This window comes from Dendrobates tinctorius, unplaced genomic scaffold (genome assembly GCF_039654945.1).
Source record: "Dendrobates tinctorius isolate UK_male_01 unplaced genomic scaffold, ASM3965494v1 ptg000086l, whole genome shotgun sequence".
Lineage (NCBI taxonomy): Eukaryota > Metazoa > Chordata > Amphibia > Anura > Dendrobatidae > Dendrobates > Dendrobates tinctorius.
The window spans coordinates 37,951,986-38,024,074 of record NW_027361754.1 but is presented as its reverse complement, the minus strand read 5'-3'; positions in this window follow the sequence as shown (position 1 = coordinate 38,024,074).

Here is a 72,089-nt window from a genome sequence, read left to right as displayed (position 1 = left end):
ATAATTGCGTTGCCACTGAAGTATTTTATAGTAGATGATAGATAGATACTGTAGATAGATAGATAGATAGATAGATAGATAGATAGATAGATAGATAGATAGATAGATAGATAGATAGAATAACAGCCAGCAATTCAGGAGCCGCATAGTGTAAAATCATAGCATTAACTGACAGGATAGAATAGATGGATTACATACAGTAAATAAACATAGAATAGGTAGATATATAGATGTCAGTGACACACACACACATACACTCACTGGCCACTTTATTAGGTACACCTGTCCAACTGTGTGTTAAGACTTAATTTCTAATCTGCCAATCACATGGCGGCAACTCAGTGCATTTAGGCATGTAGACATGGTCAAGACAATCTCCTGCAGTTCAAACCGAGCATCAGTATGGGGAAGAAAGGTGATTTGAGTGCCTTTGAACGTGGCATGATTGTTGGTGCCAGAAGGGCTGGTCTGAGTATTTCAGAAACTGCTGATCTACTGGGATTTTCACGCACAACCATCTCTAGGGTTTACAGAGAATGGTCCGAAAAAGAAAAAAAATCCAGTGAGCGGCAGTTCTGTGGCCGGAAATGCCTTGTTGATGCCAGAGGTCAGAGGAGAATGGGCAGACTGGTTCGAGCTGATAGAAAGGCAACAGTGACTCAAATTGCCACCCGTTACAACCAAGGTAGGCAGAAGAGCATCTCTGAACGCACAGTGCGTCGAACTTTGAGGCAGATGGGCTACAGCAGCAGAAGACCACACCGGGTACCACTCCTCTCAGCTAAGAACAGGAAACTGAGGCTACAATTTGCACAAGCTCATCGAAATTGGACAGTAGAAGATTGGAAAAACGTTGCCTGGTCTGATGAGTCTCGATTTCTGCTGCGACATTCGGATGGTAGGGTCAGAATTTGGCGTAAACAACATGAAAGCATGGATCCATCCTGCCTTGTATCAACGGTTCAGGCTGGTGGTGGTGGTGTCATGGTGTGGGGAATTTTTTCTTGGCACTCTTTGGGCCCCTTGGTACCAATTGAGCATCGTTGCAACGCCACAGCCTACCTGAGTATTGTTGCTGACCATGTCCATCCCTTTATGACCACAATGTACCCAACATCTGATGGCTACTTTCAGCAGGATAATGCGCCATGTCATAAAGCTCGAATCATCTCAGATTGGTTTCTTGAACATGACAATGAGTTCACTGTACTCAAATGGCCTCCTCAGTCACCAGATCTCAATCCAATAGAGCATCTTTGGGATGTGGTGGAACGGGAGATTCGCATCAGGGATGTGCAGCCGACAAATCTGCGCCAACTGTGTGATGCCATCATGTCAATATGGTCCAAAATCTCTGAGGAATGCTTCCAGCACCTTGTTGAATCTCTGCCACGAAGAATTGAGGCAGTTCTGAAGGCAAAAGGGGGTCCAACCCGTTACTAGCATGGTGTACCTAATAAAGTGGCCAGTGAGTGTATATCACATATATATATTACATAGATAGATGAAAAGCCAGCAATTCAGCAGCCGCGTCGCGTAAAATCACTGCTGGAGTCGACAGGATAGAAGAGATGGATTACATACAGTAAATACAAATAGAATAGGTAGATATAGAGATGCCAATGACAAATACAAATAGTGCAGTGTGTGCAGTTTACTGTACATGTATTTAGTTAATAAAGTATTTTTCTGAAAAAAGTGGCGTGGGCTCACGTTTAATTTTCGTAACCTGCAGAAGGAAAACCGATGGCTGGGGGCCGATGTTTATAGACTGGGATGGGGGTAATACCCATGGAGCTTCTCAGGCTATTAATCTCAACTCACAACTGTATACTTAGCCTTTACAGGCTATTAAAATGAGGGACCCTAAAAAAAATGGTCCCCCTATAATTAATAACCAGCAAAGGCTATGCAGATAACTGTGGGCTGATATTAATAGCCTAGAAAGGGGCCATGGCTACTGGCCCCCCAGGCTAAAAAACATCAGCTCTCAGCCGCCCCCCCAAAAAAAAGGCACATCTCTATGATGCGCTAATTCTGGCACTTAGTCTCGCTCTTCCCACTCACTGTGTACTGGTGGCTAGTGGGGTGATAGTAGGAGGGCTGATGTCACCTTTGTACTGTCAGATGACATCAAGCCCCGAAGTTAGTAATGTAGAGGCGTCAATAAGACACCCCCATTACTAACCCCATAGTCAGATTGTATGAAAACACTGACATCCAGAAAAAAGTTCTTTATAATGACACAGACTCCCTTTTTAAATCTAAATTAAACCATACTCACCGAATAACTAATCCACCAAAGCTAACATCTCCTACAACAAAAATAAAATAATAAACGACAATATTCCTCACCTGTCTGCCGAGAAGATAATAATCCATAATGATGTGACTGCTCTCAATGACAGCTGGCTATGCACTGACACAGGAGGTAATCGCTCCTGCAGTGTATAGCACTGAGTTTCCGTGAGAGAGGTCACACAAGTTCATCAGCTGATGAGCTCCGGTGATTTCACTTGCGACACGACTGCTGCATGAGAAAGTTCACTGGAGTTCATTAAGAAATCATGTGACCTCTCTCACAGCAATTCAGCTCTTTACACTGCAGGAGCGATTACCTGCTGTCAGTATGTCGCTGGTGGCCAGGTAGAGCAGTCACATCTCCCAATGTGACTGTTCTACACATGAGATCGCTGTTGGACACTCGGGATTATGTGGACTACGGTAGACAGGTGGGTATGTGGTGGTTTATTATTATTTATTTTTTTCAAGGAGAAAAGGACATAGAGGATTAGGCGTTAAAGTGAGTATACATTCTTTTTTCATTTTAGATTTCTTATAGGAGACAAGCACATCAGGGATTTGGTGATAGGTGAGTATAATGTGTTTTTTATTTTCATTTGAATATGTATTTAATTCATATCCTTTTTTTTTTGCTTTCAGCACAGGCGACGGCAGATGAGAGACTATTTCTCCCATCAGCGGCTCCTGCTATCACTGTTATTATTGAAAGCAGACATAGTCTGATGAGAGGAGTAGTAGTCTCTCATCAGCTGGTGCCTGCTGACCTGCGGTAAGCTTTTTACCACGGGTCACCGCATCTCTGAGGGGTCACGCCAACATCTGACAGTGTGACCCCACAGGGATGATGATGTACCAGCAGTAATGTTATGGCTGATCAGAAGTGCTACGCCGGTGTTTCCCACGCTGTTACATAGCATGGGAAACACTGACTTTTGTGCTGTGTGTGTTCGGCTATATTTGGCAACTAAATTGGCAAAAAATTGTAAATTAGGCGATCGTGAGCAGATCCGAACATTGAAGTATTAGCTCATCTCTACTCCTAGCCTGATTGACAGTTCCTCGGTGTCTCTTCCCCTTTCTGATCCTAGACTGGTTGACAGTTCTTCAGTGTTTCTTCTCTCTGCTGCTGCTAGATTGATTGACAGTTCCTCAGTGTCTCTTCCCTGCTTCTCCTAGCCTGATTGACAGTTCTACAGTGTCTCTTCTCCCTGCTGCTCCCAGTCTGATTGACAGTTCCTTAGTGTTTCTTCTCCCTGCTGTTCCTTGCCTGATTGACAGTTCCTCAGTGTTTCTTCTCCCTGCTGGTCCTAGCCTGTTTGACAGTTCCTCAATGTTTCTTCTCCCTGCTGTTCCTAGCCTGATTGACAGTTCCTCAGTGTTTCTTCTCTCTGCTGTTCCTAGCCTGATTAACAGTTCCTCAATGTTTCTTCTCCCTGGTGTTCCTAGCCTGATTGATAGTTCCTCAATGTTTCTTCTCCCTGCTGTTCCTAGCCTGATTGACAGTTCCTCAGTGTTTCTTCTCCCTGCTGGTCCTATCCTGTTTGACAGTTCCTCAGTGTTTCTTCTCCCTGCTGTTCCTAGCCTGTTTGACAGTTCCTCAGTGTTTCTTCTCCCTGCTGTTCATAGCCTGATTGACAGTTCCTCAGTGTTTCTTCTCTCTGCTGTTCCTAGCCTGATTGACAGTTCCTCAATGTTTCTTCTTCCTGCTGTTCCTAGCCTGATTGAAAGTTCCTCAGTGTTTCTTCTCCCTGCTGTTCCTAGCCTGATTGACAGTTCCTCAGTGTTTCTTGTCCCTGCTGGTTCTAGCCTTATTGACAGTTCCACAGTGTCTCTTCTCCCTGCTGTTCCTAGCCTAATTGACAGTTCCTCAATGTTTCTTCTCCCTGGTGTTCCTAGCCTGATTGACAGTTCCTCAGTGTTTCTTCTCCCTGCTGTTCCTAGCTTGATTGACAGTTCCTCAGTGTTTCTTCTCCCTGCTGTTCCTAGCCTGATTGACAGTTCCTCAGTGTTTCTTCTCCCTGCTGTTCCTAGCCTGATTGACAGTTCCTCTGAGTTTCTTCTCCCTGCTGCTGCTTAATCTCCACCCACTTAAGCTGCCTAACAGATATAACAAAAAACTCTTTATATTTTTTAAATTAACCATATTAAAGGGATTTTCCAAACTCTAAAAATCATAATATTGAAATATAATATAACAATTGTTAATATTTCTTTGTAGGGATCAGGGTTTTGAAATAGTAAATGTACAAAACACCAAAAAGTAAAAAAAAAAAACACACTTTTCATACATCTATAAAAGTCTAAAAGTATTATTGTCTCCGTCACTGGCATTCAAGGAGTTAACAACTATCTATTACACATTTTCTTCCATGGGGGTTCTCAGTCTCTTGCTGTGCTTTCAAAACAGAAATATCAAAGGTAGAGATGGATAGATACAGTAATTACAAGGCGAACAAGTGATGGGAATGCTGCAGACATTTTGATCATTCATCTATATATAACTCCGGAGCCACCAAAATGATTGGGGGAACTGAAGACCACATTAGATTACAGATCATGTATCTTGGCTGCAACAAAGAGGTAACCTTGTGAGAACCTGATGGTGACAGATCGCTCACCAATTACATATTTAATAAGGCCCTGGCTATATTACATGACCCTTATTTGCAATTTAATGTAAAAGATCTTGGACAATCCTTTAAGAATTTTTTCCTCTTTCCCAGACATAGATGTGGATGAGCATCAACTTAATTTTCCTGGGCAGAGGTTGTGGAAAATCAAATTTATTGATGACCACTATCTGCTTGAGATCAATCTCAGGTAAAGGACGCTGTGAATGGGAGATAAGCATTAGCTCAACAGAAATGAGAGTTTAACAGATGCATGTATCATAAAGGAGAAATCCACGAAGGCGGACTGATATGAGTAATAATGAGCACACATACAGTAGATTATATATACGAATGATCGATAGATAGATAATAGAAAGATAGATAGATGATAAATAGATGATAGATACAGTTGTGGCCAAAGGTATTGACCCTCTTTTTTATGTTTGGTGTGGAATTATATCCAATTTGGCTTTAGGACAATTCTTTTTGTGTTTTTTCATTTAACACAAATTAAATGAAGATAATAATACCAAAGAATTTGTGTTTGCAACCATTTTCAGGAAGAAACTGAGTATTATCTGACAGAATTGCAGGGTTGTCAATACTTTTGTCCACAACTGTAGATAGATGATAGATAGATAGATAGATAGATAGATAGATAATAGAAAGATAGATGATAGTTAGATAATAGATAGTAGATAGATAGATATATGGATAGATGATAGATAGATTGATAAATAGATAATAGATAAATGATAGATAATAAATAGATACGAAGATGATAGATAAATGATAGATAGATAGATACATAGATAGAGAAAAGAAAATGAAAGGCAGCACCGACAGATAGCGTTCCTGGGTGCCGTGCCTCCAAGACAATGACCAAACCTCCATATACAGACAAAAAACGAAGGCAACACACCAGTTCAGGGTGAAAAATTGTGGCTATTTAATTGGCCAAAATGGCGACGTTTCAGCTCAGGACTGTAAGGCTGAAGAAAGGCTCACAATTGTGAGCTGAAAAGTTGCAATTTTTTCACCCTGAACTGGTGTGCTGCCTTCGATTTTTTTTGTCTGTAGATAGATAGATAAATAGATGGATAGATGATATATAGTAGATAGATAGATAGATAGATAGATAGATAGATAGATAGATAGATAGATAGATAGATAGATAGAGTGGGTATGGAAAGTATTCAGAACCCTTTTTCACTGTAAATTCAAAAAAGTTTTTCTTTCTCATTAATGTACACTCTGCACCCCATCTTGACTGAAAAAAAATAGAAATTTAGAAAATTTTGCAAATTTATTAAAAAAGAAAACTGAAATATCACATGGTCATAAGTATTCAGACCCTTTGCTCAGTACTGAGTAGAAGCACCCTTTGGAGCTAGTACAGCCATGAGTCTTCTTGAGAATGATGCAACAAGTTTTTCACACCTGGATTTGGGGATCCTCTGCCATTCTTTCTTGCCGATCCTCTCAAGTTCTGTCAGGTTGGATGGTGAATGTTGGTGGACAGCCATTTTCAGGTCTCTCCAGAGATGCTCAATTGGGTTAAGGTCAGGGCTCTGGCTGGGCCAGTCAAGAATGGTCACAGAGTTGTTCTGAAGCCCCTCCTTTGTTATTTTAGCTGTGTGCTTAGGGTCATTGTCTTGTTGGAAGGTGATCCTTCGGCCATATCTAAGGTACAGAGCACTCTGGAAGAGGTTTTCATCAAGGATATCTCTGTACTTGACCAAGTTCATGTTTTCTTCAATTGCAACCAGTTGTCCTGTCCCTGCAGCTGAAAAACACCCCCATTGCATGATGCTGTCACCACCATGTTTCACTGTTGGGATTGTATAGGGCAGGTGATGAGCAGTGCCTGGTTTTCTCCACATATACTGCTGAGAATTATCACCAAAAATCTTCATCTCATCAGACCAGAGAATCTTATTTCTCATAGTCTCATGTGTTTTTTTAGCAAACCCTATGGGGTCTTTCATATGTCTTGCACTGAGGAGAGGCTTCCGTCGGGCCACTCTGCTATAAAGACCTGACTGGTGGAGGGCTGCAGTGATAGTTGACTTTGTGAAACTTTCTCCCATCTCCCTACTGCATCTGTGGAGCTCAGCCACAGTGATCTTGGGGTTCTTCTTTACCTCTCTCACCAAGGCTCTTCTCCCACGATTGATCAGTCAGGCTGGATGGCCAGGTCTAGGAAGACTTCTGGTTGTCCCAAATTTCTTCCATTTAAGGATTATGGAGGCCACTGTGCTCTTAGGAACCTTGAGTACTGCAGAAATACTTTTGTAACCTTGGCCAGATTTGTGCCTTGCCATAATTCTGTCTCTGAGCTCCTTGGCCAGTTCCTTTGACCTCATGATTCTCACTTTGTCTGTCATGCACCATATGCTGTGAGGTCTTATATATACAGGTGTGTGCCTTTACAAATCAAGTCCTATCAGTTTAATTAAAAACAGCTAGACTCCAATGAAGGAGTAGAAACCATCTCAAGGGGAATCACAAGGAAATGGACAGCATGTGATATGAGTGTCTGAGCAAAGGGTCTGACTACTTACAGTTGTGGCCAAAAGTATTGACACCCCTGCAATTCTGTCAGATAAAACTCAGTTTCTTCCTGAAAATGATTGCAAACACAAATTCTTTGGTATTATTATCTTCATTCAATTTGTCTTAAATGAAAAAACACAAAAGAGAATGAAGCAAAAAGCAAAACATTGATCATTTCACACAAAACTCCAAAGATGGGCCAGACAAAAGTATTGGCACCCTCAGCCTAATACTTGGTTGCACAACCTTTAGCCAAAATAACTGCGACCAACCGCTTCCGGTAACCATCCAGGTCTGGACTCATTGCTGGCCACCTTAGAAGTCTCCAGTGCTTTCTCTCAAACCATTTTCTAGTGCTTTTTGAAGTGTGTTTTGGGTCATTGTCTTGCTAGAAGACCCATGACCTCTGAGGGAGACCCAGCTTTCTCACACTGGGCCCTACATTATGTGCAAAATTTGTTGATAGTCTTCAGACTTCATAATGCCATGCACACGGTCAAGCAGTCCAGTGCCAGAGGCAGCAAAGCAACCCCAAAACATCAACCTCCACCATATTTGACTGTAGGGACCGTGTTCTTTTATTGAATGCCTCTTTTTTTCTCCTGTAAACTCTATGTTGATACCTTTGCCCAAAAAGCTCTACTTTTGTCTCAACTGACCAGAGAACATTCTTCCAAAACGTTTTAGGCTTTTTCAGGTAAGTTTTGGCAAACTCCAGCATGGCTTTTTTATGTCTCGGGGTAAGAAGTGGGGTCTTCCTGGGTCTCCTACCATATAGTCCCTTTTCATTCAGACGCCGACGGATAGTACGGGTTGACACTTTTGTACCCTCCGACTGCAGGGCAGCTTGAACTTGTTTGGATGTTAGTCGAGGTTCTTTATCCAACATCCGCACAATCTTGCATTGAAATCTCTTGTCAATTTTTCTTTTCCATCCACATCTAGGGAGGTTAGCCACAGTGCCATGGGCTTTAAACTTCTTGATGACACTGCGCACGGTAGACACAGTAACATTCAGGTCTTTGGAGATGAACTTGTAGCCTTGAGATTGCTCATGCCTCCTCACAATTTGGTTTCTCAAGTCCTCAGACAGTTCTTTGGTCTTCTTTCTTTTCTCCATGCTCAATGTGGTACACACAAGGACACAGGACAGAGGTTGAGTCAACTTTAATCCATGTCAACTGGCTGCAAGTGTGATTTAGTTATTGCCAACACCTGTTGTGCCACAGGTAAGTTACAGGTTGTCACGGTCACGTGTGTCTGGACGCAACGACTACCGCAAGGCGAACCCATGTGACGCACGTGACCCTGGATACACCGCCTCCAGTGGGGCGAATTTAAATAATAAACACGTGCAGTTGGATACACCACCTCCAACTGGCAAATTTAGACATTACACATATATACAAGTCTGAAACCCCGGCTCCAGTAAGGCGAATTTAAACAATAAGGGAAACCTGGGAAACATTAACAATGGTGGACCCTGCGATAGGGAATAGGGAAGTGGAGACCTCCTGAGCTCCCCTGAGCCAGTTTCCCTGCACTCCTAACGTTCCCTATGCCGGTTCCACACCAGGAGCGCAACAGGAACCTAAAAACCCTAGCTCGCCCTGACCTAAACCCTCACTAGGGAATTGGTCTGTGTGGAAACTAATCCCACCACTGCACTAAAACACACATGAGGAAAGATGACAAAACAGGGGAAACACCACTTAGCTTTGCTCTGTTGCGTACGCTCCTAGCAACAGAGCCCACCACCTGCGTGCATCTTCTCCTCCACCCGGATCCATCACCATAACTGGATCCTTCACCATAGTGCAGCCTTGGAGCAGAGTCCACCACCAGTTGCAGAAGTCCAGTAACAGAGTCCCAAAGATGAGTTCAGCTCCTGCCCAAAAAGTCAAGCATGCTTGAGTCCAGCTCTCAGCAACCAAGTCCTGCATGCTGAGTGCAACTCTCTCCATAGTCGTCACTCCACCAAGCTATGCAAGCACTTCCTGCCGACACCATAAACTGTGACTCCACCACGTCATGCCAGCCCTTCTTGCAGACCACCTAGCTGACACTCGTCCCCTCTGGCTGGGCTGTGCAGGACTCATGTTCAGCTCTTTCCTCACCCAGGCTTGCTTCCCAAATGACGAACACAATATCACCAACAGTGATTGAACCCACCTGGCTTCTTTTTATAGAGCCTAACACCTGATTTGTAATTAAGTGCTCATTAAACCAAAGAAACTAAAGTGCACTACCGCTCACCACCACCGGGGCAACTTAGAATGAACGACACCACGTGTAATAATTCTAAAGGCCACCGGGGGCAATCAACCCACTTTGGCACCTAGCCAAAGGAAAAAAAGTTCTCTTTGTGCATTTAAACTGTCAGATCCACCTTGGATCATGACAGTACCCCCTCCTTAATGAGGGACCTCTGGACCCTCAAGAACACTCCTCATAAGGGAAACACCTACAGCGGGGATGCCCAGATCCTGTGTTCACCCCTCCACCACCTGAAACTTCAGGTTTATAACAAACGCACCGCTGGTATTGGCAATAAATGGTCTGGAGGCACCACTCATCTCCACAGCGCCGACCTGGGGAACGAGTTTATGTATGTGTACGTTTGCTATGAGCTGATCAGACTCCACAACACACTTCCACAAGAGGTTTTTTGGTGGCCACCCATACATGCTCGTTCACACACAGGTCCGGACCTGAACGTTTATTGCACACATTCGTTAGTCATAAATTTGGTGAACTCATACTGGACTCGACGACAGAGGCGTCCCCCTGTCACCACACTCACATCCTCGCTATTCACCAAGGGACACCACCCTCCAACCCTTTCACCATGAGGTCAGCGCCTCCCAGGGTTGGTTAATGGCGAGGGTTGAGATATGCCCCCACTCCTCTGCAGCGCACCTGCTGCTCACACCTGGAGGTGAAGGGACCGGAATATGGAGGAAATATACACTCACTTGTCGCCTACCTCCAAACGACCAGGAGGGGGCGGCTTCTTCGGTGGTAAAGAAGATTTGGCGTCAGCCCCGCGGACTATAACACCAGTCTGCTTACTACAGGGACGTACCCCTTCCCCTTGGGGAACCCCAGACAGCACCATGGGGATCACCAACTCCACCCACCTGTCTGGGTACGTCCGCCTGTATGAACAAGTACCGCTCCCCAGCAGCGACTCTAGGGGGCACTTTCCAAGAACCGCAGGAATATGGAGGAAAAACACACTCGCTGGTCGCCTCCACACGACCAGGAGGGGCGGCTTCTTCGGTGGTATTGAAGATTTGGCGTGAGCCCCGCGGACTATACACCAGTCTGCTCACTACAGGGATGTACCCCTTCACCTCGGGGAACCCCAGACAGCACCATGGGGACACCAATTCCACCCACCTGTCTGGTTACGTCTGCCTGTATGAACAAGTCCCGCTCCCCAGCAGCGACTATAGGGGCTTTTTGCCAGACCGCAGCCGCCATTTGATTTTCTGGTGAAGCCAAAGGGAAGGCCCCAGACCCTGATAACTACTGCTGTAGCGGCTCTAACACACCTTGCCGCTCCTCACTCACCTCAGTGAGGCCCGGCAGCAAATAGTCAGCGGTCTCCACATGGCCAAGGCTCACCAGAAAAAAAAAGTAGGGTTGGTGATAATGTCACGGTCACACCGCCTCCAGTTGGGCGAATTGAAATAATAGGACGTGCAGCTGGATACACCGCCTCCAACTGGTGAATTTAGATATTACACGTATATATTAAGTAGTCTGGAAACCCCGCCTCCAGTAAGGCGAATTTAAATAATAAAGGGGAACCTGGGTAACATTAACAATGGTGGGCCCTGCAATAGGGAATAGGGAAGTGGAGACCTACTGTACTCCCCTGAGCCAGTGTCCCTGCACTCCTAACGTTCCCTTTTATAGAGCCTAACACCTGATTTGTAATTAAGTGCACATTAAACCAAAGAAACTAAAGTGCGCTACCGCTCACCACCACCGGGGCAACTTAGAATGAACGGCACCACGTGTAATAATTCTAATGGCCACCGGGGGCAATCAACCCACTGGCACCTAGCCAAAGGAAAAAAGTTCACTTTGTGCATTTAAACTGTCAGATCCACCTTGGATCATGACACAGGTGCTGTTAATTACACACATTAGAGAGGCATCGCATGATTTTTCAAACAGTGCCAATACTTTTGTCCACCCTCTTTTTTATGTTTGGTGTGGAATTATATCCAATTTGGCTTTAGGACAATTCTTTTTGTGTTTTTTTGAAGACAAATTAAGTGAAGATAATAATACCAAAGAATTTGTGTTTGCAATCATTTTCAGGAAGAAACTGAGTATCATCTGACTGAATTGCAGGGGTGTCAATACTTTTGGCCACAACTGTATGACCATGTGATAGTAAAATTATGAGAGTAAAATAAATAAATAAATGTGATATTTCACTTTTTCTTTTTTAATAAATTTGCAAAGATAGAGTTCAGAGTGTACATTAATCAGAAAAAAATTGAACTTTTTTGAATTTATCAATGGCTGCATTGAAGCAAAGAGTGAAAAATTTTAAGGGGTCTGAATACTTTCCTTACCCACTGTACATAGATGATAAATAGATTGAAATAAGTAACCTTGCTGATTTTGTAGGTTTGCCCACTGACAAAGACATGAACAGTCTATAATTTTAAGGGAAGGTTAATTTTAACATTGAGAGAGAGAATATAAAAAATAAAATCCAGAAAAATCACATTGTATAAATTATATAAATATTTTTGAATTTTGCAGTAAGAAATAAGTATTTGATCCCCTACCAACCATTAAGAGTTCTGGCTCCTACAGACCAGTTAGATGCTCCTAATCAACTCGTTACCTGCATTAAAGATAGCTGTCTTACATAGTCACCTTTATAAAAGATTCCTATCCACAGACTCAATTAATCGGTCAGACTCTAACCACTACAACATGGGCAACTGTTGGTGCAATAATTAGAAAATGTAAGAAATACAAAATGACTCTGAATCGACACCGATCTGGGGCACCATGCAAAATTTCACCTTGTGGGGTATCCTTGATCATGAGGAAGGTGAAAGATCAGCTTAAAACTACACGGGGAGAACGTGTTAATGATCTCAAGGCAGCTGGGACCACAGTCACCAAGAATACCATTGGTAACACATTACACCATAAAGGTTTAAAATCCTGCAGTGCCCGCAAGGTCCCCCTGCTCAAGAAATCACATGTGCAGGCCCATCTGAAGTTTGCCAATGAACACCTGGATGATTCTGTGAGTGATTGGGAGAAGATTTTGTGGTCAAATTGAACTCTTTGGCTTTAACTCAACTCACTGTGTTTGGAAGAAGAGAAATGCTGCCTATGACCCAAAGAACACCATCCCCACTGTCAAGCATGGAGGTGGAAACATTATGTTTTGGGGGTGTTTCTCTGCTAAGGGCACAGGACTACTTCACAGCATCAATGGGAGAATGGATGTAGCCATGTACCATGTACCATAAAATCCTGAGTGACAACCTCCTTCCCTCTGCCAGGACAATAAAAATGGGTCGAGGCTGGGTGTTCCAGCAAGACAATGAAACAAACATTACAGCAAAGGCAACAAATGAGTGGCTCAAAAAGAAGCACATTAAGGTCATGGAGTGGCCTAGCCAGTCTCCAGACCTTAATCTCATAGAAAACTTATGGAGGGAGTTGAAGCTCCAAGATGCCAAGCGACAGCCTCAAAATTGTAATGATTTATTGATGATATGCAAAGAGGAGTGGACCAAAATTCCTCCTGACATGTGCGCAAAACTCATCATCAACAACAGAAAAAGTCTGGGGTTTTGCCACCAAGCATTAAGTCTTATTTGCTAGAGGGATCAAATACTTATTTCTCACTGCAAAATGCAAATACATTTATATAATTTATACAATGTGATTTTCTGGATTTTATTTTTGATATTCTGTCTCTCAATGTTAAAATTACCCTACCCTTAAAATTATAGACTGTTCATGTCTTTGTCAGTGGGCAAATTTACAAAATCAGCAAGGGATCAAATACTTATTTCCCCAACTGTAGATAGATACAAAGATAGATAGATAGTAGATAACTATTAAATAGATAGATACAGTACATTAGACAGATTATAGATATATAATAGATAGATAGATAGATAGATATGAAGGTCATTACAAATCCAAAGTTTGCCAATGTTTCCAATGTTAACACTAAATCCTGATTATCTAGAATTCTCTATTGACCTATGTCAATAACAATCCACCAGCCTTTCTTGCCTTTCTTGCTGACATTACTAGGATTCTGCAGGATCACAGTGAGACATACAGTAAATCATCTCCCAGAAGGGGCATTATCCGGTATGAGCCCTGCACTGGCTCTGGTCTCTTTAAAAAGTTGATTTTAGCCAAGAAAGTTGGGTAACCTGTTAACTGGGAAAGGATCTGCATGAAGCTCCGGAATCTGACCGCAGCATAATACTGGATGTGAGGCTCCGGGGAAGACAATGTGTTACTTTATCTTCCTAAAAGTTCATATGAGGATTGTGAGAAACAAGTGAAAAAAGAATATAACGTATAAATATCCATTCATCATCTCCCGGCTCTGTATGAATGTACTTTGCATCCTCAGAAAATGACCTATTGTTTAATGATTTTTTTTCTATTACAGTGTAATATTGCAGTTATCACTCTGACCACTGAGCCAGGTAATAGACTGACACTCTCAGTTCTGTACAGATCAGTTCTCAGCTCATTATTATCAGTAGCAGGATAGAAATAAAAGGTATTAACTCTATTATTAAGCTGTAAGAAAAAAAAATGGATGAATCCATCATTGACATGCAATGATCCCTGATGAGAATACACCAGACTGATGTTTTATATGGTCCATGTAGGTCTTGCAGCAGCAATATGGGTCTTATTTTTTGCACGACACTAAACACAAATGTGCTGTACTCCAATATACTGCCTTTCCTATACGAAGGGTATGCACTCAATAGCATTTTCAATTTAGAATTGAGTACATTAACAGTTTTGCACTTTTTTACTTTATCATGTCTTTGTTTCAGCGCATATTCAACTTAGATATGGCCTGTGGTCAAAAAACAGCTTGAAAGAACCTTAGAAGACAGATGAAAGAGTTGCAAACTCTACAGACAGAAAAGCTCACTAACATATCTTCCTTTAACTCATTCTGCAGCCACTAATAGTCAGTACAGCACAGAAGCTATAGAAGGCAAATGGTGTAAAATGTTAATGAAACCCAACTGCAGAAATTGTTAGCCCAAATATAAGCATTTAAGTAAAAAAAAAAAAAAGGGCACAAATGTGGACAAACAATCATCAAAGTGGTTTAGAGAAATTTTGCCTCCCCGAATTGCTATAGATCTAAGGTATATTGTATAATAATGCAAATTTGTCATTATGTCAAGCTGGGTGACAACCTGTGAGGACTCAAACCCAGCAGCTCTTGTGCACCAGGTGGTAGCTCCTCCATCTGAGGTATTCAACTTGCTGGACAGTTCCTTGCTAAACCAGATACTAGTACCTGTGTTGTTCCTGATTGTCTCTACCCTGCAAGTCCCTAGTTGGCTCCACCATATGATCTCCTGATTGAACAACTTACGCAAACCAGGCATTGCACTTCTTTCTTTTGCGAGATTGATGAGCTCCCAGCCTTTAATCAAGCTCTATTTCCACCTGCTGCTTCCTCCAATCTCTACTGCTGTTCCCGTATACCGATCTCTAGCTAACTCCTGATTAAGCAAGCTGCTAATCCTCCAAACTATACTGCGATTCCCGTATACCAACTTCTGGCTAACACCTGACTACGCCAAGTGCTTATCCTCTAAACTATACTGCTGTTACTGTGTAATCGACCTTTGGCTATCTCCTGACTATGCAACCTGCTTATCCTCCAAACTATACTGCTGTTCCTGTGTACCAACCTCTGGCTAACTCCTGACTATGCAACCTGCTTATCCCCCAAACTATACTGCTGTTGCAGTGTACCGACATCTGGCTGTCTCCTGATCATGGAGTGCTGCTGGAGAGATCAGCGCAAATAGGGTCTTATTCAACGCAAAGTGAATTGATGTAATCAGATTCTACTCACCAGATGGAGCTTTTGATAAAGCATATAAAGTTATCCGCTGCGGCAGATCCATGGGTCAGCAAGTGACCAGGTTGTAGATAAATGAATGGGTTAATGTGGATATAATCCGCGCTGCTGAATAATCATATGTCCAAATGTATATCACATAAAGAAAGGTGTTTTATTCAATGCGTTTCAAAGTCTAGGTGACTTGTTCATCAGGAAATACGACACAAATACTACACAACCTGCATATCATCCAAACTATACTGCTGTTCCCATGTACCGACCTCTGGCTAACTCCTGACAAAGTATCCTGCTTATCCTCCAAACTATACTGCGGTTACCATGTACCAACCTCTGGCTAACTCCTGACTACATAACCTGCTTATCCTCCACTGCTGTTGACATGTACCGCCATCCGGCTAACTCCTGACTACTCAACCTGCTTATCTTCTAAACTATACTGTGGTTACCATGTACCAACCTCTGGCTAACTCCTGACTACATAACCTGCTTATCCTTCACTGCTGTTGACATGTACCGCCATCCGGCTAACTCCTGACTACTCAACCTGCTTATCTTCTAAACTATACTGCGGTTACCATGTACCAACCTCTGGCTAACTCCTGACTACTCAACCTGCTGATTTTCAAAACTATACTGCTGTTGCCGTGTACTGATGTATGGCTATCTCCTGACTACATGGTCTGCCAGTGCTGCCCTTAGTGGTGGCAATACCACTACTCCAACTCAGGTCAGTTCATAAGACAACATTTCTCAAAAAAACAATGTTTAAGTTGTTGCTTAAGAGATCGTATGTACAGACCCTATATTGCAAAAGCTCAAATCCAGACCAAGATAATAATTTGTAGGCAAAAGACAAAGGTTAATAGGAATATTTATTACTGTGCTATCATAACAAGCTGAAGATTGGATAACAGTTTATCAACACCTTCATAAAAATTTGCAAAGCAAACATGTTCTCCACGTACATAATGTTAGTCACCCCCACTTTGCGTACATCTGAGTGACAGTCATACATTCTGCTGAAATAATTGATTAAATTAGCTGTACATATAAGATTAATGCATAGGCGTTAGCCATTTTCTACAATGCCCGAAATGTTGGTGTTCTGATCCATGCAATTACTAAAAGCCCCCGTTTCTTACCCCTTTCACTGTATTTTAAAATTACGCATCAGTGTGGTTCTGCAGCCATTGAATTGCGTCAATTGCACTCACCATGGTGGACGTGCTGATATTTATGCACTAGACTGCTTCTATGATGCTGTCCTGTTCTGCATGGCCGCTAAAAGCGTTTAGTGCATGTGTAGATACAGGAGATTCTGCTGCCTGTTACATCCATACATGTGCTGAACTCTTCTTGTACTTTGTCCTCCTTTATGATGCACACAAAAGAAGGACACCAGAGGAGAAGTAGTCAGGTTTGTAAATGATGTGAACACAACCACCTTGACTGCAATGGATGCACGATGACGCTGAGCTATGGGCAGAACAAGACCTTACAGGGGTTGTCTCATCTTGCTGTTCATGAGCTTTTCCTGCTTGTCGGCGGCTAGGGAGTTGTGGGACACTTCTGAATGACTGACAATTTGGACTAGCGGCATGATTGAGCTGCTGGTTTGAACAGTGTGCTCTCTGATACTGCAAGCAGTGGAAGCTCTAACTTGGCGGTACCAGAGGAGCACAGGGTCACTGAATCCGGCTGTATCCAACTATCTGGTCAGCTTCAGAGCAGCTTTTTCCAGCAAACTAGCAAAAAGCTTGCAAGTTCTGTGCTGTACTGTACTTCTTGCCTAGGAGACCGGCCACCACTGATAGAATGCAGACCGGTGAATTATAGAACTAAAAAAAAAATCCCTCTGTTCTTAAGAAGTGAAATGACTTTTAGTAAGAGGTAAATTGTAAAGTTGCTTGCTGTCAAAACCACTTTGTAATTTTACCCATTTATCGTGTTAAGACAATTATTTGATTAACGGGTGAAGCGATACGGGGGTATACCCTCTCAGAAAGCCAGAAGCGCTACCAGAAAGAAGCATGATCCTGGATTCCCCAAAAAATTGGAAAATCTCTTTGGTGCTGTGAGAGATTATCAAAATCTCAAGGAAAACAGGTTTTGGGAGTTTGGCAGTGCCCTAATGGGAACCTTTGAATGGGGGCATGGACAAGAAATCAGCTAACTCAGACAAGGAGCTAGTTGGCAAGAAAGGTTCTTGGGAAAGTTGCACTTGGGACTTGCAGCATAGAAGGTCCCAAAGAGAACTTAAAACGCAATATTTTATCAATAGACATAGTATGTGAGGGGTTCTGTTAAAGACTTTGTATTGTGGCCCAGGATTTACACTCTACACCATTGGAGAACCTGAAATTTATAGGTCACTGGTTATAAATACTGGTTTCATTATTTAGATTTTGAACAAATACTACGACATCTCTGGATTTCATTGCTCAATCGTCAGCTATGCTCTTTTCCTGTCCAACTGTTGTAGGTAATGTGTGTATCGCCAGATGCCATGAACCTATATAAACCAGCATGCTCTGCCAGCCGCTGTGAATTCAAGTCCAACTCCACCTAGAAAGCGGCAGGTCACATATCAGTCTGTTCTAGAAGAATTATGGGCTGGTAATTAAAGGTGGAATCTGAAACCAGTCTCCGAGGGTGGACTGTAAGCTCGCTGTTTTGCAATTATCAGCACAATTGTTGAATGTCTGGGAACCATTTGATATCCCCTGTGCTTCCGTTTCTAAAATTCGAAAGTCTTGATTGAAAAAAAAGGGAGAAATGCAGATAAGCTTCAAATGTAAAATCAGAGAAATAACTTGGCACTTCAGGTCATGAATGTAATCTCCTAATCGGAGCTGTGACGCAGATGGTCATGTCAGGAGGTTCAATATTATTGACCTGCTCTTTGTAATGTAATTGTGCCATTCGGAGCACTGAGCCTCGCGACTCGCGAGTCATTGCATTGCCACTTAGCAACATATGCTGGAGCTAGTGGAGCTAGGAATGAGAGTGTGTGCATTCAGCCATAGAACGCCGTCTGGATACATCTTTAATGGTTGTCTGCTCTGTAGTCTAAGCTGTAGCTCTACAAATAGAAAAGTTAAACCCAGGCTGCCGTCAGTATTAGATTGCTACTGAAACCCTGTCATTTCTTTCTCGATAATATGGTTTTTGCCTTCTTCCATTTCCAGTTTTAGTAATGGACACCACAGGAAAGTAAAGTACGAGACCTCGTAGACCACAAATATATAAAGCAGAACAAAATTTAGAGAATAATTCCCTATCTTCATCTGGAATTTGTTGCCCTTCGGTTTTCTGTTGCTCTTCAGTTGGCAAATGTTACTTGATCAAGTCCCATGTCCAGAAAACATTTCATATACCCAGAATCAAGGAGAGTAACCACCTGGAAACTTGTACCAGGACTTGGGTAAATCGCTGAATACAATTACTTTTAGGATTTTTTCACTAATAGAGGGGAAAGTATTAAGTAATTTTCGACTGATTTTTGTCTCTGCAAAGTTGTACAATTTGTTTTGTTAAGCTACAACGCTCTTCCCTCTGTTTAATAGTGGGTGGAAATTTGGTGAGGTTCACTAAGCTTGTAAAGGTTTAAGTCAAATATATAAAATGTGACTTTTGACAAAGTTGCACAGTATGATGCCCCACACAGAGTATGATACCCCAAAGATACCTTCATATACACAGTATGAAGCCTCTACACACAGTGTGGTGCTCCAAAGATGCCCTTAAATAGACAGTATGAAGCCTCCACCCACACAGTATGATGCCTCACACAGAGTATGATGCCCTAAAGATGCCTCCATATACACAGTATGAAGCCTCCACACGTACAGTATGATGCCCCACACAGAGTATGATGCCCCAAAGATGCCCCCCATATACACAGTATGAAGCCTCTACACATGCAGTGTGGTGCCTCAAAAATGCCCTCATATAGACAGTATGCAGCCTATGATGCACCAAAGATGCCCCAAAGATGCCCCCATATACAAAGCATCAAGCCTCTGCACACACAATGTGGTGCCCCAAAGATGCCCTCATATAGACAGTATGAAGCCTCCACACACACAGTATGATGCCCCACGCAAGGTATGATTCCCCAAAGATGCCCCATATTCCCAGGATGAAGCCTCTACACATGCAGTGTGGTGCCCCAAAGATGTCCTCATATAGACAGTATGAAGCCTCCACCTGCACAGTATGATGCCCCAGTAGATCCTGTCAGCCATGCCCCCTTAGGAAAGACCATAAATTTAATACTAACTAAAAAAGTCCATATCACTGGAGCCGTATAGGGAGTAGCGGGAAGAAAATAAGAGCTGGACACTTTTGATCTGGTTACAGGTCCTCTTTAAGAGGAAATTTTACCATTCCTTGAGACTGGAAGTATGGTCCCCACATGGTTGGAATTTATTACTGCATTGGATGTCCACTGTTAAAAAATGATATTTTCTTTCTGAAAAGTTGAACAAGTCTCCTTTTTTATTGGCATGTAGAGACAACCTTCATTGTTAACTCTTCAGTGGGTAAAAATAGGGGTTATCATATTGTCTAATCCTAGAAATATACTTGTGTATATGGGCAGCTGTTCAAGAAATAAGCAGAATAAACCCATCCCGGCTTCTCTGCTGACAACCCATTTCCTACTATTGATTAGTGTAAATCTGTATTATGTTTGTATGCAGTCAGCGATCCCCGTCTGCGTTAGAAATCTTTACAGAAGATGCGATGAATGATAAACATGTGACCAAGCCTGACCCGTCAATCCCGAGTCTTGTTCTTGGCTGTGTGATTACTTTGCGAGATGCTGCCAGCTCCTGATATAACATATCCGTCTGTTTCCATCTGACACCGTGGCAAAGTGTGATATTGGACTGCGAGGCACGGACCGAGTCTCGTGAAGCATGGCAGACAGGGAAGATTTGTATTCGTGCTGGTATTATCATTTATTTGTTTGCACATTTTCTAGCTGTGAGAATGACTAATACCATATATGTAACCAAAGTTGCAGTGCAATAAAAGGTGAGATAATAGGTTATTTACAAGAATGACAAGTGAAAAGGATGGGGTAAGGTCAGCCAGTCGTTCTAGCTTGTCCAATGTTTCTCTCTGAGTCTACTCAAGCTATGTATCCTCCTTGCTTCATTTATACTTGCTGTCTTTAGTGCTAGTGGGATTGACTAGCGCCCATCCTGTCCTTCCCGATGCAGGGCTTATTGCCAGGGTCAGGATTAGGTATCATGCTCGGCGATAGATGTGGAACCTATATGCCGATCATAGGGCTGTCTAGGGGTATCCACTTCCCCCTTCCCTAGTGTTTGGTTCCCCTTCCCTTATTCCTTTGTGTTGCAGATAGTCGTCTGTCGTACACTGTGCGTGACAGGCTATGTCTGACTGGGCACGCACATGGTCTGATCATACCACATCTCCTGGGCAGGGGAGGAGAAAAAGAGAGTATACAGACATGACAGCATGGGATCACAGCTGATTCTTTTTGTGAGACTAAACATTTCACTGCCTGTTAGTCTCACAAAGGACTGTTTAAAGACGAAATGCGTAGATATTCTCCATTGGTGTGTATAGGTATCTGCTGGGAAATATTTTTATGGAATTTTCTAGTTGTCCAATAAAGCTTTGTCTAGTTTTAGCCGCTTCGCCAGAAGCTGGAAATTTTTTTTCTTCACTTTGTGCTCTGAAGGGTAGTGGCTACTCACCATGGTCCGTGCTGAGCGTTAGCTGGCTTGGGGATATTCATACAGACGGGTAAGCTGACTTTTCCTTCTTATTTACATTTTAAAAAATGTTTTACCTGAAAGAGAGAAAAATCATTTGTGACTCCCTGCTACCCTGTCTGTATACTCTCTTTTGCTTCTTCCCATGTCCAGCAGATGTAGTATAATCAGACCATGTTCCTGTACGGTCAGACACAGCCATTACACAGTAGATAGCAGAGGCACATTTATAAGATTATCCCAGCACAGGAACATTTTTTTAAACACATCCAATTGTGGACATTTTTATTATTACAAGATCTATTGATTAAAATTAAACTTTGTTCCTGGGAAAACCCGCTCAAAAAATTTTTTTCTCCCTAAACAGCACAACTCTTACCCACAAGTTGTGTCTGGTACTGCACCTGAGTCATTTTCAAGTCAATAGAAAAGTGCATTGGGAGAAACAGCTCATGGACAAGTGTTTAGCTTTTTCTTGAAATCTTACACTATGGCCCCAATTAATCATAGTCTTTGCGGCTGTTTTTTGTCTAGTTTTGGATGTTTAGTGCACTTTTTTGTTTGCACCCAATTTATTATTCTATCCTAAGTCTATTTTATATTTGCTCACCAGTTGTTGTTTTTTTGTTTGTTTTTCTGTTTTTGTGAACAGAATTTAGTGATTCCAGATGTTTTCGACTGATTCATCAATTGCTACCTTTTAAAAAGTTACAACTGGTACAACTCTCTTCCTTGTCCTACCTGGCCTAATTTTAGCCCTTCTTTCTAAAAAGTCGCATTTTTTGTGACATTTTGAAAAAGAAGTTACTTTTTTTAATTCAGAAAGTCACAAAATGGTTAATGACAGGAAAGAAGCCCATTGTTGGTAACTTTGCACTAAATTCATGAACTGTGTGGACCTTTTTGATGAATTTGGTGCAATAAAGGCCAGTGAATACCGCAAGATAGAAAAAAGAAAGTGACTTAAAAAATGCACATGATGAATTGGAGGCCGGTATCTGTGATGTCCTACCAGTAGTTCCTGCCATGCAATCTGGTTACATTTGCAGGCAAAAGTATAAAAATGGGGAAATACAGTTGGGCGTGCAATTTTGTCAGAAAAGCTCCAGTCGTTTTGTGGTTGCGTATACAGATGGACCAAATGATCCTTCATTTCCATCTTCACCCTTCACTGTTTCGACAAGGTTTCCAGAATAAGATTGCAGCAATATCGTTTTCGCTGGCGTTTTTTCCGTCATTTTTGCAGCATCATTTTTTTTAATTTCAACTTTAAAAAGTGAGCAACCTGAAAGCGTTATCTGTCCAAAGAATCGAGATGTTTAGCTTTTTGGCTTTCGACGCCAGGAGCTGTTAAAAGAAGTAACAAAAGACGAAACAATTAATCCAATGTAATTTCAAAGAAAACTGGAAAATCCCGAAAATTTATAAACTTCTGCACAATAATTGATACAGGCCATTTGCAACTTCCACACATAAGGAAATTATGAAATTGTTTGTGAAATGCCCCTATTTTTTTCTTGAGATGTTTTTAGATCCTGTGGATGATGATGATGAATGTTGTTTATGGAACAAAGTCTTAAAAAAAAACTTGATTAGCGTTTTTCATGCAGAATTTTCCTGAGCGGAAACGCACACCCTCTTCCCGGGAAAACGCATGCGTTTTATGAAGCGCTTTTGTAAGTTTTTGACGCTTTTGTTAAGCATTTTAGCATGCGTTTTCCTATGCATTTTTGCAATACAATTGAATGTATGCGGAAACGTGTGCGTTTCCACAAAATTAATGAACATGCTGTGTTTTTTTCCGCTTAGCGTTTCCACAGCGGAAAAAAACGCACCATTAGCACAACATGTGCATTTTCCATTATATTACATTGGATGCTTTTCTTAAGCGGTTCCGCAGCAGAAACGCTTGTCTAAAAGCGCCGCGGAAACGCTTAAGAAACGCTATGTGGGCACACAGCCTAATACTTCTTTCTGTTGATGCCAATGATGCCTTGTTCTGACTTCTGATTTCCTTCCTAATTCTTCTGTTACTCTCCTGTCTCAGTTGGAGTGCCGAATGCCGTGTTGTGCATCTATCATGGCTGGTTCCATTTCTTGAGATCCCCTCAGAAATTTGATGATGTGATGCCGTTGGGTCATTTAAATCCGGCTCAGGCGACAGGATACCGCAGGAGTATTCCGGTAGTTAGCATTCCTGCTTCGGCTCTGCTATTTCATTTCTGCCACTCGGCTCTACTACACCCAGGTATTTTTTATCTAATACAACAAGTGGGAGTTGGTATAAAGGATGAGTTTTGCTGGAATGATGCCACTCCCTGACAAAGGCTTCAATAAAATGCACATTGGGGTTGGCGCCATCCCAGAGGAAAAGACACAATTTAGGTATCTCCATTGTGACTTGCATTTCAGCTGATGATGCAATATTTGCCACTTCATGTACTTTATTTCACAATGGTAACTTTCGTTAGTCTTCATAGTGATTCCAGTCTGTTTTGCTAATTTCCACTGTCATCTATTAATAGTCATTTTGATTGATCCGATTGCTGTTATGTATAGCATTCATTCCTGGCACTTGGATGTGCATTAGGCCCTTTGGCTTTACGCCCATGTTTGATTCCCTACAAGTTAATTTATAATTCGCAACATACACAATTATGCATTGTTTAATGTCCTGTGATATCGCTTGTTTCTTTCAATTTTTTTAATTTCTTCATATGTCTTTTTATTGCAAATGTAATAAAGATTAATTTTTAAACAATTTACGATGTGTCCGATTGTCTTATGCCCTCAGTTTTCTCAGCGCCCCCTGACGAAGGTTCCCGAAACGCGCGTCAGGGCAGGCACCGGGTTTCTTCTATTGTCTGCGTGCACTTGCACATGTTAGGTAATGTAGGACGTACTCATTACCTATTACATGGTCACTTTCAGTGTATTTATGCGCTATCATTGTTAAACTGAGTAGGCTATGTTTCTTTATTTTATATGGAATGATGGTTATACTTTTCTGTCCTCCCTATATGGGTTATATTGAAGCAGCATTTGACCTCTGTATTGGTCCTTGCCCTGTGTCCAATAAAGCAATTTTATATTTTGACCTTTATTGTCGTTTGGAAGGTTTTATCTTCCCCCTCCTCTCATGTCAGTTTGACAATTGGTCTTTTTACAGTCCACAGCACTGTGAGTATTATGGGGTATTTTGTTGCTATATTGCCTATACTATGATATATCCCCCATATGGCAGGTATGCTGGTGTGTGCTACTTTTTTCCTTCAGCCCTCAGTTCTCTGTAGATTGTAATGATGGGGCTGTTAATATATTAGGCATTTATGTAATGATTTGACTTATGTAGCTATTTTGCGGTCTCCAGTTTTTTAGTCTCTGTAGCTGCTCAGTTCTGTTACATCCAAGTCCATAATACAGTACTACAAGACCACTGTCCAACTCTGCTACATCCAAGTTTCTGCTCTTCTAACAGCTACTCAGCTCTGCTACAATCAAGTTTCTACTATTCTAATAGCTGCTAAATTCTTCTACATCTAAGTCTCTACTACTCCAGGATTGCTGTTCAACTTTGCTGCATCCAAGTCCATACTGTTCTAATAACTACTTAGCTCTGCTACATCCAAGTCACTACTCTTCTAATAAATGCTCAGCTCTGCTACATCCAAGTCCCTACTATTCTAATAACTATTCAGTCCTGCTACATCCAAGTCCCTACTACTCCAATAGCAGCTCAGTTCTGCTACATCCAAGTCCCTACTACTCCAGTAGCTGCTCAGTTCTGCTACATCTATGTCCCTACTACTCAATTCTGTTATAGGCAACTCTTTACTTTTCCAATTCCGCTGCTTAGCTCTACTACTTCCAAGTCTAAAATTCTCAGGTATTGCTGCCTGAACCAACTTTATCTAAGTCTTCACTAGCCAAGTATTACTTCTCACATCCACAATAATAAACTTTCTACTACTCCATACTACTGCCAGCTTCCTTACATCCATGTCTCTACTACTCCTGTACCATTGTAGGATAAGATCAGCTGTGGCAAAGAATGCTTAATACCACATGTACAACCCTCATGGGTTAAATGTCAGTAGCTTGGAGGATTCCCATTCAAAATAAAACATAACCTTTAATAATTCATTAAAACCTGAGACATCACATAAGCAACACATAAACAGACATAATAGTGCTCGTGCGTATCAGTGCTCATTTAATGGCTGGGTGCCTCAACTAGCAGAGTGACTGTCCATATCACTGCCAAAAAGTAAGTCCCTAAGCCATTGCTGGGCCTTCTCTTTTTCTTTATGGACAAATATATTTAAACCCCCTTATATCTATTTGTATAACTCCCCTGATGAATCCCCGTTATTGGGGAGGAAACGCGTAAGGAGCAAATACCCCTTCTGAGGACTGGGGGTGACACTATAGGGTCCATTTGGGGCCTGTCCTTGTAAGGGCAGGAGTAATACCTGGGCACGACAGGGAGGATAGGGAAAACTGCACACCTGTAACCCTTTAACCTCCTTTTCCACATGCTGTCTTGTGCTGCTATATGGACCCGAATACACGGCAGGGGACTTCTGAAAAATACGCCGGGGCATCTATGCCCATGAGTAATGGTGAGACCGAACCATTTTTTAAATGAGCACTGATACGCACGAGCACTATTATGTCTGTTTATGTGCTGTTTATGTTATGTCTCAGGTTTTAATGAATTATTAAAGGTTATGTTTTATTTTGAATGGGATTCCTCCAAGCTACTGACACGTACCATTGTAGGATACTAGCAGGTGCATGGGATGCAGTGACGAGCAGGAGGCAGAGCAAGGGTTCATGGTTGTTTTTCATATACAATGCTCAAAAAAATAAAGGGAACACTTAAACAACAGAATATAACTCCAAGTAAATCAAACTTCTGTGAAATCAAACTGTTCACTTAGGAAGCAACACTGATTGACAATCAATTTCACATGCTGTTGTGCAAATGGAATAGACAACAGATGGAAATTATTGGCAATTATCAAGACACCCTCAATAAAGGAGTGGTTCTGCAGGTGGCGACCATCGACCACATCTCAGTGCCAATGCTTCCTGGCTGATGTTTTGGTCACTTTGAATGTTGTTTGTGCTTTCACACTTGTGGTAGAATGAGACGGACTCTACAACCCACACAAGTGGCTTAGGTAGTGCAGCTCATCATGGATGGCACATCAATGTGAACTGTGACAAGAAGGTTTGCTGTGTCTGTCAGCCAGACCCAGTGCGGTAAGGGATACTTGCCTATGGTCGCATCCTGGCTTTGTTCCCCCGAGGTATGCAGTCACTAATGCTGACACTTGGCGAAGGGAAGGGTGAACTGGAACTTGTTCTGCAGACTGCTGCACCAGTGCACAGCCCATGCTGCTTAAGACTAGTTCATCCGAGCCAGGTGCTTCACGGAACCAGCTCATATCTGTAATCACTGTGGGTATATTCACATTGGTAGCAATGGTGCTCCAAACTACATTTATTTTTTCACAACCTGGGGTACCACAATGCTGAGTCTGAATCCAAAATATATATGTATATATATATATATATATATATATACTGTATATATATATATATATATATAGATATATATATATATAGATATAATAGAGCCCAGTTGCGAAAATGCTAGAATTTTGCATTCTTCGGTGCTATATGAAGTACAGATTGAATATGACTTTTCATCCCCATTTTCTTACTGTTACAAATCATTTCCTTGTGATGGCCGCATTAATAGAAGTAATAAGTGTGATATCTGTGTACACAAAGTAGCATGAGAAAACATCATTAATTATTGCAATATTAGGCTATTTCTTACCCAAGCTACATAGTGTTCCTTTATTACCTGCCACTGCATATTGATGACTTTTTTAATTGGATTATTTGCATACTGTGAATGGTTTTAAAGAAGCATCAACATAACAACAAAAAAATCCAGTAAGAGACGATCAGAGAAGAAGAAATTCTCCAGGCAATTAAACTATGGTCTGGTAACTACTTCATTGCTGGAGGCCACTGTAATCTTAGCCTCTGTTCACAATGGCGTACAGAATTCTGTTGTTTTGATGTTTTATAAAGACAGAAAAACAGAAGGAGTCAAACACGTTCCATTGATTATAATGAGGTCCATTGGGCTTCCTTGAGGCCTTGTGCACACATTGAGTTTTTGGTCAGTATTTTACTCAGTATTTGTAAGCCAAAAAAGGAAGTAGGTAATAAATACAGAAGTGGTTATATGGCAACCCTGAGGGTCCAGTCACCACAGAGGTACTACACCTCAACCAGTGGTGTGGTATCTCACCTTGCAGGTAATCTGGAGACACCTGACCTGGCTCTGACACAACACCTGCATCCACCACACACACTATAGCAGCAGGTGCTCCTATATCCCTGCTGGCTAGGAAAGGGTGTTAGAAGGTGGGTGGGGTTTGAGGGTTAGAGCTTGAGTATAGAAGGGAAGTGAAAGGGAGTCTTCCCATAGGGGAAGAAGGGGAAAGACGTGCATAGGCAACCTTCCCGTAGGGGAAGGAGGGAAGAGACAGAATTGTACAGCAGACCCCTGGTCTGAAGGCGTGGCTAATACGGACTGAAGGACAGAAGGAAGCTCTCTGAAATGGGAAAGGGATTCCCAGAGGCATGGGTTGAGCGAGTGCTACCCGTGGGGCTCATTCCACACTGACGGACGTCAGGTGGGGGAAATCCAGGTCGCAGAAGGGTCTCGACCCCTAGCCTAGTGGTGTGGACAACAGGACTCAGCTAGAAAGCTGACAGCTGTGGCAACTTTAAGGGCCACAGCCAACTACCACAGTTATCTTCTCCGGAAAGGCAGCCAGAAAGGAGTAAGGAAACGCATTGTGCACATTATCCGACAAGGTCCGCAGCTGCTTGCCTGGGACACTGACTGTGAGGTGCTGGGAAGGAAGAGGAGTAGAAACCGGCACAGTGAGACAGCCAGGCAAGGCACATACTGACAGGGAGTTCTGGAAAGGTGTCCTGTATCTGCCTGGAAGTTGGCTGGATCCCTCACCTGGAGGACGTAGCACTAAGTTGGCATCTGTGTGCACCAGAAATTGTGAGTAAAGCTTTGGAACTGCACCTCGCTGTGTCTTCTACATTCTTCTTGCATCATCTACTCAGCACTGCTACATCCCTTGCTTCACACTACATCACCATCTTCCTCAACATCTTTCATCGGCACTGGGACTAAGCTTTGCCTGTGGAGAGCTATTCCAACTCTGCTGCATCACACAATCAGTCCCAGAGGATCTGCACTGCAGCGTTGGTTGCCTTTGACCAGATACCACAGGTTGTGTCACAAACTCTTTACAAAAACTCTTTATTTTTCATCCCTTGTAAATATACCCCTTTTATTGGACTCCCAGGGCCATGGACCGGGTCACCGCCGCTGTGACACTGCCCCTTTAAGAAGCGACCTGGCGGGCGCTCCAGTGATGTGTTTCTATTATACGTTTTCTCTGATTGTTCCGCTCCTGATTTATGCTTACTAATACTGATATAAAATACTGAAAATGTGAACATGGCCTAAGAATGTTTATCATTTTACAAAGAAAAAATTTAAAAAATTGCAACAGAGGTGAGTGAACCTTTTAAGGTTTGGTTCAGCTCTGCTCTGCTTACATCCCAATGTTCACCGAACAGTTCGCTGAACTTATCTGAACTTCTCTGAATTCAATGGGAGACAAAACCAAAAGCATAGGCAATACCTTCAGGCAGGCCTAAAAGCTGTCACAACAGCTCAAATTAGGGGCAGACGCCAGGAAAAGTAGCATCAATTGACCCAGTGTACAAATAGTATAATTGCACAGCATGGATGCATGGGACAGGGCTTGGTCCAGCATTCCTAGCTGAAACATTGATCAGTAACAGGTAGATGAGTGACAGGTGTAGGCCTGGTGTTCTTCAAGGTCTGCCAAATTCAAGCAACGCACATGAAAGACACCCAACTTGGAGTGCAAACATTTCCAAAAATTAGGGGCAGATATCAAGAAAAGTGGCATCAATTGACCCACAATAGAGATGTTTATAATGGCACAGCATGGATAGATGGACTTGGTCCTGGCCCAGCCTTTCTACCTTACAAATTAATCAGAAAGAGGTGGATGAGTGATAGGTGTAGGCCTGATGCCCTGAGACCCCTTCCACTGTAGGCAACCCACCAGATGGAGACCCAATGTGGAGTCTCCACATTTCAAAAAATTATCTACAAGGTGTACCGCTATGCAACTGCCAAAGAAAGGGAGTTGAGTAGCCCATCCAGTAACAGAAGTTGTTAGTTGTCTTTGGATAGGAAGAGCTGGTGTATGTTTACTATAGCTTTCTTTAACATAACCACCTACCCCACATACACCTCAAACAACAGGACTATTCCCCCTTCTACCAATACCTCACTTTTTCTCACTCATGTTGGATGTACCCTTCCCCTCTTTTAACCTGCTGTTTCATAACCCAAGTCCCAGACCTGTTAGTCACCTGTCATTAAATTAACAATCAATATTTATTTGCTGAGACAGTGTGGCTGGACCACCCAATTAGCACAAATGATTTATATGCTGAAATGTGAAATGGTGGCTGGACCACTCAATTATCACAAAGGATTTAGATGCTGAAATATGGACTGTTGACTGTGTGGTGCCCCTGAGGGTCCAGTCGCCACAGAGGTACTGCATCTCAGCCAGAGGTATGGTACTCTCAGGTAAGCAGGGGACACTACCCTAAACCCATACACTAGCATCCAACACCAAATCCCTCAAGGCCAAGGGGAACTAGGTAGAGGGTGTGGGCGGAGGAAGTGGAGAAGGGAAGTAGTCAGAGAAAGTTGTCATGGAAACAAGAGTCAGTTGGAGGGAGGTAGACAGTTGGTGCTGGGGACTGAAGGAGAGAGGAGCAGGTCCCTAGACTAGCACAGCGTGAGAGAAAAGAGGAGAGAAAGAAGGGGTCCTTGGGGCACGGGAAGTGAGGAATCCACCCGTCGCACCCGAATCCACGCTGACTGTAGTCGGGTGGATTGACCAGGTCGCAGTAGGGGACCGGCCCCAGACTAGTGTAGAAACTAAGGAATCAGCTAGTAAACTGGAGGTTGTAGTGACTGTATGTGCTACAGCCAACTCTATACACATTTGCTGAAAAGGCAGCCAGATAGGATCAAGGGGACTAAGAGATTGTCGCCCGACAGGATCGGAGGCTGCTGGCTTGGGACACTGTGTGTGAAGGCGCAGGGCAGAAGAAATGGGAGCCAGCGCAGAGAGACAGCTAGGAAAGGAACATAAGAAGGGGGTTCTGGTACAGTGGACCCCAAACTACCAGAGTGCTGGCTGGACCACCAACCCGGAGGACACAGCACCCTGGATGGGGATTGTAACTGGAAGAACTGTGAGTAAAAGTGTGAAGACTGCACTCTGCTGTGTCCTCAGATTATTTACTGCATCATCTGCCCTGCACTACAACCATTACCAACATCTTTAACCCTATAATTGCCCTGAGGCATAGCTCTACCCGTGGAGAGCTGTATCAACTCTGCTGCATCACAAACAGTCCCAGCGGCCTCCTTAAGCAGTGTTGGCTATCTCCTTATTGCCGAATCCCACGGGTGGCGTCACGACTTTATTTCAGCTAACTTCCCCATCTTTACTTGATTGGACACCCAGGGCCACGGACCGGGTCACCGCTGCCGTGACAAAACCCCAGAAGAACTGACGAAGGCCCAGACCTAGACCCCCAATCCTGCCGGGAGCTCCAACTGGACCACCCAATTAGCACAAAGGATTTATATGCTGAAGTGGTAACTGATTGCTGTAGCACAGAATCAGCTGCACTATGGGTTTATATGCTGAAGTGGCGACTTGTGGCTGCACCACAGAATTAGCAAAAAGTATTTATATGCTGAAACATGGACTGGTGACTGGACCACACAATTAGCACAAAGGATTTATATGCTGGAAGGTCGATTTGACACAGGATCCTATCTATCTGAACTGGCTGAGAATAAACCGCCTAGCTAACTCTCTGACTACTTGCAGCAGTGGCCTCTCTATGCTATTGTACTCACAAAATGGCGCCGAAGCCACATGTCTGCTTTTTATATAGAGAGGGACATGTGACTTTGGCAGCCAATGACACGAGCCCTTGTATCTGGACGTTGTGGATGGTTTCTGCGCCCTGATTGGCTGCCGGAGTCACCATTAAGTTAATAAAATAAAGAAAAACAGTCTGCCGCTCCTCTGACCTCTCCCCTCAACAATCACGTGCCCCACTCATCATACAGAACCACTATCCTAGCCAAAAACCTAACAAAAGTATTAGTGGAAACGCGATCATTTACTGAACATTGGCCAAGTTTTGCCGATTTTGAGGAACATGCTCGGGAATCAGAACAAGAATCCAAATGTGCAAGGTTCGTGCTGAATTTGAGATTGGCGAACAAGTTTGCTCATCTCTACTCATCATCAACAAAAATATTCATTCACTTATTTAATTCTTGCTTCTCATATTATCTTGTGGCTCACAGTCTAATTTAGCTTGCTTAAGGGGGCTTCACACATAGCGATATCGCTAGCAATATCGCTAAAGCGTCACCGATTTTGTGATGCAGCAGCGATATTGCTAGATATCGCTATGTCTGATACTTACCTCCGACCGGCTCCCCTGCTGGTTATCGGTAATCGCGCGAGAACATCCTGGGCCGTTTCTCGGCGGCGACTTCCTGCTGGGCTTCCTGCTGGCGCCGACGAGTGACGCGTGGATGTGGGCGGGAGGACGTCTTCATCGCTGCGTCTGACAGGTAAGTAACGACCACCGACCGCTGCTATGTCGCTGGGGAGATCTGCCTGTTTGGCAGCTCACTAGTGACCATTTAGCGATGCACCAGCGATCCTGACCGGGAGGCATCGTTGTTGGGATCGCTGGTGCATCGCTAACTGTAACGGGACCCTTAGATATGCCCACACTAGGGCCAATATAATGGAAACTAAACCCGTCCTGTCACACAAAACCTGTAGACAAGCAAAGTCTTGCTCCCATCATCTTCCACAATATGCACTTACCAGGTTAATATGTCCAGTAGCTTGCCTGCCCAGATCAGACAGACCGCCTGCTTCTCTGTTGTGCCTGTATCACTTTGACAAAGGGAGCATTAAGAGAGGGACAAAGTCCCGCCCAGGCCTCCTGTAATCCTTCTCTGCATCTGCACTGTTAAAGACAGATTACACTTGACAACAGGCAGAAAACAGCGAGTAAGAGAGAAAGGAAACATCTAGAGGTTTGGATTTCAGTATGATTTTTCAGGCATAACACAATAACATTTTTACATAAAATCGTTCATATTTCTATCATGTTTTCAATTTAGATCAAGGTATCTAAAAGTATAGTTATTGTTTAATGTTCACGTAATTCTATCTACTATTAAGCATATTTTCCTACCAAGGACACAGAATTAAATTATTTCAACTTTGCATGGATATTATATGGTTTGTAGGCGAATCAAATGAGATACTGGTTAGTATAAATTCAATTCCTCCATTTATTAATAATGGCTTGGTTTTTGTACCAGTGGAATTGAAGATGGTTCTAGATAAGAAATGAATGTGATAAAAGGTGTACTACTCCTAATACAGGCAGTCCGCAAATTATGAACATTCGACGTACGTATGACCACTAAATATGATCGTCACATATTCAAAATAAGAAAAAACTAACCTCACCTCTTAAGAACTCCAGCCAACCCACTGCTTGCCACCCTTCGTCTGGTCCTCATATTTCTGCCACCATTGTGTGCCTCTTCATTATAAGCCAGGACTTTCGACTACATCGAGGCCTGGGTGTGACCTGAAGTCCTGGCCTATAGTGAAGAGGCTGCAGATATGGTGCTCAACAGCAAGAAGAAAAAGACCAGACGGCGGTCATCGAGGTGGGAAAAAAAGGAAAGCCATAATGAGAATATTTGTCAAAAGCAAATACGCATTTCTCAAGCAACTTTACTATCCACCATTTGGTCCTTTTCTCTCCATCGGGGTGCTACACTTCTCTGGTCTTTTCATTAAAAGTCGGCACTTCTGCGGACTTCTGGGTCTTGGAGGTCATTTCGCAAGGAGGATAAAGGTCCCTGCGCACGCCTTGACATCACTATGTCATGACCTTATTATAGGTAGTAACCTCAGAAGCCTGAATGCAGCTGGAAGTATTGGCATACAGTTAAGAGGCTGGAGAGCAGGGAGTTGAGTATTATTTTATTTTAAGTTGTGAAAACAGGTTTTTAAATCCAGCAAAGCGAATTAAAAGCAAAAATACTTTATTATGACTTAATTAAAATAGTTGATTGGGTATAAAAAGTATACTGACACATTTCAAGTCTAGCTGACTCTTAATCATAGGTATAACAGATATTTTATTTGTTTTGCAGGTTCTGTTCCAACTCCACTCAATTTCGAGTTACGAACAAAGCTACAGAACCTACCTAGTTCTTAACCCGGGGACTGGCTATAAATTTAATAATTCTCATGTGTTTACAATTGAGTAACTGATTAACGTTTCTTCAACATCTGTTATTAACAGATTTTCATTTTTACATTGATTTTCACCTTTTTTCGACTTTGCATAAAGAAATATTTACAGGATAGCTATTTCCAGTTTTCTCACTTCACTTGTATTCATTTTTCGAAAGCAGAGACTAATGTTGCAAAATTTTTCACACATGTCGCAATTTTAGAAGCGATTGTGAAATTTTTGCCAAAATAAAATGTAAACTGATCATCAATATAATAATTTATGTGAACCTCTGCCTTCATAATGATGGTTCCTTCTGTTCTCTGGAGTTTTCTTTTGAGTGTCTTGCCTGTGACCTGATACTCCCTTTGATACTATAGCAGTTAATTAGCTTCAATTTGCACATTAAAAACCACCTGATCATTCTATTCAGAGCTGCTGCAATCTCTCACATGAAGTGTGTGCACCCTCAGCACCGTCCTTAACCTTCTATCTTTCCTCTCCCGTGTTTTGTACATCACCGTCTAGAATCCTAGCAACTGCATACAAGATCTGCGGGTAGCAGCGCTCAATGCTTCATGGTTTCATGTGTGGATGAAAGTGCAATCTTTTTAAATAATATATGGCTTAAAGGGATAAATCCGACTATGCTTAAAAAAGTGACAAGTACCAAAAAATAGAGCATTAGGATACTGTTAATTGTGTCCCTCTTCAAGAGGAGAAAGGTCACCAACAAACCTGTCTCTGTCCCTCTGAGCCAAAAGGTCACATTGAGGGTCAGGGCTAGTAGCTTCCCATAGCCAAAGCCAAGGGAGTCCTACTCTTTCTCCCAGCATCTGCCTGGGCTCCAACCCAATGAAGACTAGAAGCCATCTAGGCCAGATCCTCTACCGGGAGAGCCAGAACTTGATGGCTAAGCACTCCTCCCTAGACCTATCAGGAGAGAACCCATAAGACAACCACATTCTGACAAATCCTAGTAACAAAGACATACGTGTAAAGGGTGAAACGCAAGTGAAAACAATTAAATAAATAGTAAAGGATATCTAGTGTAATACTAGCGGGATCTTTGACCGAGAATTTAGAAAGTCCCTATCCTAATTAAAAGACCCGTAAAATGATGTGTGCTGAAAAAAATGAAAGGGTGAAGTGCATGGCAAATGAGCCAAAACTCTAGTAGTTTCCAACACAAAGTGAGTTAGGGCACCCCAGAGTCACCACTCCTGGGGCACTTCGCACATCGGGCTTTTAAACTTACCTGACCAGGCTTACCACCAGATGACTATATGAGCCACCCGGTGTACTTCCCAGAACACTGTACAAGTGTGCATGATGTATCAACCTATTAGGGTGGCCAAGGTCAAAGCTGAATTTTTGAATAAAGAGGGTTCCTCACTCATTGCCACACCTATATTCCTTGTGGCGCATGACATCGTCCCATTCATGAGCTAGATCATATGGTTATGCCATGAATGAATGAGATAAGAATACCCCTTAACGCTACATATACAGAGAGTAATCTCTAATAATGTCTGAATAATATAGTATTACAAATCCCCAATGGAGGATGAGGTGTTCCACAGATAAGCGCCTTTTTTGTCTAGTTTTTGATGTTCTTCCCTATCTTTCAGTTGCACATTATTCTTTTAATTTGCGTCTTTTTCAAAGAGATTCTTCCAGCATGTTTTTGTATTTTAAAGACATGGCTATCATGGTGCTGTAATGCCTATTAAGTGTCACGAGGACACGTCTTGTGTGACACGACCCGCAGGCCGGTAACTAAAACAACAAGACACTGCATGTGTAACTGTCCTGTGTGACACGACCCGCAGGCCGGTAACTAAAACAACAAGACACAGGGAAAGGGGAAACAGTTACAATGGTGGGCCCTGCGATAGGGAACGGGGACGTGGAGACCTCCTGCACTCCCCTGAGTCAGTGTCCCTCCCACTCCTAACGTTCCCTATACAGGCTCCTCACCTGTCGCCGAGCTGGAACCTGTCACCCTAGCACACCCTACACCTATCCCTTGCTAGGGAGCTGGGTGGTGCAGGCACTGGCCCCACCGCTGTACTAATACACACCAGGGAAAAATACAAACAGGGAAACACCACTTAGCTTTGCTCTGGTGCCATTGCTCCCAGCAATAGAGTCCACCACAGAATGCAGCTTTCCTCCAGAATAGCTGCTACTTCTCCAAGCTTTGTCAGAGCTGCAAGGAACACCTCTCTGTAATTCCTTCCTTCACCAGACTTTACACGAGAGCTCCCCTGAGCTGCTCTCTGTAGTTCCTTCCAGACTTTACAACAGAGCTCCCCTGAGCTGCTCTCTGTAGTTCCTTCCTTCACCAGTCTTGGTTGGAAATGAGCAATGTCACCAACAGTGAGTGAAACCACCTGCTACACCTTTGTAGGAAGGACCCAAGGAATCACACCTGCTTCATTATAATGTGCAATAATAACTCTAACCACCACCGGGGGCAAACTAGAACAAAATACACCACCGTGCAATAACCCCAATGGCCACCGGGGGCAAAACCAACTCCAAGCAACCAGCTCAAAGGAAAAAAAAAAAGGTTACTTATTCAAAACCTGTCATATCCAACCTGGATCATGACATTACGTTTATAACCTCTTTTATGAAATCTGAATTCTTATTCTTCAGTTAGAAGCAGTGATGACTCAATCTAGCATGGGGGTGCTCACGTATGCTCGCTAGTCAATAGAGTATCGCGGGTGCTGGAGAGCCATGCTCGAGTCCCGCCCTGCATGTTTTGAGGCTGTTTGCCAAAAAACATGCGGGAATTGCCTGTCATACACGATAATGCCATAGCTATGTTGGCTACTGGCATTACTGTGATTGTCCTACCGCATCGCATCATCGAGTCTTATATAAGACTCAATGACATGATGATCGGCTCACTCTCCTCTGGAAACAGCTCATGGAGAGTTGATCTAGGAGGGAAAGCTTAGATTAGGGCTGGCATATAGGCAGTGTTTAATTGCTATTTCAGTACTTGTATACCGGTGCTTCACCATTAAAGCAAAAGTCCTGTGACGCTAGTCACTACTCACGGACAGTCCATGAGGAAGAAGTGTCAGATGTCCCGGGGTCAATACCAAGAGAGTACGTAGATAACCAAGGAAAAAGACAAAGGTGTTAGTCAGGTAACAGTTCAGGGTCAATAACAAGAGATAAAGGGTAAAAGCCGAAGGACAAGACAAAGGGGTAATCAGAACATGTTCCAAAGGGTCAGTCAGCAGAAGAACAGAACTCAGAGCAAAAGAATCGGGCTAACATTCACCAGTAAGCACAAACTATGTCTGGCAGGGATCAGGGGGAAGAAAGCTCAGTTAAATAGGTATGGAATTACCAGAACACTGAACATCTGCACACCCCAGTCACAGATTGGACAGCAGACCTGTCAATCAAAGCACCAAAATCCCTGCAAGCCCTTCTCAGTATTGGACAACCAAACTGTCAATCAAGAACCAGACAGCTCAGCAAGCCAGTTTCCATAGAACAGCATAGCAATCATTCACTGAGCGGAGGAGTCGTGAGAAGTCCTTTTTAGGGCTACATACTGTCCTTTCTCTAGTAAAACCACTGTCACCTGCATTCCATAGAAAACAAAAAGCAAAAAACACAAATATCCTGAACTAAAAAGTAAAAAATAAACTGCAAATAATGCATGCGTTTTTATTCACCTGCATTCCATGTAGGGAAAACTGGTGGAAGAGGGATAGTTTTGGATTAGAAGCATATGGGTTGGGTTTATTGCCTTGCAGTGCTTCTATAGGCATACTGCTGCAACCTAAAAGAAAAACTGCATATTTTCTTTTCTCTATTAATACTGAAAAGTTTGCAGGCATATATTATATACTTAATTTAAAATGTGCAAGTTGTGTGGTAAGGGACAGGGAAGTGAATGTCCTGCTGATGGTGCACACAGAGGCCGAGGCTATGGGCCAGGTAAAACTGTGCCTACTGCAGGATCACAACAAATACACTCATCATTGAGACCTAGCTCCTGTCCCATTTTGCAGTAAGTCTCACTTCCCACCCAGAAAAGGTTATATTGTTCATGGTTTGTTCTTTTTCTTTCTTAGTCTCCTCCTACACCATATCAACAGGGTCATCATGCAGCCCTCGCTTCAATCATTTGACCCTCACTTATAATTTTTAAAGGGTCATCAACTGGCCCTCACTCATAATTTTTAGAGATTGATCAGACGGCTCTCACTCATAATCTTTAGAGGGTCATTATGTGACCCTTGATAATAAATTTTAAAGGGTAATCAGGCTGCCCTTCCTCATAATTTTTCAGAGGGTCATCAGGCAGCCCTCAATTATAATTTTTAGAGGGAGAACATGCAGCCCTCACTTATAATTTTTAGAGGGTTATCATGCTATTAATTTTTCCAGGGTGTGTGTGATGCCCTCCTTCAAAATTTTTTCAAGATATGTATGACTCCTACCTCTACAATTCTCTTACATATGTATGTATACCCCCTTGGGGTAAATGTTTTTCAGCCTTTGCATTTAGTGCATGGGCTTTACCAGTCTAGGAGTCCCACTCCTTAAAAATGGGAAAAAGTTTTCTGAGGCCCTGCTCTACTTGTCTTCCAGGGTTACTGCAGTACCACCGTCTAATATTTGTCAGTTCTTTGATTTCGTCCATGAGCTTTATGAGTCTAGGAGTCCCACTACCTAACAATTTTAACATGATGTGTACGAGGCCCTCCTTTATGTCTAATACAGGGTGTATGGGAGTCCCTCTTCCTTCTAATTTTTGGCAGTTCTTACATTGTCCACATAGGTTTTGTGAATTTCAGAGTCCCTCCTTCATAAATTAAACTGAATGTTTCTGACTATGTCACATACACCACATGCACAGATAAGGTAGTAAAATGTTAAAATTATACTTACTGGTTAATACCGGTGGGTGTAGCTTTATTCCCATCGCTACTATGTCATCTACTGTAGTCGTAAATGGCAGGTAAAGATGGTGAGAGATGGCCAGATTTATTAAGGGGTAGAGGAGGCATTTTTTGTTTTGTTTTTCTCTTTTTTAATTTTGCCTCATGTATAAATTATTATACAGGAAAGAATGTTTCCTAAAATTTTTCCTGTAAAATCCATTTTATCTTTGGTTTTGTATGTTTTATTGTCAGTCCGTAAAAAATGGAATAATTCTCTAACAACATTGTTCCCAATAGCAGCATGGTAGTCAGAGATGCATCCAGGCATCTTCCCCATGCTGTTCCCATTCCATTTAAGTGCTGTTTCCATTAATTTCAGCTATTTTCTTGCCTCCCCAGCCCTCCTGGGTCTTCCAGAAAAATGCTTGAGTTTCCCATTGACTTCCTGTTACACCCGGTTCTGGACCCAGTTCTGGCACTGGCGCTGGTTCCAGTTCTGGTCCCTCACCTGCTCCTGCTCCGACGCTGCCCCTGTACCTCTGCGAGGTCCCTGCCAGGATAATCGCTCTCTGTCTGTCCCTCAGCGTCCTGCTGCTGCCTCTCTCTCCTCTACTTCCTGGCACGCTGCCAGAAGGCCTCCAGGGAGAGTGATTAGGATGCGGTGTGCTTTTCCTCGGTCTCTTTTTGAAAATATCAATTAACCAATGGCAACATACTGATTACTATTTCTGGCCCCTCCGCCATAGGGAGAGTGCCGGAGCAATGAGTTTCTACTCTTGCTAATCTCGGTTCTGCCTCTGTTCTGCCTATGCTGTATGGCATTCTGTTTTTGCCCTCTGCTTATACTCTTTGTCTCCGCAGAATATCTGTGACCAGTGGTTTGGCTATTCCAGGCGACATCTGTACCATAACTCTCAAGTTCCATCCCGTTCCACCACTCTGCCATCCATACCCGTGGACAACACTAAAGTCACCAGAGCCAGCTTCACCCCTTATACCCGGTGTCCATCGGTCAGCTCCACTTTATCTGTAATATCTGTTACCCGTTTGTCCCACTGGGACAGCTGCTACGTGTCCGGGGTCTAACTGGAGGTAGCACCTGTGTCCCCCAGGTATCCCACTCTGGTCCTGTTTGAGGGATCTTAATACGGGTACCTGAGGCTCACTAGTCACGCCCCCTTCGGAGCCTCCCAAACCATGGTCCCGAGGTTCCACTCAAAAAATAAAAGACAAATGTGAACTTCACCACCTGTGCCTCCGCTGCCATTTGTTACACTTCCATTATACTCGATACTCGAGTCAAGCCTGTCCGAATGTCCAACCTGCTCGATTTGGGTACCGAGCACTTGAGCTTGATCATCACTAGTTATAAGCCATTAAAGTTATATGCTAAGAGGGCTCAAGTGCACAGGGGCTGGATGCTGCACTTGGTCTTCCTTTGCCAGTCTGAGTATTCACTGACCCCTTCATCTGACTTCAGTTTCAGTGACCTGCTGCCTCTCATGCATGTGCAGGTGGCACTTGTGCTGATTGATTTCTTGACTCCATTACGTCACATGGAAGTTACTGTGCATATGCCTTGCCCAGCATTAATGGCACCTGCCAAAATCTCAACAGGTTAATCTGAGTCTCTCATAATATGCTGTACACAGTCAGAGCCTCAAAACATCGAAGAGAAGCTATAACAAGAATTACAGTGGGGAAAATAAGTATTTGATAAATTGCCGATTTTGTAAGTTTTCCTATCTACAAAAGAATAGAAACAGCTGTAATTTTTAAATTAGGTATATTTCAAATGTGAAAGACAGAATCATAAAAATAAATCCAGAAAATCACATTGTATGAATTTTAAATAATAAATTTGCATTTTATTGCATGAAATAAGTACCGTATTTGATACTGTTAGCACCACGCCGAATCCCTCCTCTAACAGGCAGGGCCTCTGGCGTTCACTTCACTCACCCGCACTGCGGTTGGTTCTCCCCTTTATTGTGCTCCACATGCTTCCAGCAGAACTTCCAGCTGGACCTCTACTTATGTCCATAGAGCTCGCGCGCGCTCCAGCCCTCTTAAAGGGCCAGCGCATGTACTTGCTATTTCCTCCCCAGCCAATGGCTGTGGGGCAGAATGTATATATTGCTTCCTCCCCACTGGGGAGGTGCCTGAGCAACTGTCCTGTTATGTAGTCTAAGATGCATAAGGTTGCATACCAGTTCTTGCTGCACTCTGGTGCAGATCCTGTCTACTGCATTCTGGTGCAGATCTTGCCTGCTGCACTCTGATACGAACTCTGCCCGCTGCATTCTGGTACGCGAACTGTGCCTGTTGCACCATCCAGTCTGTCCTTTTGGGTCCAGCTGCCGAGCTTCCATTGGACTGTCCTGGGGTGGCATCTGGCATGCATCAGGAACCAAGCCTAACCTCACCATCAGAGGCTCTAGTGAACAGTCCGGTCCTCGATTAGTTACACCCCTCCAGGCTCTCCACGGTCCGAGGCACAGTGGTCCCACACCACGTGACAGATACAATAGTAAAACAGAACTTAATATTTGGTACAGAAACCTATGTTTGCATTTACTGAGGTCAGACTTTTCCTGTAGATTTTGACCACTTTTACATACAGTGCAGCAGGGATTTTGGCCCACTCCTTCAAACAGATCTTTTCTAGATCTTTCCGGTTTCGTGGCTGTTGCTGGGCAACATTGAGCTTCGGCTCCTTCCAAAGATTTTCTATTGGGTTCAGGTCTGGAGACTGGCTTGGCCACTCCAGGACCTTGAAATTCTTCTTACGGACCAACTCCTTAGTTGCCCTGGCTGTGTGTTTTGAATCTTTTCATGACTAAAGATCCTGCCATGACCCATCTTCAATGCTCTCACTGAGGGAAGGAGATTGTTGGACAAAATACTGCAATACATGACCCCATCCATCCTCCCTTCAACACACTGCAGTCATCCTGTTCCCTTTGCAGATAAGCATCCCCAAAGTATGATGTTTACACCACCATGCTTCATGGCTGCTACGGTGTTCTTGGGGTTGTACTCTTCCTTCTTCTTCCTCCAAACACGGCGAGTGGAGATGATGCCAAAAAGTTCAATTTTGGTCTCATTTGACCACATGACCTTCTCCCATGCCTCCTCTGGATCATCTAGATGGTCATTTCTCGAACTTCAAACAGATCTGGACATGTGCGGGTGTGAGCATGGGAACCCTGCATGCCCTGCAGACTTTTAATCCATGACGGAGTAGTGTGTTACTAATGATAATGTTTGATACTGTGGTCCCAGTTCTCTTCAAGTCATGGACCAGGTCCTACTGTATAGTTCTGGGCTGATTCCTCCTGACCTTTCTCAGAATCATCCTTACCCAACGAGGTGAGATCTTGCATGAATCCCCAGACCGAAGAAGATTGCCAGTCATCTTGTGTTTCTTCCATTTCCTGATAATTGTGCCAAGAGTAGTTGCCTTCTCACCAAGCTACTTGCCTATTGTCCTGTAGCCCATCCCAGCTTTGTGCAGGTCTCCAATTTTGTCCCAGACAGCTCTTTGGTCATGGCCATGGTGGAGAGGTTGGAGTGTAATTTTATTAACCGTGTGGACAGATGTCTTTTATACAGGTAACGCATTCAAACAGGTGCAATTATTAATTAATGAGTATAGAGTAGGAGGGCTTTTTAAAGAAAAACTAAACTCTGTGAGAGCTAGAATTCCTGCTGGTTGGTGATCAAATACGTATTTCATACAATAAAATGCCATTTAATTATTTAAAAATCATACAATGTGATTTTCTGATTTTTACTTTTAGACTCTGTCTCTCACAGTTGAAGTGTATCTATGACAAAATTATAGACCTCTCCATTCTTTGTAAGTGGGAAAACTTGCAAAATCCTCAGTTTATCAAATACTTACTTTCCCCCACTGTATATTAGGTACTGTTTCTATCCTCCATCTATTTATTTATGTATCGACCTTTACCTCAATCTCGAGCCATGATAACTTGAAGGATGAGCGCTCTATAGGAAGATCGTGCAAGCCTAGATAGGTCCATCAGGGTCTTCTCTGCCGTTATCTTGATAGCATCAGGTCACTGGGTTGCTGATCTTCCTCTTCGCCTTGTTCCTTCTATTCCTCCAACCATGATGTCCTTCTCCAGTGATTGCTCTCTTCAAATGTGTCCAAAGTAGATAAACTGGTTAAGATCTGTGCAGCTGTTTTACTTCATGCTGGCCATGATTTTGTAAGAAAAAAATGTGAGATTCATGTGTATAATGGAGCAGTAGGACTAGGATGTATTTTGCCATCCTCCTTCTACTGTTCCATTATACACAGGATTCTCTTTTACATTTTAGTTACATAATTATGTGCAACATGAAGTGAAACAGTTGCCCAGTTCTTGACCATGCTTGTCTCCTAACCACAGTGGTATCTCTTGGATTAGAGGCAGGAAGGATCACACAACTGGCAAAATAGTGAGTCAGTAAAGATCCCTCACTTCAGGCTCTCTTTCATAAATAGACAAAGCTATTGACACTAAATTAGACATGATCTTTTTTGGTTTCCTAATTAATATATTATTAAGGAATTAATTAATAATAAAGGATTTTGGGGATATGTCAAAAGTAAAAGAAAAGTCAAAGATGCTATAGGATTTTTACAAGATGAAAATGATGAAATGGTAAGACAGGATGTTGAGAAGGCCGAACTTTTAAATTCCTATTTTGCATCTTTCTCTCAGAAAGGAAATGTAACATCAACTGTTCTTCACTGTCCTATTAAGGGAATAGAAGAATCCAGGATATCTACAAACAGAAAGATAGTGAGGAAACACTTAGCTAACCTAAATGAATTCAAGTCTCCAGGTCCAGATGAATTACACCACAGAGTACTGAAGGAGATAGCAGAAGAAATTTTTGAACCCCTCTCCATAATCTTTCAAAATTCTTGGAGAACAGGAGAAGTCCCAGAAGACTGGAGAAGAGCAAATGTTGTTCCTATCTTCAAAAAGGGGAAGAAGGTGGACCCAGGCAACTATAGGCCAGTGAGTCTGACTTCTAAACCAGGAAAGATCTTTGAACAAATTATTAAACAACATGTATGTCAGTACCTGGATAAGAATGAAGTGATTAAACAGAGTCAGCATTGGTTTGTAACTAATAAGTCATGTCAGACTAACTTAATTTCCTTCTATGACGGAATCACTGATTGGGTGGATCAAGGAAATGCTGTAGATATAGTATATCTTGACTTCAGCAAAGCATTTGACAAAGTATCTCATACAATACTTATTGAAAAAATGACTAAGTATGGAATGGATAAGGCAACTGTTAGGTGGATTCATAACTGGCTTAGTGATCGGACCCAAAGAGTGGTCGTAAATGGCTGCACATCCAGTTGGAAGAATGTCTCAAGTGGGGTACCACAGGGCTCTGTCCTGGGTCCTGTATTGTTCAACATCTTTATCAACGATTTAGATGAAGGAATTGAGGGTAATCTGATTAAATTTGCTGATGACACAAAGCTAGGAGGGGTAGCTAATACTAGAGAAGAGAGAGAGAGGATTCAAAAAGATATAAATAAACTGGAGAAGTGGGCAGCAACTAACAGAATGTTTTTTAACAGGGAAAAATGCAAAGTACTACATCTGAGCAATAAAAATGAAAAAAGCATATACAGATTGGGAGGAATAGGGCTAAGCAACAGCACATGTGAAAAAGACTTGGGTATACAAATAGATCACAGACTGAATATGAGTCAACAGTGTGATGCAGCAGCAAAAAAGGCAAATGCAATTCTAGGATGTATTAACAGAAACATACAGTCTAGATCACGTGAAGTCATTATTTCCCTCTACTCCTCTTTGGTCAGACCTCATCTGGAATATTGTGTCCAGTTTTGGGCACCACATTTTAAAAAAGACATCAACAAACTGGAGCAAGTTCAGAAAAGAGCAACCAGAATGGTGACCTGTCTGCAAACCCTTTCTTATGAGGAAAGGTTGCAGGATTTGGGATTGTTTAGTTTGCAAAAGAGAAGACTGAGAGGAGACTTAATAGCTGTCTACAAATGTCTAAAGGGCTGTCACATTGTAGAAGGATCAACTTTATTCTCATTTGCACAAGGAAAGACTAGAAGCAATGGGATGAAACTGAATGGGAGGAGACACAGATTAGATATTAGAAAAAACTTTTTGACAGTTAGAGTGATCAATAAGTGGAACAAGCTGCCACGAGAAGTGGTGAGTTCTCCTTCAATGGAAGTCTTCAAACAGCAGCTGGACAGACATCTGACTGGGATGATTTAGCGAATTCTGCTTTGAGCAGGGGGTTGGACCAGATGGCCCAGGAGGTCCCTTCCAACTCTACGATTCTATGATTCTATGATTCTAAGGAAGGTTCTATACATTAATCTCCTGTTATATCCAGGAGGTGAGTGGTTCTCTTGAAATATTTTGTGAGCAAATATAAATTAACATATTTTTAAAGCAAGCTAGCAAACTCATGAGTGTTGCACAAGACTGTATGCAAGAAATTCAGATGACAAGGTTTTGGAAATATCAAATATTCAACCTGCACATCTCTACATGGGGCCTTTGATTTAAGAGTGCATATGATTCTTAAAATCAGAAGGTATGTGATAAACTACACAAAATAATCCCATAGCCAAATGATGGCGCTCAGTCCACGAAAACAGTTGGCACATCGGCGAGGGTGGTGCCCAAAACTTTACCCTTTCCCAATTAGCGGATGGCTAGTAAGGGGCACACAGACAATTTTCTTCACAGCTCACACCTCCAATTATCCATGTTTCATAAATCTGTAAGTTGTAAGTAGAGGGGTCTGTTTTGTAGGCCCAAAACTGTAGATACTGTTATATCAAAAGTTCATAATAGACCACTAAATTTGAAAAAAATGGAAATAAAATAAAACCTCGAAGTTCATGGAAAATAGCCTCCAAGTAACTCGTCTGTATATGACAATATCCAATGAACCATATCAGGAGAGGGAATGATAAAAATATAAACAATGTAAAAAAAAACATGTTCTTACCTCACTAAAAGCCACATAAAGATGCTAATTAATTAAATTCTCTTCAGTTTCTTACGTGCTTTCTCATCATATTAAACGATGAAAAAGGCGCATTAGGAACTTGAAGAGATTTTAATTAATTGCCGCCTTTAGAGTGGCTTTGGGGGAGTACAGAAGCCTCCATTATAATTGTGTGATTTCTCTTGTCTTTGATCTCTTACAAGTTGTATTCTTTTGAGCATAAAGAAGGTAGGTCCACATTCTGTCACACCGTATTGCTAGAAATAAATATTTAACAGTTGGATGCCCCGGTGCCTGTTCTCAAGGAAAGCGGTTTTGTAATGTCGGAAGCCTTATACTACAAGCCCTGCTCAACCTGTCATTTCCGTCAGGTGCCCCTTATTTAAAGAGACCCTGTCATTATAGCAAACTGAGACAATTAAATAGTTTGTATAATACCCGTTTTTTGCTGATGGAGAAAACTACGCTAATTAAATAGTACCAAAAAACATTTCCTGTCACCTGACATGTGAGACAGAGTACTTGTCACATGATGATTTTTTGAGCTGCTTACAGGCTGGGAGAGATCATGTGATACACCACCAAAGAACAAAGAAGTGCTTGGTTTAAAGGGACTGTGTCATGAAAAAAAAAGTTATTCAACAACTGAAGAATATATATTGTGGTGTAGTGACCACTGTGTCCGCTAGGGGGCGCTGTGTGGATGTCCTAGGAGAGAGGAATGATGGCAGAATACTGAATGACCGCTGTGTATCTCAAAGTGGGTGGCCTTGAGATGGAGACTTATGTGTGTGTTGATCAGCAGTGATACTGCTGAGGTGCTGTTTCAATATGTCCAGGAGAAGTCTCCAGGTAGCTGGGGAGACAGGCGAAACTAGTTACCTACAAATCCACCCAGGGGTGTGGTTAAGAACGATATTGTAAAGAGTATGAGAATGGTTCAAGGACCTGTGATGAGGTCATAGCCATCTGACCCAGTAGGCGTGGCTGCGGATCATATAAGGTGGCCAGGGTAGGTCACATGAGGTGAATGCTGGGACCCGGTTGGTCCGTTGTGGAAGGTCCCACTGGGAGATGTGTCTCCTTTCCTGACAGCACGTGAAGGCTGGGTTGAATGGCTGAACATGCCTGATGATTCCCTGGAGGGAATGGATGTCTGCAGCGTGATGAAGGGACTAAGAGGAAACCCTGACATGGGTGAGATAACTGATGCTGAAGAGCCTGTGTATGCCTTACCTGTGTGACCACAGGTGTTACAGAGCTGAACTCTGTCATGGACGCTATGCTGATTTGATGAACTTTATGTTGCTGCTGTTTGTTTATGATGCTGAATAAACTGCATTGACTATAATTGTTTTATGGAAAACCTGGGCCGTATCTGGTTTTGTGGCGGCTAAGCGAGTATCCCCTACTTGAATAACAGCACTACCTTACAATTGGTGGAGATTGTAAAGGGCAATGTTGTAGCCTTGTTACTAGAGGCAACGGAAGATGACTGCACAACTCAGTTGCCAAGGGCAACGGTTCCAAAGCACATGGTGCAGTGCTGGCAACGCTGAGTCAGGAGGGAGGACGGTCGTGAAAGCCGTGTAGGATGCTGACCGGCCACGTGTGTGAGCAGAGCCTGTGATGGCCTGCATTTGGGGAAGCCACTGCCCGGCTGTGGTTCTGGAACCGTGGGGCAGCCTAGTGAGTAAGGCACTGTCCGGATCGGTGAGCCCAGTGCAGCCGCTTCCCCAGGAGAAAGAGACTGGTGATGGCTAGGGTGCCTCTGTGGAGAAGAGGTACCCGAGGACCTGTGTGACTGACACAGGTAACGGACAGGTGTTCGTGTGGTACTGACCTGAGTCAGTGGGTCAGTGTACCTAGAGGGTTCAGTGAGGAAAGGTCCTGGAGGGTCAGTGTTGGGAGATTCTAGGAGAAAGAATCAGATCCCATGAGCATGTGGTATGACCTTGGACCTGGTGAGGTGCGAGTGTTGGGCAGTCTCAGGCAGAGATGGATGTCCAGAAGAGCCCCCGCCGAGCCCCTGGACCTGATGAGGCTGATGTGTGGGGAGACCCTGGGAGGAGGGTCACTCCCTGCATCGCACCCAGTGCGCCCTGCGTGTTGAACCATCTCAGGCGGAGACGGAACGTCCTGAATAGCACACAGACAGGAGACGTGAGTTTTGTGTGGTGTGTTTTTTTTTCTCTTGTCTCAACTCAGCTTGCGGTGGCTCAGTGGGAGTCAAGTAGGTGACAAGCGGCTTGTAACTCGGCGGGGTTACGAAGGGGACAAGCGGCTTCCTGTAACTCGGCTGGGTAAGGAAGGGGACAAGAGGCTTCCGGTAACTCGGCAGGGTTACAAAGGTGACACCAGCAGCTGTGTGTGAACGGCAGCCGGTGGTGTCGAAGATCAGTGACAGGAGGAGCTGTGGTGGTGCCAACAAGGACTTGCGTGGTATCTTAAGAGACATAAACTGTGTTGTGTGAACTGTGGTCTGAGAAGACCGGTATAACGGACATGGGGAAATCCTGAAAGGGGGCGGTGGCCCAAATCGGGGTGGTAACCCAAAAGGGGGTGGAGTCCCAGAGGGGGGCGGTGACCCAAATTGGGGTGGCAGTCCAGAAAGGGGTCGGTGTGTCAAAAGAGGAACAGCAGTGTTCGTCTAGATTGCTTTCAGAATGTGGGTTATACTTTCCGGAGCATGACGGACCGCAAGTGTGTACCGTGATGCTGCATTGGGGAGGAATCTCAGGATGGTTGGACTCAAAGAGTCAGGTGACTCTGTTAGGAACTCCTCTCACTTTCTGTCTGACTGAGAAAATGGCCCAGGTTCGCTGTAAACATGGGGTCACTGTGAACTATGCGTTAGAGTGATGTTTGAGGGGCCTGCAGGCAGTGAGTGCCAAGGTGATGGTATACCACCAGACTTAGTATATACCTTGGAGGGAGGCCGGGACTTTGTCGTGTTTGATGACCTATGGTACGAGGGTGGAGACGTTTCTACTGTTGGGCTAACAGATATTAAGATGGTGACGGCTCCTGACATGGAGAGGTCAGAGGTAGAAGTGACCGGGAAAAGGGGTACATCTGCCCAATGGACGGACCTGGCGTCTCGTGACAGGACTGACGTTGACCTGGTTGATAAGACGGCTGAAGTATTCACACGGTTAATGGGTAACTGGAGGAATTGCAGGTCGGGGTGACTCAGACCTGGGGGTGACTTTGGCTCTGAGAGGGAAAGGCAGCACAGACTAGAGGAGCTAGAGAAAGAAGTCTCTGAGCTCAAAGGTCACATGGTACCGTGGCAAGGACTGAATAAGGCCCTCCGAGAAGAGGTGGAAGAACATGTCAAACGAGAAGGAGTCCTGAGACAAATGGCTGAGCACAGGGTCGAGGAGCTCGAGAAAGAAGTCTTGGAGCTCAGAGGTCACCTGCCCACCTGGCAAAGTGTGAACAAGACCCTTAGGGAAGAGATGGAGGAACTCAAAGAAACTGTAAGAGATCTTCAGCGGGAGAGGAAACTGGAGGCAGACTTACAGCGGTTGGGCCCGAGTGACAACAAGACGGAACTGCCAGTACCAATTGTGGCAAAGGGACATGAAGATATAAAATCTTGTGAAGTGGGTGAGCAAAGAGCTGAAGAAGACGGTCATCCGGTCGGCTCATCTGTAGTGAGGGAAGTGTCCAAGCAAGACCACGACCTTCAAGTCTGTGATTGATGTACCAGAAGACATGCAGGAAGCCTGCACTGAGGAAGGTGTGCATGAGGCTTTTAAAGAGGCGGTCAAGGCGTGTAAGGTGCACTGGGCACCTGAGACTCGGCAGTTGGTGATAATATCGGTCAGGGAAGATACAGCAAACCGGGTAGCTGTCCTGAAAGAGATGCATTTGCAATGTCTCCACGCCAAACAGTTGGTCAGGTGGAGTAATGTGAAAGCTGCTCGACACCTAGAGTTAGCAAGAGAAGCTATGGATCGGCTGGGTTTGCGGAAAGATGTAGTTCCGGTTCCCAAAGGTCTGATTGGGAGAATGATTGGAAGATTTGGGAAGGTAATGCAAGACCTTGTGAATATCTCCGGTGTGGTGAGGGTGAGGATCCCTCCTGATGATGAAGACCAGATATCCAGTGAAGAGGGTAGGATTCCCATCATGGTGGTTGGCTCCGTGGAAAGCCTGAGAAACTTTCGGATGCTATTGGAGTATCGAGTGGGGTACCTGCAAGAGATTGAGCAGTTGAGGCTGGACCGTCGGCAAATCAATAAAGAGGTACGGTACACCAGGTGGCGGCCACCTTTAACCCAAGATGTAAGGACTCAAACGGTTCCTCCAAGAAGTGACATGGCAGATGGCCGAAGAATGTCAGCAAGTGGTAGTTCGACTGACAGGATGATGTTGAGAGACCGTAGTTCTTGTGAGACGCTGAATGAGTCAGACCAAACAGTAGGCTTAACTAAGACTTATGACCATACTGACCGGGGGGAGCTTGTCGGGGAACGGAACAAACAGGGAGAGGAATGTGGTGACCAAACAGTGTCTGATGGCGCAGACAGGCTGTGACTGGAGGGCCAAAGATCAGGGCCGATATTCTGACCACTGGGGGCTGGGGAAGCCTAATGTAGGAATGAGGCTGTATGACAGATGGAGATGGTTCTCTCGACCTGGGGGGCAAGGTGTAATGACTGCCTGGTCTCGAGATCCTGGGGTTATGCTGTGTGTTCAACCCCACAAGTTTGAACAGAGGGGGGAGGTATGTGGTGTAGTGACCACTGTGTCTGCTAGGGGGTGATGTGTGGATGTCCTAGGAGAGAGGATGAATGGCAGAATACTGAATGACCGTTGTGTATCGCAAGGTGTGTGGCCTTGAGATGGAGACTTATGTGTGTGTTGATAAGCAGTGATACTGCTGAGGTGCTGTTTCAATGTGTCCGGGAGAAGTCTCCAGGTAGCTGGGGAGACGGGCAGAGCTAGTTACCTACAAATCCACCCAGGGGTGCAGTTAAGAATGATATTGTAAAGCGTGTGAGAATGGTTCAGGAACCTGTGATGAGGTCATAGCTGTTATGAATGGGTCACCGAGGAGGAAAAAACCTAAACATGCTAAGCCCAGAAAAACCAGAGAGGTTGGTAACTATGCAGATTGCAGATCCCTGATCCTACCACACAACTAGCAGCTGCCGTGGAGCGTACCTACGATGAACCTAGATGCCTCGTTACGGCCGGAGGACTAAATAAGCCTAAAGCAAGAAAAGGGAAAACTAACTGCCCCAGAGCAGACCCCAAAGGAATAGACAGCCCCCACACATGTATTGACGGTGAAACAAGATGAAAACACAAACACAGGTAGGAAAATAGACTGAGCAAACGATGGGGCCCAAACTAACTAGACAGGAGAGGAAAGGAAAGACACTTTCTGCAATCTGCCCAAAACCCTACAAATTAATGTCCAACACTTCTGATAGCAAAATTAACCCTGAAGTCACTAGACTTCTCCCACTATATCAGCACTCTGAAATATTCTGAGACAGAGCAAAAAGAGACCAAACTAGTAAGGGACAAAAAGCAAATTGGCAAAATACTGATAAATAAGAGTGGAAATTCAGCACAGCCCCCAGCCGGGGCTGGCAGAACACACAAAAAACTGAATAGACCAACAAAATCAAGTGTGAACATTAGCAGAAAAACTTAGCTTTAGATAACTGGAACAGAGCTGAAAACCAAGAGCTGACAAGCCAGAAGGAATCACCAGCAACTGAATAGGGCGTCGGCTGTCTTAAATCCAATCTGAGACTCCCGAGGTCCAATCGTCATCCTCATTCTCAGGTGGCAGTTCTCCACCGATCAAATCAGCCTCACCACCTCCCGTCACCACCAGAGGGAATCTGGAAGGAGAACTCACAACTGGTGAACCAGAGAATGAACTCACAACAGTACCCCCCTTGAGGAGGGGTCACCGAACCCTCATCCACACCACCAGGCCGATCAGGATGGGCCCGGTGAAAAGCACGAACCAATCTATTGGCATGAATATCGGAGGCAGAGACCCAAGAATTATCCTCCTGACCATAACCCTTCTATTTGACCAAATACTGGAGTCTCCGTCTAACCAAACGAAAATCCAATATTTTCTCTACCTCATATTCCACATTGCCTTCAACCAACACAGGGTGAGGAGGTGCTGCCATAGGAACCACTGGCTCAACAAACCTCTTCAACAGAGATTTGTGAAATACGTTATGGATCTTCAACATAACTGGAAGAGCCAATCGAAACGAAACAGGATTAAGAATTTCCAAAATCTTATAAGTACCAATAAATCTTGGCTTAAATTTAGGAGATGCAACCTTCATAGGAATATTCTTAGACGACAACCAAACCATATCACCCACTTTAAACCGGGGACCAATGGTCCTATGCCGGTTGGAAAATCGCTGGGCCCTTTCCTGAGAGAGTGACAACTTATCCACCACTTGGTCCCATATCTGCTGCATTCTCTTAACCACAGTGTCCACACCTGGGCAGGATGAAGATTCCACTTGCCCTGAAGAGAATCGAGGATGAAACCCAAAATTACAGAAAAAGGGTGACATCAAAGTGGCAGAACTAGCTCTATTGTTCAGTGCGAATTTGGCCAAGGGCAAAAATGAGACCCAATCATCCTGATCAGCAGATATAAAACATCTCAAATAAGACTTCAAGGTCAGGTTTGTTCTCTCAGTCTGTCCATTGGTCTGGGGATGAAACATGGAGGAAAAGGATAACTGAATTCCCAGATTGGAACAAAAGGCTTTCCAGAATCTGGAAACAAACTGGACTCCTCTGTCGGACACAATGTTCTCAGGAATCCCATGTAACCGAACCACCTGTTGTAAAAACAAGGGCACTAACTAAGCGGAAGATGGCAACTTTGGGAGTGGTACAAGATGGACCATCTTCGAAAATCTATCACAAATCACCCAGATAACAGTCATTCTATGAGAGACAGGAAGATCAGATATAAAATCCATTGAGATATGGGTCCATGGCCTCTTGGGCACCAGCAAGGGCATCAGCAGCCCACTAGAACGAGAACAGGGTTTAGACCGAGAACAAATCCCACAGGACTGTACAAAATTCCTGACGTCACGAGATAAGGCAGGCCACCAAAAGGACCAACTCACCAAATCTATGGTACCAAAAATACCTGGATGACCAGCCAATGCGGAGCAATGAATTTCAGACATCACTCTCTTTCTCCACTGGTCAGGAGCATACAACCTTCCCAGAGGGCAACGCTCAGGTTTATCCTCCTGAAATTCCTCCAGGGCGCGTCTCAAATCGGGTGAAATGCCAAAAAGAACTACCCCCTCACCTAGGATAGTAGTAGGCTTGGTCACATTAAGAGAATCAGCAAAGAAACTCCTAGAAAGGGCGTCTGCCTTAACATTCTTAGTGCCCGGAAGAGACCACAAAATTAAAACGCGTGAAAAACAAGGCCCATCTAGCCTGTCTAGGATTCAAGCGTTTGGCCGACTCCAGATAAATCAAATTCTTGTGATCGGTGAGGACCACAACTTGATGTCTAGCTCCCTCCAACCAATGTCTCCACTCCTCAAATGCCCACTTCATGGCCAACAATTCCCGATTCCCCACGTCATAGTTGCGTTCAGATGGGGAGAACTTTCGAGAAAACGAGAAAAGAAGGCACAGGGATTCATCTTAGAATTCACAGGGTCTTTTTGGGACAAAACAGCTCCTGCACCAATCTCAGAAGCATCTACCTCCATCTGAAATGGAAGTGAGACATCAGGTTGCCGTAAAACTGGAGCTGAAGTAAATCTCTGCTTAAGCTCCTGAAATGCTGAGATAGCCTCAGGAGACCAATTCAGCACATCAGTGCCCTTCTTGGTCAGATCAGTCAGTGGTTTGACAATACCAGAAAAATTACCTATAAATTTACGAAATTAGCAAAACCCAAAAACTTCTGGAGGGCCTTCAAAGAAGTAGGCTGAACCCAATCATAAATGGCCTGTACCTTGTCCGGGTCCATTTCAATAGTCGAAGAAGATAAGATAAATCCCAAAAATGAAATACTCTGTACACCAAAGAGGCATTTCGATCCCTTAACAAACAGGGAATTCTCCCTCAAAATCCGGAACACAGTCCGGACGTGTTCCACATGAGAATCCCAATCACTAGAAAAGATCAAAATATCATCCAGATAGATGATCAAAAACTTATCCACAAAGTCACGGAAAATATCATTCATAAAGGACTGGAAGACAGAAGGGGCATTAGTGAGCCCAAAAGGCATCACCAGGTACTCAAAATGTCCCTCCGGAGTATTAAACGCCGTCTTCCATTCATCCCCGTGCTTGATGCGAATAAGATTATACGCCCCCTGAGGTCAAGGTTAGTAAACCAGCAGGCATTCTTAATTCTGGAGAATAGATCAGACATCAGAGGTAACGGGTACTGATATTTAACCGTCATCTTGTTAAGGGAACGATAATCAATACACGGTCTTAATGAACCATCTTTCTTGGCCACAAAAAAAAACCAGCACCTAAAGGTGACGAGGATGGTCTAATATGACCCTTCTCCAATGACTCCTTAATATAGGATTGCATAGCATCATATATAGGTATTCTTTTGAGTAAAATGTAAATTGCTCTTTCATTCTATAAACTACTGACAACATGTCTTCGAATTTGCAAGCACTAAATTTTGTATTTATTTTAAATGAGAAATGGTCAAAAAAACAAAAAATGCAGTGCTTGCAGACCTTAAATAATGCTAAGAAAAAAAGTTCACAATCATTTAGAAACAGCAATACTAATGTTTTAACTCAGGAAGGCTAGTTTCACACTTGCTTTTTTTTGCAGCGCGTTTTTCCCGCAAAAAAACGCATTGAAAAAACGCATACAAAAGCATACAACTGCTGCGTTTTTTTCAAGCATTTTTATGAGCATGCATGAAAAAAACGCAGCGTTTTTATGCGTTTGTATGCGTTTTTAGTGCGTTTTTACCGCGTTTGCGTTTTTTTCCAACATTTTTAGGTGGCCCCTCACACTACCCAAACCATGACTTTACTAACCCTAACCCTGACCCTAACCCTAACCCTAACCCTGACCCTAACCCTAACCCTGACCCTAACCTTAACCAAATCATACTTAACCCTAACCCAAACCCTAAACCATAACTAACCCTAACCCTAACCCTAACCCTGACCCTAACCCTAACCCTAACCCTGACCCTAACCCTAACCCTAACCCTAACCCTGACCCTAACCCTAACCCTAACCCTGACCCTAACCCTTAACAAAACCATACTTAACCCTAACCCTGACCCTAACCCTAACCCTAACCCTAACCCTGACCCTAACCCTTAACCAAACCATACTTAACCCTAATCCTGACCCTAACCCTGACCCTAACCCTAACCCTAACCCTAACCCTGACCCTAACCCTTAACAAAACCATACTTAACCCTAATCCTGACCCTAACCCTGACCCTAACCCTTAACAAAACCATACTTAACCCTAACCCTGACCCTAACCCTAACCCTGACCCTAACCCTAACCCTAACCCTGACCCTAACCCTAACCCTAACCCTAACCCTGACCCTAACCCTTAACCAAACCATACTTAACCCTAATCCTGACCCTAACCCTGACCCTAATCCTTAACAAAACCATACTTAACCCTAACCCTGACCCTAACCCTAACCCTGACCCTAACCCTAACCCTGACCCTAACCCTAACCCTAACCCTGACCCTAACCCTTAACAAAACCATACTTAACCCTAATCCTGACCCTAACCCTGACCCTAACCCTTAACCAAACCATACTTAACCCTAACCCTGACCCAAACCCCAACCCTAACCCTGACCCTAACCCTAACCCTAAACCCCCTTAACTAACCCTAACTCTAACCCAAACCCCTAAATTCCATGGTTAAAAAAAAAAACGCATATGCAAAAAAACGCATACATGAGCATGCCAGTGCGCACATATGCGCATCCATAGGCTATAATGGCCATTTTTAGCGCAAAACGTGCGCATATGTGCGCATGCGCTTTTTTGCAGGGCCAAAAAATGCAACATGCTGCGTCTGGAAAATACCAACGCACATCCCAAAAAAACGCAGCGCATGAAAATCGCATACATGCGCTTACAAGCGCGCAGGTATGCGCACCCATGTTAAATATAGGGGAAAAAACGCATGCGCACATATGCGTTTTTTTCCAGCGCTAAAAAACGCAAATGTGAAACCAGCCGAAGAGTTCTGAAATCAATATTTTGTGGAATAACCATGATTTTTAATCACAGCTTTCATGTGTCTTGGCAGGCTTTCCACCAGTCTTTCACACTGCTTTTGGGTGACCTTATGCCACTCCTGGTACAAAAATTTAATCAGTTCTTCTCTGTTTGATGGCTTGTGACTATCCATCTTCCTCTTGATTACATTCCAGAGGTTTTCAATGGGGTTCAGGTCTGTAGACTGGGCTGGCCATGACAGGGAATTGATGTGGTGGTCCTTCATCCACACATTGATTGACTTAGCTGTGTGGCATTGTCCTGCTGTAAAAAACAGTCCTCAGAGTTGGGGTACATTGCCTGAGCAGAAGGAATCAACTGTTTTTCCAGGATAACCTTGTATGCAGCTTGATTCATACGTCCTTCGCAAAGATTAACCTGCCCAATTCTAGCCTTGCTGAATTATTCCCAGATCATCACCGATCCTCCACCAAATTTCACAGTGGGAGCAAGACCAGGTCTCCGTCTAACCATTAGACGACCAGCTGTTGGGTAAAGCTCAAAATTAGACTCATCAGAGAAGATTATCTTACTTCAGTCCTCTATGGTCCAATCCTTATGGTCTTTGGGAAACTTCAGCCTGGCTCTCTCTTGATTCTCATTGATGAAAGGCTTTTTTCTACCTTTACATGACTTGAGCCCTGCCTCTAGGAGCCTGTTACAAACTGTTCTTTCCGTACAGCTGCCATTTGCCATTAATTTTGTGGGTCACTTGATGTCATACTGCGGTTGCTGAATGACATTCGAATAAGATGACGGTCATCCCAGTCAGTGAAGAGTCATTTTTGCCCTCTGCCGGTCTGTAGCTTTGTTGTCCTCAATGTCTGCTGCTTGACCTTGTTGTAATAGACCGCTGTGTTAGAAATTTTTATGGATGGAGGCAACATGACGCTCACTGTATCCCTCTGCTAGTAAAGCCAGAATTGAGCCCCTCTTTTCCTCACTCAAGACTTTTCTTTTCAACTTCTTTGGCATGGTTAAAAGTTATTTTTTCATTCCTATTACTTTTGGGATATTATTAGGACTTGTTTTGCCATCCAGCTTGTACTATTGCAAGAGGATTGTGAACACCACAGCAGGGCTTTTTATACTTTCCTTCGTTAAATAAGATTTGGTTCAGGTTATCACCTAATCAGAAGCACATTAAAGTAGAATGAGGTGTACTCTGGTTGGAATTCAATTGACACTGGAATGGAATGGCTGACAGACCTGTAGAGAAGCTGATTTTTATAAAACTGTGCAGTGGTCTCTTAATTTTTGTCAAATCTGTATATTCAGGGTGGGCCATTTATATGGATACACCTAAATAAAATGGGAGTGATTGGTGATATCAACTTCCTGTTTGTGGCACATTAGTATATGGGAGGAGGAAAACTTTTCAAGATGGGTGGTCACCATGGCGGCCATTTTGAAGTTGGCCATTTTGGATCCAACTTTATTTTTTCAATGGGAAGAGGGTCATATGACACATCAAACTTTTTGAGAATTTCACAAGACTTTTCTCCCTCCCATATACTAATGTGACACAAACAGGAAGTTGCTATCACTAACCATTCCCATTTTATTTATGTGTATCCCTATAAATGGCCGATGTGTGCTCTCTGGTGCCAGCGTGTATCAGCTGTTTGATGTCCTAGTGTCGTATCCTACGCTGAGTGGAGTTTGGAGTCTGGCTTCAGTGTAATCTGCTGTGTGGAGCTTGGCAGCAGAATCTGGAAGCTAAGTGTGGTGTATTTTCCTCATCCCTTTCATGCTTGTCACTGTCCCCTTTGTGGTACTATCTGCAGTGGTGAGGCTAGCACCCCTTGCCGGCCAGTGCAATAGCCAGGGCAGTGTGAGGTGACAACGAGGGACAAGATTCCTGACAGAGGTGGGGGGAAGGACTCATTTAGGGTGTTGTGAGAGTGCAGGGACAGGCTCAAGTATGAGCAGGAGGTGACCATTCCTTCATTTCCCTATTGATAAGGCCTTCCTCCTCCCCCCTTTTCCATCCCATTGTGAGTTTGTTGTGCCTTCCGCTGATCGACCACCCATTGAGTCGTGTCACATCGTGACAGATTTAAAAAGAGAAAACACAGTAGTTTGACAGTATATGGCTTCACCCAACCACTAACCATGTGTGGAGAAAACGTTTTGGTGTTATCATTCGTATTCTCTGAGAAAAAGGCCAAGAAATCAAAAATTCTGCTGGGGTATGTAAACTGTTGAGCACACCTGTATGTGTATATATACAGTGCCTTGCAAAAGTATTTGGCCCCCTGGAACTTTTCAACCTTTTCCCACATATCATGCTTCAAACATAAAGATACCAAATGTAAATTTTTGGTGAAGAATCAACAAGTAGGACACAATTGTGAAGTTGAACGAAATTTATTGGTTATTTTAAATTTTTGTGGAAATTCAAAAACTGAAAAGTGGGGCATGCAATATTATTCGGCCCCTTTACTTTCAGTGCAGCAAACTCACTCCAGAAGTTCATTGTGGATCTCTGAATGATCCAATGTTGTCCTAAATGACTAATGATGATAAATATAATCCACCTGTGTGTAATCAAGTCTCCATATAAATGCACCTGCTCTGTGATAGTCTCAGGGTTCTGTTTGATGCACAGAGAGCATCATGAAACGTAAAGCCTTATCAGATTCTGGAGGCTCGTCGAGAAGTGATCTCCAAGGAGGTGGAGCGTATGTTAAAACTTGAGGTCATTGACGAGTCCAAGAGCGGGAGCCCGATTGTCCTGATCCCGAAGCCCGATGGTGAATGGAGGTTCTGCAATGGCTATCAGTTGAATGAGGTCTCCAAGCTCAACGCATATCCCATGCCTTGTGTCAATGAGCTTATCGAGAGACTTGGGCCTGCAAGGTACATAACCACCTTGAATTTGATAAAGGATTATTGGCAGATCCCCATGGCACAGAGAGCCAAGGAAAAGATTGCATTTTCTACCCTGGACAGATGCTTCCAGTATGTCGGGATGCCGTTTGTACTGCAGGAGGTCACGGCAACCTTCCAGAGAGCTATGGATAAAATCCTTGCATCCCATAAGCAATACGCCGCTGCATACCTGGACGATATTGTCATCTTTAGTCCATATGGGGAGAGTCATCTGGAAAAGGTCCAGGTGGTGTTTGATGATTTAATGAAGGCAGGGTTTTCAATAAACCTGAAGAAGTGTGCCTTGGGGAAAGAAGAAGCGAAGTACTTGGGATATGTAGTGGGTCGAGGCGAGATCAAACCCCAAAACAGTGAAGTGGAGTTAATTCAAACATGGCTGAAATCGCTGTCCAAGAAATAAGGAGTCTTCCTGCAGACTGCGAGATACTACAGGAGGTTCATCCCGAACTTCACCATGATTGCCGTGCCCCTCACTGACCTCCTTAGGGGCATGAAATCGGTAATGATAAAATGATCAGAAGAGGCAGAGACGGCCTTTCACCAAATGAAAGGGGCTCTGTGTAAATAACCAGTTCTGGTGACCCCTGACTTTAAGAAAGAGTTCATACTCCAAACAAACACCTCAGATGTTGAGGTAGAAGCAGTCCTTTCCCAGTACATACATTGGGAGGAGCACCCTGTTCTCTGCCTGAATAGGAAGCTATCCTCATGTGAAAGGAATTATTCAGTCGTAGAGAAGGAGGGCTTGGCCATAAAGTGGGCGGTGGACACATTACGGTACTATCTGGTAGGTCATAAGTTTAGATTGGTATCTGACTATGCCCCACTCAGATGGATGGGGGAAAAAAAGGTAAAAATGCTATTGTCACTCGCTGCTTCTTAGCTCTGCAAGATTTCAACTTCCATGTAGAACACAGAGCAGGGAGGCTACATGGTAATGCCGATGCCCTCTCGAGAATCCCTTGTCTGGTAGGAGAAAGTGCCAAGCCCCACGGCTTTAGGCAGAGGAGGGAGGTGTGTAGTCGATGGGAGGTATGTGTCACAGAGATGGCTTGTCTCTGTGATTTAATCCGGAGTATTTTCTCTAGTGCATGAAAGTACTAAGAAGTTTGTTTGTTACACCTGGGACCGGGTTGCGGATATCTATGAGAGATGGACAGGTCTGACTACCCACATACCTCACTCTGGGTGTGGGTACAGCCTATTTCATGGAGGCTGTTATTTGTCACATGATCTGTGTGTTGGGAGGGAGAAGGCCTCCGGTGTGTTTGGCTCCTGACCGAGCCAGAGTACTGGACACCACCTCAGCCTCTGTGCCCACAGTCCTGGCGAAGCCGAGCCGTGCTATGAACATTTGTATTTTCTTTGCCTGATCTAAGGGCTGTTTGTTTTCTGTTTTTGCTTCTGGGGGGTTTATGAAGGAATAAACCCACATGAACTTTCAAAGGAACGAGCCTCCTGTTTTCCTCCCATCGCTCCCGAGTGAGTAAAACCCCTACAATATATATATATATATATGTATATATATATATATACAGTATATTATACATATATATATATGTTTTGAAGGATATTTCCTTTGAAAATGATGTGTAAATGACAGAGAATTTCTCTAAATGAAAGCTCATTTTAAATTCGCATTGCAATAGGATAGCAATCACACTGCATTCGGATGCAAATTGGATGCTAAGTGTGAAAATCGGATTGTACTCGCATAAAACATGCATGACACTTGCATGTCACTTGCGTTACACTCGTCCGACTCTCCCGCATCAAAATCAGAATGATTTTAAAATTGCTAGTGTGATTCCCAGCCTTTGGATCACACTGGGGAGACATTTTGTTGGTGATTGCAATGTAATATTGAGATGTGGACAAGAGTCACGGAAAATCGCTGGTAACACTGATTCTAGCTTTGTGGCTGACTGAAGTAAAAATTGGAGTGGCGCCCCTTCCCCACAGTGCAATATAAATATTCAATAAATAAATAAGTGTAATTCCTCCATTTTTTTTGGGGGGGTGGGGATGGTTATTTACGGTATTCATTGTACGATAAAATGATCTGTCCATAAATAGATGTTAAAAGTGGTTCTCTCAATGACTGGGAGAGCAGTGATCCTGTAATCTTCCCGAATGCTGTCCCAATAGAAGTCAATAGAGAGACAACATACTTTGTTGAAGCCTTTGGTATTTCTAGATGTTTTTCCCCATTATCTCAATATGTGAGGGTTTAAAAAATGGTACACACACCTATAGATCACAACCCGGGCCCTAGAGTCTAGGGGATCTAAAAGGTCATTTGACCTATAGGAAACGATCAGACTTGGACTGGCACAAAGGAGAACAGGAGAATCCTCCGGTGGGCCGCTGTGCAGGAGTGGCCACCACCCTCTTATGAGCGTACTTGCCACTATATACTTGGATCTCTATCTACAGACAAAGACAACATCTTATTCATGTAACAATCTACCCAGTTCATTGTTATATAAATTTGTGATTGAGGATAATGTCACATTTGCATGTAGCTGAAAAGAGGGACCCTGGAGTGGGTTACTGGTGGGCCCTTGGCACCACTGTCAGACCCTGGAAAACACCATGACTAGAGTTGAGCGACTTTTGGTTTTTTAGGGTCGCGTTTCGTTTCGTGAAACCCGACTTTTCCAAAAGTCGGGTCGAGCAAGATCGTCCGATTATAGGGAAAAGTCGGGGTCATCCCGAAACACGAAACCCAATGTAAGTCAATGGGGAATAAAAGTCGGCAGTGAGAGGAGGACAGGAAACACACCTACAGTGCCCATTTGAATGCCAAAAGCATCAATTCTTCTTTCTTAAGCTTGTCAACCTTAATTAACTTAATAATACAAGTTACGCACTGAAAAATGGGGGTTATTTGGCTAAAGTTGTGGGGGGGAGGGCTGGCTGCAGGTTTTCATGTGCCCTGGGCGAAAGAGCGCCCCTTTAACACATACCACAACTCATCATGCTCCGATACGGCAGAGAAATAGCGGTATAGTACAATGAAAAATACCTCACTTTTTACATCTCATGACGAGGCCCATCTATTTCTCCATACAGAATCATTGGTCCCATATAATGTTTGAAACAGTATATGATGAGCTCCACATAATGCTACAGTATATGTTGGTCCCCATGGATGAAGCTCCACTGTCTTATGGGCCCAAATAATGCTCCAAACATAATGGGCCCCATTTCTAATGCTCTAGTGTATAATGGGCCCTGTAAATGCTGCTCCAGTGTCTGATGTCCACCTTTGGAATGTTCCAGTGTATGGTGGGCCCCATCTATCATTCTCCAGAGTATAGTGCTCCCCAAAAATTGCTGTCCCAACATTGAAAACAATCAAATAAGTCTCCTCGCTAGGGAATCCCTGTACTTGTCTGGACAGGTGCTGTAGCTTGCTTAACAGCTCGCCAGCCGTTCTCACGCCCAGTATGGATTACACGTGATTGCACAAAGGTTAGAAAGGGTACGGTATCCCTGGATAACATGTATGGATAGCGTACACATTCAAAATATATGTCTATACAGCATGAGGCAGGCTCAGACGGTGTTAGGCCCAGTATGGATTGCACGTGATTGCACAAAGGTTAGAAAGGGTACCGTATCCCTGGATAACATGTATGGATAGCGTACACATTCAAAATATATGTCTATACAGCATGAGGCAGGCTCAGACGGTGTTAGGCCCAGTATGGATTGCACGTGATTGCACAAAGGTTAGAAAGGGTACCGTATCCCTGGATAACATGTATGGATAGCGTACACATTCAAAATATATGTCTATACAGCATGAGGTAGGCTCAGACGGTGTTAGGCCCAGTATGGATTGCACGTGATTGCACAAAGGTTAGAAAGGGTACCGTATCCCCGGATAACATGTATGGATAGCGTACACATTCAAAATATATGTCTCAGGAGGCAGGCTCAGACGGTGTTAGGCCCAGTATGGATTGCATGTGATTGCACAAAGGTTAGAAAGGGTACCGTATCCCTGGATAACATGTATGGATAGCGTACACATTCAAAATATATGTCTATACAGCATGAGGCAGGCTCAGACGGTGTTAGGCCCAGTATGGATTGCACGTGATTGCACAAAGGTTAGAAAGGGTACCGTATCCCCAGATAACATGTATGGATAGCGTACACATTCAAAATATATGTCTCAGGAGGCAGGCTCAGATGGTGTTAGGCCCAGTATGGATTGCACGTGATTGCACAAAGGTTAGAAAGGGTACCGTATCCCTGGATAACATGTATGGATAGCGTACACATTCAAAATATATGTCTATACAGCATGAGGCAGGCTCAGACGGTGTTAGGCCCAGTATGGATTGCACGTGATTGCACAAAGGTTAGAAAGGGTACCGTATCCCCGGATAACATGTATGGATAGCGTACACATTCAAAATATATGTCTATACAGCAGGAGGCAGGCTCAGACGGTGTCAGGCACAGTATGGATTTGACGGCCCAGATTACACAGCGGAGGAGCAGGGAGAGGTAAAGATTGCAAATGCTGGGGCCCTGCCCAAGCAAGGGGGGCCCACTCGTGGGCGTCGGTACTGGCACTGGGCCCCTCATAGTACAGCGGTGTGTCTGACGGCGGGTGTGCACCACCACCGTCAGAGACACTTGATTGCACTATGAGGGACCCTGTGCCAGTGCCCGCGCCCAAGAGTCGGCCTACCCACCTGTCCAGGGCAACGGCACTCGCACGGTGTCGTGCGGTAGGTGGTGACCCCGGCCATGGGGGGGGAGGCAGCACAGTTAGGGAGTTTTAGAAAGTGGCATATGTTGATGTTGGACATTCAGCTGATGCAAAAGGCGAAATAGGTGGAGTACCAGGAAGAGGTGGACCAAAGCAAGCCATTTTTCTGTCACCCTATGTGTCATCAGGGGAAGGTGGGACAAAATCCTTGGAAACCCATGCGTGGTTCATTTTAATGAAGGTTAGATCATCCACATTTTGGGTTGACAGACGGGTCCTTTTTTCTGTCAGGATTGATCCAGCTGCACTGAAGAATCTTTCTGATAGCACACTTGCAGCTGGGCAAGCGAGCTCCTGTAAGGCATATTGGGCCAATTCAGGCCAGGTGTCCAGTTTAGCGGCCCAATAGTCAAAGGGGAATGACCTGTGTGGGAGAACATCGATATGGGAGGAAAAGTAGTTTGTAACCATAGTTGACAACTGCTGTCTCCTGTCACTTTCCATCGATGCAGTATTACCAGTTGTGTGAGCGGTATTTGAAAAATCAGTCCACAACATTGTCATGAAACCCCTGTCTCCAACGCCACTTCTGCTGTGTGCACCACGAACACCTCTGCCAAGCTGCCCCCGGCCCGTACGGCTCGTGTGAGAACCATCACCGCTGCTGTGTGCTGGGAATGCCTCAAGCAACCGATTTACCAGAGTTGCTTGTTTATTAGCCAATATTAGGTCAAGGTTCTCCTGTGGCATGATGTTTTGTAATTTGCCTTTATAGCGTGGATCCAGGATGCTGGCCAACCAGTAGTCGTCATCGTTCATCATTTTGGCAATGCGGGGGTCCCTTTTTAGGATCCGCAAGGCATAATCTGACATGTGGGCCAATGTTCCCGGTGTCAATGATGCACTGCGAGTGCTGGGTGGAGGAGCACTTTCTGGCAAATCCACATCCCTCCAGTCACGCACAAACCCTGTACCAGACCTTGCCACGCCAACATTTTCACTTGCCCCACGAGATGCATCCTCCTCCCCTAAGTAATCATCCCCATCATCATCCTCCTCTTCTTCCTCCACCTCGTCCAGGAGAGGTCCCTGAGCAGACAATGGCTGAATGTCATCAAGGATTCCCTCCTCCTCTTCCTCCTCATCAACATTGGCTGCAGACGCCTGCTCCTTAAGGTGCGTCAAAGTTTGCATGAGCAGACGCATAAGTGGGATGTTCATGCTTAGGATGGCGTCGTCTGCGCTTACCAGCCGTGTGCATTCCTCAAAACACTGAAGGACTTTACAAAGGTCTTTCAGCTTCGACCACTGCACGCCTGTCAACTCCATGTCTGCTCTCAAAGTGCCTGGCCGTGTATCCTCCCACAAATGCATTATGGCCTGCCTCTGCTCGCACAGCCGCTCCACCATGTGCAGGGTGGAGTTCCACCTTGTTGCAATGTCGATAATGAGGCGGTGGTTGGGAAGGTGGAGCAATCGCTGCAGCTTCTGCATACGAACGGAGTGTACAGGCGACCGGCGGATGTGCGCGCACAGTCTTCGCACCTTCTGGAGCAGGGCTGTTAACTCCGGATAATTTTTGAGGAAGCACTGCACCACCAGGTTCAAGGTGTGAGCCAAGCAAGGTATGTGGCTGAGTTTTGAAAGGGCTATGGCTGCCACAAAATTACGGCCGTTATCACTAACTACCTTGCCTGCCTCAAGATGTACACTGCCCAGCCATGACTCAGTTTGTCGCTTCAAGTACTCGGCCAACACCTCGGCGGTGTGTCTGTCGCCCAAACACATCATCTGCAACACAGCCTGCTGACGCTTTCCACTAGCTGCTCGATAGGGGGACACATCGTGTGCAACAGTGGCAGCTGCAGATGGAGTGCTCGTACGACTGCGCTCTGTGGACGAGCTTTCGCTTCTGGAGGAGGAGGGTCGAACGCCTACAACCAACTGTTTCCTATACCGTGGGCTAGGCAGCACTGTCCCACCACCGCTGTCCCCTGTGGACCCTGCATCCACCACATTAACCCAGTGCGCAGTGATGGACACGTAACGGCCCTGGCCATGCCGACTGGACCATGCATCAGTTGTGAGGTGCACCTTTCCGCTCACTGACTGCTTGAGTGCATGGACAATGCGGTCTTTCACATGATGGTGGAGGGCTGGGATGGCTTTGCGAGAGAAGAAGTGGCGACTGGGTAGGTCATAGCGTGGTACTGCATAGGCCATGAGTTCGCGGAAAGCTGTGCTTTCCACCAACCGAAAGGGCGTCATCTCAAACGAGATTAGTTTGGCAATGTGGGCGTTCAAACCCAGTGTACGCGGATGAGAGACTGAGTACTTTCTTGACCTACTCATAGTGTCTGGGAGGGTGAGCTGGACTTGAGAGCTGCATATGGTGGAAGTAGCGGTGGACAGGGCGGACTGAGAGAGGGTTGATGATGGTGATGGAGTTGGTGTTCTTTCTGATGGCCTAGAATCAGTCTTTCGTTGATATAACAGTGGGATTCCCTGACTGCTGTGGTCTTGCAACGACACCTCAACATTTGCTGCTGTGCTAACCGGTGGGCTTACAGTGGGGGAAACAATGTAGCGTTGCTGACTACCTTCGTTGTGATCAGTTGCACATGTGGCACTTGAGGTTTGGTGTTGTGTCCACGCTTGCAAGTGCATGCTGGTTAAATGTCTAAGCATGCAACTGGTATTCAAATTTTTCAGATTTTTCCCTCGGCTAAAGGTCTTTGCGCACTTCTTACAGATAACCTTGGCCTGATCATGAGGATTTTGTTCAAAAAAGTGCCACACTGCACTCTTCCTACTTTTGGCAGACATTTTGCGGCCTAGCACGCTGTGATCTTTTTGACCCTCTGGACAAGCTGTCCAGCAACTCTTTTGATGTTTGGAACCTGTCTTTGGAGTGCTCCGGGCCTGCCAGATAACAGCTGTTGCGATGTCGATGTCTGCTGTGGATGCTCCTCATCTGAGCTATTGGAAGCAGCACCCTCTTCCCCCAATGGATGCCAATCTGGGTCAACAACTGGGTCATCCATCACCTCCTCTTCTATGTCATGTGCACCTTCCTCTGTGTCACCGTGTATGGTGGTATAGTGTGCGGGAAGGGGCACCTGAGTCTCATCAGGGTCAGAATCTGGCTCTGTACACTGCGAGGACAATGTAGTGCTCTGAGTGAATGTACCAGCAGAATCATCCATCAGCGGCTGTGCATCAGTGCACTCCATGTCAGATTCATCTTGGCCTGGGTAATTCACCATTTCACTTGATAATCCAGGCATGGTATGTGAAAACAGCTCCATGGAGTAATCAGTAGTATGGCCTGCGTCATCCTTCAATCTTGGTTGGGGTGAAGGACACAAGGAAAGGTGTGGTTCATGAACATGAGCCTCCAATGACGACTCAGTGCTTTTACTTTTTACAACTGAAGAAGAGGAGGCGATAGAGCTGGAGGCTGAGTCAGCAATGTAAGACAAAACTTTTTCCTGATGCTCTGGCTTTAAAAGCGGTTTGCCAACTCCTAGAAAACTAAGCGTTCGAGGCCTTATGTAGCCAGACGATGACGCAGGGTCAGCACCTCCTGCATTTGGTCCTATTTTGCTCTTGCCACTACCATCAGATCCACCACCAACACCATCATTACCAGCTGCCAACCCCCGCCCAATTCCACGGCCTCTTCCACCAGCCTTCCTCATTTTTGGTAGAAATGTAGACAAAATCCAACAAACTATATAGTAATGTAAAACAAGGTACAAGGTGTCTATAGGACAGGGGAGATTTTGAATTTCTGCAGACACTTGTGGACACTGGACACTTTTGGATTGTGTGAGGCCCACTGATATCTGAGCGCTATGTGACAGGCTCGATGGCACAGCTGTGACAAAAGTGACTAGAGGATAAGGGAGATTTTGAATTTCTGCACACACTTGTGGACAGTGGACACTTTTGGATTGTGTGAGGCCCACTGATATCTGAGCGCTATGTGACAGGCTCGATGGCACAGCTGTGACAAAAGTGACGAGAGGATAAGAGAGATTTTGAATCTCTGCACACACTTTTGGACACTGGACACATTTGGATTGTGTGAGGCCCACTGATATCTGAGCGCTATGTGACAGGCTCGATGGCACAGCTGTGACAAAAGTGACTAGAGGATAAGGGAGATTTTGAATCTCTGCACACACTTTTGGACACTGGACACTTTTGGATTGTGTGAGGCCCACTGATATCTGAGCGCTATGTGACAGGCTCGATGGCACAGCTGTGACAAAAGTGACTAGAGGATAAGGGAGATTTTGAATTTCTGCACACACTTGTGGACAGTGGACACTTTTGGATTGTGTGAGGCCCACTGATATCTGAGCGCTATGTGACAGGCTCGATGGCACAGCTGTGACAAAAGTGACTAGAGGATAAGGGAGATTTTGAATTTCTGCACACACTTGTGGACAGTGGACACTTTTGGATTGTGTGAGGCCCACTGATATCTGAGCGCTATGTGACAGGCTCGATGGCACAGCTGTGACAAAAGTGACTAGAGGATAAGGGAGATTTTGAATCTCTGCACACACTTTTGGACACTGGACACTTTTGGATTGTGTGAGGCCCACTGATATCTGAGCGCTATGTGACAGGCTCGATGGCACAGCTGTGACAAAAGTGACTAGAGGATAAGGGAGATTTTGAATCTCTGCACACACTTTTGGACACTGGACACTTTTGGATTGTGTGAGGCCCACTGATATCTGAGCGCTATGTGACAGGCTCGATGGCACAGCTGTGACAAAAGTGACTAGAGGATAAGGGAGATTTTGAATTTCTGCACACACTTGTGGACAGTGGACACTTTTGGATTGTGTGAGGCCCACTGATATCTGAGCGCTATGTGGCAGGCTCGATGGCACAGCTGTGACAAAAGTGACTAGAGGATAAGGGAGATTTTGAATCTCTGCACACACTTTTGGACACTGGACACTTTTGGATTGTGTGAGGCCCACTGATATCTGAGCGCTATGTGACAGGCTCGATGGCACAGCTGTGACAAAAGTGACTAGAGGATAAGGGAGATTTTGAATCTCTGCACACACTTTTGGACACTGGACACTTTTGGATTGTGTGAGGCCCACTGTTATCTGAGCGCTATGTGACAGGCTCGATGGCACTGCTGTGACAAAAGTGACTAGAGGATAAGGGAGATTTTGAATTTCTGCACACACTTGTGGACAGTGGACACTTTTGGATTGTGTGAGGCCCACTGATATCTGAGCGCTATGTGACAGGCTCGATGGCACTGCTGTGACAAAAGTGACTAGAGGATAAGGGAGATTTTGAATCTCTGCACACACTTTTGGACACTGGACACTTTTGGAATGTGTGAGGCCCACTGATATCTGAGCGCTATGTGACAGGCTCGATGGCACAGCTGTGACAAAAGTGACTAGAGGATAAGGGAGATTTTGAATCTCTGCACACACTTTTGGACAATGGACACTTTTGGATTGTGTGAGGCCCACTGATATCTGAGCGCTATCTGACAGGCTCGATGGCACAGCTGTGACAAAAGTGACTAGAGGATAAGGGAGATTTTGAATTTCTGCACACACTTGTGGACAGTGGACACTTTTGGATTGTGTGAGGCCCACTGATATCTGAGCGCTATGTGACAGGCTCGATGGCACAGCTGTGACAAAAGTGACTAGAGGATAAGGGAGATTTTGAATTTCTGCACACACTTGTGGACAGTGGACACTTTTGGATTGTGTGAGGCCCACTGATATCTGAGCGCTATGTGACAGGCTCGATGGCACAGCTGTGACAAAAGTGACTAGAGGATAAGGGAGATTTTGAATCTCTGCACACACTTTTGGACACTGGACACTTTTGGATTGTGTGAAGCCCACTGATATCTGAGCGCTATGTGACAGGCTCGATGGCACAGCTGTGACAAAAGTGACTAGAGGATAAGGGAGATTGGATTGCTTTTAAAAAAGCAGTTTGCGGAGCAGTGGGTAAACAGCAATGCAGGAATGTCAGGAAGCCTTAGAAGGCAGCCCAACAACCAACACCACTGATACACCACTATATAGCCTCCCCTTGCACTGCACACACAGTGACTGGTGTGTTGTGCATGCCAAATTGCTAGCAGCAGAAGCAGTTTTTTTTTCTTCTCAGCAGGACAAAAAAAAAAAATTGGGATTGCTTTTAAAAAAGCAGTTTGCGGAGCAGTGGGTAAACAGCAATGCAGGAATGTCAGGAAGCCTTAGAAGGCAGCCCAACAACCAACACCACTGATACACCACTATATAGCCTCCCCTTGCACTGCACACACAGTGACTGGTGTGTTGTGCAGGCCAAATCGCTAGCAGCAGAAGCAGTTTTTTTGTCTTCTTCCCTGCCTAACGCTCTCCCTACAGAATCAGCAGCAACCTCTCCCTATACTAAGATCGGCAGAAGTAAGATGGCGGTCGGCGTGCACGCCCTTTTATACCCCCTGTGACGCCCACCAAAGCAAGCCAATCACTTGCATGCCCTTCTGAAAGATGGTGGTGACCCGTGCCTATGTCATCACGTTGCCCACAGTGTCCGTGGATCCTGATTGGCTGAAAAAGAGCGCAAAACAAACTTTTGAAACGCGACTTTGGCGCGTAAGTCGCCGACCTCGTGGCCGACCTCATCCTAGGGTCGGGTTTCGTTTCATGAAACCCGACTTTGCCAAAAGTCGGGGACTTTTGAATTTTTTCGACCCGTTTCGCTCAACTCTAACCATGACTATTAAAGACCTATGAATTGGGGCCCTGTAGGAGCTTTTACATTGGGGTCCACGAGCCTCAAGTTACGCTGCTTTTTGCGTCTGCCATTACATTCTTTGAATTTAGAATTTCATTACAGGGGCACTTGTAACTAGATTTCACAATACAAATAGCATACTTTCTTATATAGATTTTATATTACACGTTTTGAATATTTTTTCATTCCTGATAATTTAAATATTATTTTGAAAATGACTGGAATGCATATTATAATGTCAGGATTACAAAGTCATTTTGACATGGATATTCAAAGTAAGTACACCAGTCTCATTATAAAAGATAGACACAGCTTTGCTTTATGGACATCAGTTTCTCCCCATACAAATTCAATACATTGTCATAACTGTGATAAATGTGACGCTTATATCATAACCACTGATTGACCAAATGTAGCCACTTATAACACAATTATTTCCTAACAGTATTAGAAAATCATGCTTTTTCAATGCTGGTCATCACGCACACCATATTTCATTGTATCAGTTATTTACCCAATGAGAACTGATTCACTTGTTAAATATCTCTTGTTTATATTAAAAAAAGATAGAAATATTGATTTTACGCTTGCTTATATTTCTAAAAAAAAACTGAAAAAGAAAAAAATAAGCACATTAAGTCGACTTTACCCAGTTCATTCAAGCCCATGCATTTGCTTCTTATTTTTAGTCTTCCTGATCCTCTACCATATGTGTAATATTCTCTTTTCAGTCGCCCCTGCATCTATAATGCTGTCACACACTACTAATGCCTTCACTTTAACTCGCAGCAAATCCTAACTTAAAATTCAACACTCAGAAGAAACACATTATTTAAATCTGTCCAACTAAATCCAAATGCACTTGACCTCGAAGGCTTTTTCAGTGTACCACCGCTCTTGTTTTTCAGCAGTTCATCCCTTTGTGCCCTCTTTAAAGCTCTTAACATGCAATTTATTCTGTAAGAAAGTGACAAAGACTGTAAAAGTCATATAGCATAGGCGGAAACAGGATTTAAAAGGTTTGTCAGGGCAAAAATGAAAAGTTCGCCACAGGCTTACAGCTATAAAAAAAAATAAACTATGTGCTACTCACCTTCTGGCACCAACCTGGATCCAGTGTAGACCATTTTGTGGTCTGCGCTTACACAGGAAAAGTCACCATTCCACCAGCAGGAAGATTGGTCACAACAGTCAGGTGACTTCAGCAGCGCTTTATTGAATTTTCACTTGGCAGCTCCAGCCAATCACAGGCCGCAGCAGTCCTGCCACTGGTGAAATGTTGGAGACTCCTCTCCCTGTATAGGCACAGACTGCAGAACAGCTAGATTCAAGTGGGTGTCAGGAAGAATTACATTGTTTGCTATTTTTTACTGCTGTAAGCCATCGGTGAACTTTTCATTTTTCCCAGACCACCTCTTTGAGCACAAAATGGTAAAGCATAAAGGGTATAAAGTAGAATTTTTTGGAAACACTAAGGCTATGTGCACACGATGCAGATTTTTAGCGTTTTTGCAGCTTTTTTTGTG